Source organism: Hyla sarda, chromosome 5 (assembly GCF_029499605.1).
Source record: "Hyla sarda isolate aHylSar1 chromosome 5, aHylSar1.hap1, whole genome shotgun sequence".
Taxonomy (NCBI): domain Eukaryota; kingdom Metazoa; phylum Chordata; class Amphibia; order Anura; family Hylidae; genus Hyla; species Hyla sarda.
The window spans coordinates 15949344-16021432 of record NC_079193.1 but is presented as its reverse complement, the minus strand read 5'-3'; the positions used below and the strand labels follow the sequence as shown (position 1 = coordinate 16021432).

Below are 72089 nucleotides of genomic sequence, written 5' to 3'. Positions count from 1 at the left end.
CAGCAGGGTCACGTTTTATGAGGATGACTTGCTACAGTATAACTGGTTTCTGAGTAAAATGTTAATGTTTGCTGAACTAATAATAATAATATTACTATCACTATTATTAATAGTAATTTCTGCATTAGCGTATGTTCACACTGCGGAATTCCCACTGTGAACATTATCATCAGTGTGAATGGGTCCTCCGCGAGACCCGTTCACACTGCAGAATTTCAGCGGCAGACAATTCTGCCGCTGAAATTGTTCTGCGCAAAGAAAGAACATGTTCATTCTTTTGCGCGGAATTCAGCGAGTACTGCATAGCTGTCAATGGTGACGGCACAGAGCCTCGTGGTCCTACTGCCGAAGTATCTTTGGTGGTGGCCGCCTGACGGAATCCGCAGTGTGAGCATACCCTTAAAGAGTGCCTGTCACCAAAGTAAACCTTTAATATATTGTTCCTTATGTAATTATAAGACACTTTGCTATTTACTTGCTGCTAGAATTCTCAACCTTTATATGTATTTATTGTGATTGAAAAAAACGGCCACTAGGTGGCTCTGTTCTGTTCCCTGCTTAAAAGGGTACTCCGGTGGAAAACAGTTGTTTTTTTTTTTTTTTAAATCAACCGGTGCCAGAAAGTTAAACTGATTTGTAAATGACTTCTATTTAAAAATAATCCTTCTAGTACTTATCAGCTGCTATATGCTTCACTCCTCTCAGCAGAGAGCACTGTGGTCAGATAGAAAGGAAATTCAAAAAGAAAAGAATTTCCTCTCTAGTATACAGCAGCTGATAAGTACTGGAAGGATTAAGATTGTTAAATAGAAGTAAATTACAAATCTGTTTAACTTTCTGGCACCAGTTGATTAAAAAAAACAAAAACTGTTTTCCACCGAAGTACCCCTTTAACCCCTTAAGGACGCAGCCCATTTGGGACTTAAGGACTCAGACAATAAAATTTTAACGTTTTTGTTTTTTCCTCCTCGCCTTCAAAAAATCATAACTCTTTTATATTTTCATCCACAGACTAGTATGAGGGCTTGTTTTTTGCGTGACCAGTTGTCAGTTGTCACTTTACCATAAAATGTATGGCGCAACCAAAAAAATACTATTTGTGTGGTGAAATTAAAAAGAAAACCGCAATTTTGCTAATTTTGAAAGGTTTTGTTTTCACGCCGTACAATTTATGGTATAAATGACGTGTTCTCTATTCTTTGGGTCAATACGATTAAAATGATACCCATGATTATATACTTTTCTATTACTGTTGCGCTTAAAAAAAATCGCAAACTTTTTAACCAAATTAGTATGTTTAAAATCCCCCTATTTTGAAGACCTATAACTTTTTCATTTTTCCATATAAGCGGTCGTATGAGGGTTCATTTTTTGCGCCGTAATCTGTACTTTTTATTGATACCATATTTGCTTATATAGAACGTTTCATCAATTTTTTAATAACATTTTTTGGGAATAAAATGTTATAAAAAAGCATCTATTTTGGAATTTTTTTTTATATTTAAACTCACGCCGTTCACCGTACTGTATCATTAACATTTTATTTTAATAGTTGGGATATTTACGCACGCGGCGATACCAAATATGTATATAAAATAATTTTTAACACTTTTTGGGGGTGAAATAGGGAAAATGGGACAATTTAAGTTTTTATTGGGGGAGGGGGGTTTTCACATGTTTTTTACTTAATTTTTTTACTTTTATTTTTACACTTTAAGAGTCCCCATAGGGGACTATTTATAGCAATCACTCGATTGCTAATCCTGTTCAGTGCTATTTATAGGACATAGCACTGATCAGCATTATCGGTCATCTTCTGCTCTGGACTGCGGGAAGGCAGATCAGAGCAGAAGACGCCGGGAAGACAGCGGAGGCAGATGAGGGGACCTCCGGTTGCCGTGCAGGATGATCGGATCGCCGCGGCAGCGCTGCGGGCGATCCGATCATCCATTTAAGTGACCGCGATGCTGCAGATGCCGTGATCTGTATTGATCACGGCATCTGAGGGGTTAATGGCGGACATCCGCGGGATCGCGGGTGTCCGCCATTACGGGCGGGTCCCTGGCTGCAATAAGCAGCCGGGACCTGCCGTGCATTATCCGATCATCGCTCTGATGCTCGCGGTTATGCTTAGGACATAAATGTACGTCCTGGTGCGTTTAGTACCAATGCACCAGGACGTACATTTACGGCGCTCATCGTTAAGGGGTTAAGTCAAATAGTTAGTTTGGCTTCCACTCGGCCTGGCAGGAGACCAAACCCAGGAAGTGCGTGCGGGGCTTGGCGGGGCACAGCTCTCGTGGGCTTAAGTAATGTCGCGCCTGCTGGGCAATGCCCAATTTCTCCTGCTGGGAGCTCACACAATGAGAGTAAGGGGAAAGTTATTATACACAGCTTTTTAAAGCTCGGAAAAACGTTTTCAGGGCGGGAGGGGTGTTTGGAGTAGTTAGAGACTATATAAGAAAGTTAAACAGATTTGTAAATTACTTCTATTTAAAAAATATGAATCCTTCCAGTACTTATCAGCTGCTGTATGCTCCAGAGGAAGTTGTGTAGTTCTCTCCAGTCTGACCACAGTGCTCTTCGCAGCCACCTCTGTCCATGTCAGGACAGTTCCTGACGTGGACAGAGGTGTCAGCAGAGAGCACTGTGGTCAGACTGGAAAGTACTACACAATATTTAGTTGAGGTCCAGCAGTCACGCTAGCTTTAGCGGGGATTCAGTTTAAGACTCCGTTTTGGGCTCACGCTGAGGCCGGCAGGCTTCTGGCCTAGCTTGTCTTTGTAAGTTGCTCAGATCCGTCCTGATAGTCCGGCATCCACAAGAGCAGCAACCCAAGAGAGCGATCATTGGCTGCAGTCCCCTTATATGGGCAGGGGCTTAAGCTGATTGGTCCAATACTTATGTCAATTATCTTTACACAGAGTTATGGGTAAACATGTGACCCAAGGACCTCCAACCCACTATAGAGGAATTAACATAGTCACATGACCGAAGGTCCTGCAACGCTACCAAGGTAAGCATACTAATATACATTATATTAAATATATACATTTAAACATTACAAAATTAGAAAAGAGAATGGCGATCTGGGGGACCCTACCAGAACGTAGTAACTCTGACTTTGGGGACCACCATACAAGGTACGGTATGCAATATGGTACCGGGACACCACATAAGCAGATCTTCACATATAGGCCCTGATTTACTAAGAGTGTTGTGTAGGTTTCTTTGTGGGTTTTAATTCCCTACAATTTATTCTCCACGGTATTTACTAAGATTTCCCTACATTTTCCACTTTCCCTACACTTTTTACAGCCGCTCTGATCTGTCGGGTTTTCCTCAGCTCAAATCCACCACATTTTATGTGGAAACCTTAGTAAATATGTTGGGTTTTTGTGAAAATGTCGGGAACACGACCCTTTTCAGAGACCACGCCCCCTTTCCCGGCGACCACGCCCTTTTTCGGGGTTTTCTTAGCAAAATGGAGAGTTAGTCGGGGTTTTTTAAATTCTGGCACAGACAGAATTTCTGGCGCAATGCGACAGAATCTGGCGCACAACCAGACAAAACATGTCGGGTTTGCAATAGAAAATGAGGGCCATAGTAGCACAACAATCTTAATCGTTGCAGTTCTCTGATGACACACAAAAACATAATAGATTATACTAGGTGGCGCTGTTATTTTGTATCCAACAAACATTCAAACAACAATAGTCAACAGTATAGAATCTGTTTCAGGTCCCTGTTCACTTCACAGGAGCCTCCCCTGGACTGTGTTACTTCACACAGGTTCCTATTAGTTTCCCAATTTCCATTGTCTAATTGGCAATTCCCTGTCGCTCTTTTAAGGTGTCCATGCACCATAAACTAAAGTCGGCTGAACCCACCTCCACTGGCAGGTTTAGATGACTTCCTAAAGTATATGGCAGCCTAACCACTCTCCACCGACAAATGAAATTGGTGGAAAGAAGGGTCGGGTTTGACTTTTTTTACCCGACCCTTTTGTTCTTAAAGGGACAAGTGTGGTACTCAACATGTCACTTCTGTGAAATGTTTAGCCACAAAGTCTTAACTCTGATGGAAGGTCCATAAAGAAATTAGTGTACACAGTGGGGCCTTTGTTTAGCTATTTTCTTCCTCTGACTGGTAGATATTCCTTCTTGGAGCTGGAAACAGGCAAACAATGCACTCACAGCATGGACTGGAAACAACCTTTTGGCTTAAACATCCAAACTCAGTACAGAGCTGAAATGACCCTAGAAGGGACACTCTAACAAGGGTTATGCACTATTCTTTCACTGACTAGTCTACCTAGCAGGAGCAGAGCAAGGAGATGTATTACTCTGACTAGACCGAACTGGTTTTTGGTCCAGCCATCTGGGGAGAAGGGATTGGACCAGAGACTTATTCCTCAGCCTTTCTGGAAACTTCTGCATAGAAGCTGACTGAAGAGCATGTCATGTGACCAATGAATCACTACTCTGATACAGAATATGCAGATTTTTAACACTTACAGTGCTGTGATACCTCAGTATGTGCTGTAATAGTAGTGTAATATACAAAAACAGTTATGCTAGTGAACTAACGACACCCCACACACAGATTAAAGGGGTACTCCACCCCTAGACATCTTATCCCCTATACAAAGGATAGGGGATAAGATGTCTGATCACGGGGGCCCCCCATTGGGGACCCATGCGATCTCGGCTGCGGCACTCCAGACATTTGGTACACGGATCGAACTTTACTCCTTGCCGGATGACTGGCGATGCAGGGCGGAGGCGCGTGACGTCACTGCCATGCCCCCTCAATACAAGTCTTTGGGAGGGAGCATGAGAGCCGTCACGCCCCATCTCATAGACTTGCATTGAGTTGGGGGGGTAATGATGTCACGAGCCTCTGGCGCTGAACCAGACACTCTAACGTGCTCCTAGCGGCAGGACCCCTGTGATCAGACATCTTATCCCCAATCCTTTGGATAGGGGATGCCGTGCTCCCATGCCGGCCTTGTACTATACTATGGCTTAATAAATCTTTACTTTGCAAGACCGGTAAGTGCTGGGTACCACTACTTGTGACTTTTACCCTACCTTGTGCACCACCGCAGAGTTCACGGAAGAGCTGACACACTCCTATATTGAACCAGTGTCCAGAGATGACGGATCTGATAATGGGAAGGGGGAGGTGTCAAGTTAGTGAGAATGTCGCCCCCCCCGGGGGAGGAAATATTCTGATTGGAAACGTGTGTTTGATTTGGACATGGTGGTTCTCAGGAGAAATGAAGGTCAGACAGAGTGCCAGACTAAAGAGCGAGGTCGTTGGATACAATGGAGACTCTATCGAAGGGTTAAATGCAAATAGGCCACACTCTTCCTTTATAATCCCTTTTTTAATATATAGGTCAAAACTAAGGGGTTTAACTATTTAACTACCATAACTATAACATCATTTGTTGGAATGTCCCTACAAATAGTGAGCAAGTACTACCCTCTACTATATATACCTATATAAGGAGATATATATATTTTAAAGAATACCTCTCATGATCTTATTACATTTTATAATCCTCCCAGGTCACTGCCCCCTCATGATAAACCACCCCCTGCTTTTATTTTTATTATTTGTTAGTCTTCTACCTTGATATTGCTCTATATTTTCTGCTCAGTCAGATTCACAGACTGGGAAGGGGCGTTCCCCAGCAGGTGTGACATCATCTGAAGCCATACAGGGGAGAACTTCCTCCCTCACTCTGCTACACAAAGCCCAGAGCAGTTCAGTGTGAGATGAGCTAAGATTGGCTAAGGCTGTACACTGCCCTCCCCCCTCAGCACTCCAGACTGCATTTCCTTACTTTGGACTTCTGCCAGGCCAGCACGAGTCCGAAGTCTGTGCAAGAGATGGGAGGAAATGTGCTCTGGACAAGTAGGGAGACACCTAGTGGCAGCTTTTCTAAAAACAAATAAAACATAGAAAACTTCCTTTTTTTTTTTTAAACAAAATATATTAGTATATTAGAATGCTGTTTTTTTTATTTACCATAAGGAGTGCAATAGTAAAATTAGTTTTAATGACCGTGCCCATTTAAGTCATCAACAAATAAACCTGATAGACAGCATAAAGTCAACATATTATCTTTTAATGGGGGAGGGGGCAGGTGTACCAGGGCGTTTTGGGGCTGGTTCGATGGAATCAGCTAAATAGCTGCCCTGATGAGAACTGCACCCTCAGGGTCTGGTCATAAGAGGGGGGGAGTGTCTAGAGTACTTTGTGCTTCAGGGAATGGTGATCCCGATGTGACTAAACTCACTGCGGCTGGGACCCCACTAAGTGGACGCACTGCACCACAACTCTTCACCATTTGGCACTTCACCTCCTGATTTCCGGCCTTCTAGGATTTTTTTATAGATCAAGCCGGATGTTTAGGCCGTACTTCATGGCAACATTCACTTAATTATTTTGTCACTGAGCCACTTTTCCTGTTGTTTGTTTACTAGGATTGGTCAGGGTGGGCGCCCTTATGGGTGTCCATCCTGCCGGTCTAGGGGAGGTACATATAGCCATCAGGTTTCTCACCTCCTGGCAACCCCTGGGCCTTCCTACATGGGCAGGATGCTGTGGTGGTGGGGTGTGTGCAGGGCAGATGTTGTTACCCTAGGGGCAGATGGCATTAACCCCTTGTATTAATGACGCCAGGGCATGGTTTAGCCTATAACCACACGAAGATATATCGCTGGATCCTGGGCTAGGCACGGGGGCAATAAAGACTCCGACGCCAAGTTACGGACAACGGTAGCTTTACTGAGGGTAGACAGATGGTAAAGTCTATACAGTTCAGCCAAGGCCCAAGGAGGTGACCAGTGACACAGAGACCTTAACCCCTTAAGGAATGTTTTTTTTTTCGTTTTTGCATTTTCTTTTTTTGCTCCTTGCCTTTAAAAATCCTAACTCTTTTAATTTTGCACCTAAAATTCCATATGATGGCTTATTTTTTTGCGCCACCAATTCTACTTTGTAATGACGTCAGTCATTTTGCCCAAAAATCTACAGTGAAATGAATAAAAAAAAATCCTTGTGAGACAAAATTTAAAAAAAAAACGCAGTTTTGTAAATTTTGGGGGCTTCCGTTTCTACGTAGTACATTTTTTGGTAAAAATGACACCTTATCTTTATTCTGTAGGTCCATATGGTTAAAATGATCCCCTACTTATATAGGTGATTTTGTCGGACTTCTGGAAAAAATCATAACTACATGCAGGAAAATTAATACGTTTAAAATTGTCATCTTCTGACCCCTATAACTTTTTTATTTTTCCGTGTATGGGGCGGTGTTAGGGCTCATTTTTTGCGCCGTGATCTGAAGTTTTTGCATTGATAGGACTTATTGATCGCTTTTTATTCATTTTTTCATGATATAAAAAGTGACCAAAAATACACTATTTTGGACTTTGGAATTTTTTTGCGCGCACGCCATTGACCATGCGGTTTAATTAACGATATATTTTTATAATTCGGACATTTCCGCACGCGGTGATACCATATATGTTTATTTTTATTTACACTGTGTTTTTTTTTTATGGGAAAAGGGGGGTGATACAAACTTTTAATAAGGACCTATAACACTGCACACACTGATCATTGTTATCCCATAGGGACCTATAACACTGCATACACTGATCTCTTATACTGATCATTGTTATCCCATAGGGACCTATAACACTGCACACACTGATCTCTTATACTGATCATTGTTATCCCATAGGGACCTATAACACTTCACACACTGATCTCTTATACTGATCATTGTTATCCCATAGGGACCTATAACACTGCACACACTGATCTTTCACATTGATCACTGGTTTCTCATAAGAAACCACTGATCGATGATTCTGCCGCTTGACTGCTCATGCCTGGATCTCAGGCACTGAGCAGTCATTCGGAGATCGGACAGCGAGGAGGCAGGTAGGGACCCTCCTGCTGTCCTGTAAGCTGTTCGGGATGTCGCAATTTCGCTGCGGCTATCCCGAACAGCCCACTGAGCTAACCGGCATGCTTTCACTTTCACTTTAGACGCGGCGTTCAACTTTGAACGCCGCGTCTAAAGGGTTAACAGCGCGCGGCACTGCGATCAATGCCGCGCGCTGTTAACCACGGATCCCAGCGTGGTCTGCATTCAATTGTCCAGTCCTACTACAAGTCCCAGCAAGCCCTTAACCCCTTAAGGACACATGACGTACTAGAACGTCATGTGTCCGCTCCCAATCTATGACGTGGGGCCACGCCATGGCCCCGCTGTGGCCCCGCGTTATATATTGGGAGCGGACACATGACGTTCCAGTACGTCATGTGTCCTTAAGGGGTTAAGGGCTTGCTGGGACTTGTAGTAGGACTGGACAATTGAATGCAGACCACGCTGACTTGACAGATGACAGGGACTGACTTGACTCATAAAGCTGTGACTTTATCTTACTTGACTTGATGGCGGCTGCAGGACTGGACTTTGAGGTCTCCAACACTCTGGACACACACACTAGACGACTGCACTGGACCTCAGCAGAAGAGAGAGAGAAGCTCCACCCAGGGCTTATATGGGGGAGACTAGCAGGGAGCCCATAGGTCACTCTTGGGATCACCTGGTCAGTGGTACCTCCTGGGTAACAATCACATGACATATCACATGGTATAACTCTTAAAGCAACATTACGTTTTATAACACTTTACATGGTAAAACGGGGTAACACCTCCCGCACTGGGCCACCACAATGCCATTTTATATACAGCTCTGTGGGCTGATTCTCTAGTTTCTGTCTAGGTTGAAGCCGGGAGCATTTTTGGTCCCCTAGTAGCTTTGGCGAATAGGGACATTGAACCTGGACCCTTGCAGGTGCCTTTTGGCCCAGGGGGAAGGGTGGTTACATTTGGGGACCCTCTTTCCTTTTGAAAATGGCTTTGCGATGGACTGAATCCTTGTGTACATTTTTTTATGTGGCACATTTGCACTTTTTCTTGCACTTGAGTGATTGAGAGAACATTCCTCAGCTCTTGGAAAGATTTGGAAAAGAACAGGCAAAAATCCAAATCCTGGACTGTTTTTGGTCTTGAGGACTTGGTTTGGGACGTCTTTTATCTGTGGCCACCATAAAAAGTCCTATAGACAGGTCTCTAAGAAGCTTCTTCTGTTGTTGAATCTTTTCCTGTCAGGCGGAGAGAAGAACAATCTTGAGACATTCCAGCCTGAAGAAGGAGTTGCCTTTGATAGTGAAGTGGTGGTTATTACTTCTCGGAAGGTGATTGAGTAGTGGCCTCTCCATCACTCCTAATCTGAGCAACCAATGGATAATGTGCTGAGTTTCTCTTGTTTCTTCCCACATTCCAGACTTTACGGAAAGTCCCCCTCAACCATATGAAAGAGCAGGAAACGTCAATCAGAAGATAATAATATGTTCTTCGAGGAGGAGCGTGGTGTCTACCGTTACTCACATCTCTATGGTAGATAGGCTTGTTTACATCCACCAGATGTTGAAGAATGGATGAAGTCTTCATGTATAATTGGATATACTCTACCAAATAATTCTGATCGCAGGGGTCTTGCTGCTGGGGACCACCGTGATCTTGGCTGCGGCACCCCAGACATCCGGTGAACGAGGCGGAGACTCGTGACATCACGGTCATGCCCCGCTCGTGACGTCATGGCCATGCCCCCTCAATGCAAGTCTATGGGAGGGGGTGTGATGGCCTCCCTCCCATAGCCTTGCATTAAGGGGGCATGGCCGTGATGTCACGAGCAGGGCGCGGCCATGACGTCACGAGCATCCGGCACTTCACCCGACGCTCTAAACTAATGCCGGGTGCAGCAGGGTGATCGCGGGGGTCCCCAGTGTTGGGACCCCCGCGATCAGACATCTTATCCCCTTTCCTTTGGAAGATGTCTAGAGGAGGAGTACCCCTTTAACACACACACCTCGTAAGGATGTGGATATTCCTACAGGGAATCTTCAGACTTCTACCATAAATGATTCTCTGATAGCAATTGCTGTCAGAGAATCATTTATGGTAAAGTCAATAAAGACATAGATTTCTGGTACCTGTAATGATCACACCTGGCCAGGTTTTGCGTGTTTCACTCTGGTCAGTGAAGAGTTAAAGGCCCAGGCCAGTCAGCAGCTGAGTTGGGGTATTTGATTCCTCCTCAGTCTTCTGGCTCTTGCTCTTGATTTTTAGCTTTGTTCTGATTTAAGTCTTGTTTGTTTCAGTTCTGACTTGTTAGCTTTATGTTGCCATGGCTTTGCAGTTCTGACCTGTTTATTTAGTTTTAAGCCTTGTCCTGTCTGTCTTGTGATCTGTCGGTACTAATGGTCGGTTTTACCCTGTCTAATAGTTTGTATCTGTTACCTGAACCTGTATTCTGACTTTTAATCAGAACTGTTTGTGTTTTGTACTCTGCCACTGCATGAGTCTTGATCCATTACTTTTTGCATTGGCCCTATATCTGGTGTGTTACTGGTGTGTTTAGTCTTATGTGATCCTGTACCAGTGTAGCCTGATCTGTATAGTTACCTGTTCACTCACACTTATTCCTGGTAAACCTGCCTCTATATCTTCTTGGTAACCTGTCTGTCTTTACTCTCATACCTGCCATATTACTTTGGTCCTGAACCTGCTAGTCAGTATATACCTGCCATAATATCTTAAAGGGGTACTCTGCTGCACAGGGTTTGGAACAAACTGTTCCGAACACTGGAGCCGGCGCCGGGAGCTCGTGACATCATAGCCCCCTCCCATAGACTTGCATTGAGGGGGCGGGGTGTGACATCATGAAGGGGCAGGGCTATGACATCACAAGCTCCCAGCAACGGCTCCAGCATTCGGAACAGGAGCAGCGGAGTACCCCTTTAATGATAACCTGTTTGTTACCGCTTTGCATTCCTGCGACCTGTTAGTTTTTTCTTGCTTATTTACCCTTTGTGTCCCCACAAGTTTCCCTGACCGCGGAACAGTTCTGCTTATCATTTTGACTCATGTCTTCCCTGCACCTTTATATAGTGCAGGCACCACCATTCAGTTGTGTATCCACTGTCTAGGGTGGATATGCAAGTAGGCATGGAAAGTGGTTCTGGGTGAGCTCATGGCTGCTCTATTCCTAGCTCGATGATACAGTACCAAGGTAAGAGGAAGAAATCATAGTTGGACAGGCAGAGATCAGGGTAGAGGGAGTGCTTGCCAAACAAAACTCAGGCAGAAGATCCGGGGCAGGTGAAGCTCTCCAGCAAAAGATTAGGGTGAGAGGAAGGTCAAGGTCTGGAAACTATTTGAACAACCGCCTCTGCATGAGACAAAAAAGATACAGAGGGTTGTGACATGTAAGCCACGTGGTACTTCATCAAGAAGCTCACGAAGAGTCGTATGCAGAAGAGTCATTGCTGAGCTATTCTCTCTTCTGTCTAGATGATTCTCCTTCTCAGAACAGGAACAGGGTACTTGAGACTAATACCCTCTTGTTGTGTGTTGGAGACAGTTGTGGATAAAACCTCCTAAAATGCCACACTGTGCCGTAGTTGCCGTGACCAACTCAGAACTAACCCAGATTGGTTACTTGCTTCACAGCAGGCTTCCTTTTTCTTACATGACCTAGAAGGCGACCGACAGGTAGTGTTTTCTCTGTAGCATGAGCTAAACTAAACTGGTGCTAGTCCTCTGGGGAGAGACTCCTCTGGGGGGTTGGACTTGTGAGGCTCCTACCTCAGAACTTCTAGCAGTTTCTACATAGAACACTAAGGGTAGAGTCACACGTAGCACATCAGCAGCACATTTGACGCTGCGGATGCGCTACTTACCATCCCTAGAGTCAGCCTCCTACTGTGCCGGTGTGTCCTACATTGTCTGCTCATAGCAGAAATCTGCCGCTACGAGCAGGCAAACATGGATCTGCGATTCGCGTACGTACAAGCATCGCGATAACTCCCCTGACTCCCTGTGCTAGGCCAAGAGCAGCCTCGATGTCTGTGAGTACACTGCGCGTGTGACTCGCAGATCCCTGTGTGTCTGCTCCTAGCGGCGGCTTGCTGCTGTGAGCAGACAATGCAGGTCACACGGGAACCGTAGAAGGCTAACTCAAGGAACGGTCAGTATCGCATCTGCAGCATCAAATACGCTGCTGATGTGCTGTGTGTGACCCTACCATAAAGGCAAAGGAATAAGCAGGGGGCACCACTGTCACTGTTGCAACAAATGTGGCTTTTAGGGTGGTGGTCCCATACATGGAAGTTCAGTATATGTAAATCAAACAGTAAATGAGAAAAATTATATGGGCACTCACCCAGTAAAAACACGGCTTTTAATTCTTCATGTAAAAACGTTCTCATGGAAGCGGAACAAAAACAGACCCGGCAGCCGCCGGGTCTGTTTTTGTTCCGCTTCCATGAGAGCGTTTTAGCGGGAAGAATTAAAAGCCGCATTTTTACAGGGTGAGTGCCCATATAATTTTTCTCATTTACTGATTAGTTTCTACATAGGAACCGACCTAAGGGGAGTCATGTGACCAATGCTCCATGCATTCTTATAGTGTGGCACCTGGGTTTAGGCAACTACCTGGATTTTTGGGGCCTCAGTAATCACAATGCTATTCCAAGGGGCTCTATAAAGAAAGCAGGTTCCTCTTTAATGATTTTATATCAGATACAAGAAATCTTCTATTTCTTCCCCCAGTTTGTTTCTAGTCCGTTCAGGGTTCAGGGTTAGTGCAGAGGGATGGGCCACACACTCGCAGCACAGCTGCTGGGAACTATAATGGGAACAATGCAGAATTCATTCATTCCTAAAATCTGATAAAGAAACCAGGTGTTGTGGGGCCTTCAGTCCTGATCTATTATAATGTGCAGAGACCTGTAATCAGTCTGGAGACTTAGCACTGCCGGGGTGTTTATGGTGCCGCGTCTTCATGGGAGAAGTGGGAGGGGGCACAGAGTAAAGTACGAATAGGTGTGGTTTTTTTTCCGTTTTTTTTTTAAGTTGAACTACAAAGTGACAAAATGGAGAATTATCATTGTGTTCTTTAGTGTTATAGAATAAGGAATAGGATTGTACATGTAGGGAAGATAGCGAATAACGTTTATTATCATTACACTGTACCACACATTTCAGGGTCACACTGCCCCGCGCCTCCAGGAACACAATGAAAGGGATATCTGATGTGCGGAAGAAACATTAAAAGAACAAGTGACCTCTGTACAGACCCGGACATTAATGGGATTGATTGAAGAAAGGATCAAAGAGACCATAAAATGTGGGGTGATCTCAATAAAGTTTAATAAGGTTATACATAAAATACAGTATGTATGTATCTATCTCATATCTATCTATCTCATATCTATCTATCTATCTCATATCTATCTATCTCATATCTATCTATCTCATATCTATCTATCTATCTTCTATCTATATCTATCTATCTATCTTCTATCTATCTATCTCATATCTATCTATCTATCTAAAAATGGAAATATCCGCAGCACACTGGGTAGTAAAATCCAAAAAAGTTTTTATTCCATCACAGTGAGGGTGTCCAGAAGAACGTTTCAACCAGCTCCCTGGTCTTTTTCAAGCTTGAAAAAGACCAGGGAGCTGGTTGAAACGTTGTTCTGGACACCCTCACTGTGATGGAATAAAAACTTTTTTGGATTTTACTACCCAGTGTGCTGCGGATATTTCCATTTTTTGCTTACATATGGATCCCTGACCCGGGTCTGGACTCTGCGTGCACTGATTCTTGTTTTGCCTAGAGTGCTGCTCTCCTTCTATTTATATCTATCTATCTATCTATCTATCTATCTCATATCTATCTATCTCATATCTTTCTATCTCATATCTTTCTATCTCATATCGTTCTATCTCATATCTATCTTTCTCATATCTATCTTTCTCATATCTATCTATCTCATGTTTATCTATCTCATATCTATCTATCTATCTATCTATCTATCTATCTATCTATCTCTATCTCTATCTATCTATCTCATATCTATCTATCTATCTATCTCATATCTATCTATCAATCCCATATCTATTTATCTCATATCTATCTATCCATCGCATATCTATCTATCTCATATCTATCTATCTATCTATCTCAGATCTATCTATCTATGTTGCTGTATATCTATCTATCTATCTCATATCTATCTATCTATCTCATATCTATCTATCTCATATCTATCTCATATCTATTTATCTCATATCTATCTATCTATCTATCTATCTCATATCTATCTATCAATCTCATATCTATCTGTGGTGTCCCGGTACCGTATTTCATACCGTACCTTGTGATGAGGTCCCCAAAGTCAGAGTCCCTAGGGACAGTGGGGGTCCTCTTCCTTAGTTAACCCCTCGTCGCCCCTCAGTTAGCTAATATTCATATAAATAAAAATGTAAATATGTATATTTAGGAAGCCTACCTTGTTAGCGTCGCAGGACCTGCGGGTCATGTGACCCGGTTCACAGAACTCTATGGTTTGCTAAAGGACCTTTGGTGGTTCTAGTCAGGTGATCACCCACAATCCTATATAACGGTGAGTGACAGCTGTATGGACCAATCCAAAACCGCTCAGGCCCTGCCCATATAAGGGAGCTGCGCCATTAATCGCTCTCTTGGGTTGCTGACTCTGGATGAGGTAGGAACTCCGCAACTTACAAAGACAATAACTAGGCCTAAGCCTTGCGGACTCAGCCTACACTAAAGACTGTGAGTTCTTATCATTCCCCGCTATCTCCGCAAGATCACTGGACCTAAACCTACCCCTAAATCCAGTGGATCTATGCTACAAAATCCTCCTAAACTAAAGAGAACTTACAAGGTCCCAACCACTGTCAATCGCTGCTCAGCTGTATATAGAGTCTGTTATCTGGACTGTTGTTACTGCTGCATGTTACAGAAAATCTTCAGTAAAGTTTCTACAAGTTTTCAGCTAAGCACTGGTTGTGGACAATCCATTATTCTACACTCACCTATCGCTCTTGGGAAGGGTGGTGATAGGCCCAGCATTACCTCAGAGTTTTAACCCTCACGAGTGGCGTCACGAGTGACAAGGGTTAAATTAACCCCTCATATACTACAGCAACACCCCAACTACCCTACACCCCCACCAAGGCACCACATATCTATCTAATATCTATCTATCTCATATATATCTATCTATCTATCTATCTATCTATCTCATATTTATCTATCTATCCCATATCTATCTATCTATCTATCTATCTATCTCATATCAATCTATCTCATATCTATCTATCTCATATCTATCTATCTATCTCATATTTATCTATCTCATATCTATCTCATATCTATCTATCTATCTATCTATCTATCTCATATCTATCTATCTATCTATCTATCTATCTAGCAACCAAGTAGACGCAGCAGCACTCCAGCGTAGTGAAAATAGTGACTTTTATTTATCCCCAAAATGCAATAGCGACATTTCAACCACCTCACGTGGCCGTCCTCAAGCAGTGTAAGTTACATAATACGTGCTTTAAATAAGGAGAGATAATGTGACCTCACTTCCTGTGGGCGTGCAGTAATTAACATATGTAAACAAACCAGTAGGTTCACAGTAATGGTCCTCTATACAACCTATAATAGGGAACCTTATTCTACTGCAAAATTAAGTGTAACACAAACCACAGTGTAAAAAAAGCAAAACACTTGTGCTTAACACACAATATACAGTTAATATGCAACACAGTGTTATATATAAGAATGTTCCGTGTTGATCAGTCCATACCTCCAGTACCGGACGTGGGACCCGAACACAAAGATCTCAAACATACTCCTGACTCCTCCATAGAAACAACAAGAAGCACCGTAGGTACTCGGCGTTCTCACCGGCTGTAGTAGCTTCCGGTGACCAGATCCAAGCTTCCGGTTCACAGGCCTGTGGTATTCCAACTTACGCATGCGTGGTGTTCCTGCTGGAGACTTCAGATCATCTTAGGTGTTGGCAGGCCCTCTCTCAAGGTATTGGCGCCTGCGCACTGGTCGACCGAGCTCGCGCCTGCGCCTCGGCATCTTGAGCTCCCGGTCCGCCATCTTGAGTGCTGGAAAGTGGACAGTTTAAGGCTTGACATAGTCCCTGTGTTGCCAGTACTTCTCCCAGCGGGCCCACGGTGTCAGCTCAACTGGTGATTAATTCCCCAGTGCTCGGGGTTATTCGCCAGTGAACAGTAACCCTGGAACACCACGCAGGAACACCACGCATGCGTAAGTTGGAATACCACAGGCCTGTGAACCGGAAGCTTGGATCCGGTCACCGGAAGCTACTACAGCCGGTGAGAACGCCGAGTACCTACGGTGCTTCTTGTTGTTTCTATGGAGGAGTCAGGAGTATGTTTGAGATCTTTGTGTTCGGGTCCCACGTCCGGTACTGGAGGTATGGACTTATCGACACGGAACATTCTTATATATAACACTGTATTGCATATTAACTGTATATTGTGTGTTAAGCACGAGTGTTTTGCTTTTTTTACACTGTGGTTTGTGTTACACTTAATTTTGCAGTAGAATAAGGTTCCCTATTATAGGTTGTATAGAGGACCATTACTGTGAACCTACTGGTTTGTTTACATATGTTAATTACTGCACGCCCACAGGAAGTGAGGTCACATTATCTCTCCTTATTTAAAGCACGTATTATGTAACTTACACTGCTTGAGGACGGCCACGTGAGGTGGTTGAAACGTCGCTATTGCATTTTGGTGATAAATAAAAGTCACTATTTTCACTACGCTGGAGTGCTGCTGCGTCTACTTGGTTGCTGTATCTAATTGGGGCTCGAGGACCAGGGCCCATCCACAGCTTGCACCCATTGCATTTGTTCCCATTCGTGAGTGCTGCTCCATTTGCTTTTCTATCTATCTATCTAGTTATAGAAGAGATGGGCAGCACTCTAGGAGTATGTTTAGTGCAAGCTGGATAACCCGGTCACAGGTTCAATAAATCCAAAAAAGTAAAACAGCAGCACTCAGGGAATCCGTGAAGAATAATGTGTGGCTTTATTCAACCAAACATCAATAGCGATGTTTCAGCCGTCTCGCACGACCATTGTCAAGCTTGACAATGGCCATGCAAGACGGCTGAAATGTCGCTATTGATGTTTGGTTGAATAAAGCCACACATTATTCTTCACGGATTCCCTGAGTGCTGCTGTTTTACTTTTTTCTATCTATCTAGCAACAGAAGAATGCAGCAGCACACTGCCAGCACAAGGATATAGGTGAAACATGAACATGCAGATAAAACATGGAGAGCTATACAGCTATGGTGTAATAGATGCAAATGTGAAACTATGAAATAGTGAGGCACTTAGCTCGCAAATTTGTCTCCGCCGGCGGTCAAATAGCTTGGACCGTCCCACCGCGATAAGGTGGCCTCATTGGGACAGACCCTACACTGTGAATATGCCTCTGTGTGAACAGTTCAGTAAGCATGGCAGGATCTGGAACATCCAAGACACCTTATATACACCTGATAGAGGTGGGTGGGGTGCAAGGCCAACATGGAGGTAGCCACTCCCCCGTGTGTGCAATACAGACAAAGAATAAGTCAGCCAGCACTTTAGTTGATACCAAACTATTATATGGACCTGGCCTACAGGTGCACGCTACTAGGCTAGATATACAGCAACAGAAGAATGCAGCAGCACACTGCCAGCACAAGGATATAGGTGAAACATGAACATGCAGATAAAACATGGAGAGCTATACAGCTATGGGGTAATAGATGCAGATGTGACACTATGAAATAGTGAGGCACTTAGCTCGCAAATTTGTCTCCGCCGGCGGTCAAATAGCTTGGACCGTCCCACCGCGATAAGGTGGCCTCATTGGGACGGACCCTACACTGTGAATATGCCTCTGTGTGAACAGTTCAGTAAGCATGGCAGGATCTGGAACATCCAAGCCACCTTATATACACCTGATAGAGGTGGAGACAAATTTGCGAGCTAAGTGCCTCACTATTTCATAGTGTCACATCTGCATCTATTACACCATAGCTGTATAGCTCTCCATGTTTTATCTGCATGTTCATGTTTCACCTATATCCTTGTGCTGGCAGTGTGCTGCTGTATTCTTCTGTTGCTGTATATCTAGCCTAGTAGCGTGCACCTGTAGGCCAGGTCCATATAATAGTTTGGTATCAACTAAAGTGCTGGCTGACTTATCCTTTGTTTGTATCTATCTATCAATCTCATATCTATCTATCTCTTATCTATTTATCTCATATCTATCTATCTATCTATCTATCTCATATCTATCTATCTATATATCTCATATCTATCTATATATCAATCTCATATCTATCAATCTCATATCTATCTATCTCATATCTATCTATTTATCTCATATCTATCTATCTATCTATCTCATATCTATCTATCTATCTATCTATCTCATATCCATCTATCTAATTTATTTATTTACTGTAAAAGTTACATTAGACACTTGTAGGTAAAGATTTTTTTTTTTTTCTTGGGGTCCAGGAATTTTTTGCACTCGTTATGTAACACCGCAAGCAGAAATTCCGAAGTGTGAATGGGAGTGCGGAATCCCATTGAAGTTTATGTGCTTTACGTTGAGGCGGAATCCTGCAAGCAGAAATTCTGCCTAAGAAGATATAATGGGTGATCCTGACTGGGAGAATTCTGATATCTAGGGAAATTGGGGAAGATTTATCAAAACCTGTCCAGAGGAAAAGTTGCTGAATTGCCCATAGCAACCAATCAGATCGCTTCTTTCACTTTCACTTTCAGAGGCATTTTAAAAAATGAAAGAAGCGATCTGATTGGTTGCTATGGGCAACTCAGCAACTTTTCCTCTGGACGGGTTTTGATAAATCTCCCCCACTCTATGGTGTGGACCCCATTGTTCCTGGGGGTCCCTTATCCTTCTATGTGTTCCATCCCCCATACGCACCCCAGTGTTTTCCCCCGGAGGGACCCCATAAGACGCAGCAGGTCTCCACATTCATAAGGCAAATGAAGTTCAACAAGACGCCGCGGATCAGACTTCTATCCCTTAAATATGTCTTACCAGAGACAGATGTGTCTTCAAAGAGCCCACCTAACACCGTGCTGGCTGAGATACGGCCTCCTGCACATCAAAGGGAGATGGAAACCATTCCAAGTGTATCCCGACTGATGAAGGGTCATTACTGCTGGACGGTATCACACATAATAAGCTTAGATACATCAGCAACATCACAAATGAAAGGCATAGATATATGAGCTCAGCAGATGGTATCACACTGATAGGATTAGATACATCAGCAATAATTCAAATGATGGGCTTAGATATATTAGCTCCACAGACTGTATCATACATGATAAGCTTAGATACATCAGCAACATCACAAATGAAAGGCGTAGATATATGAGCTCAGCAGATGGTATCACACTGATAGGATTAGATACATCAGCAATAATTCAAATGATGGGCTTAGATATATTAGCTCCACAGACGGTATCATACATGATAAGCTAAGATACATCAGCAACATCACAAATGAAAGGCGTAGATATATGAGCTTAGCAGATGGTATCACACTGATAGGATTAGATACATCAGCAATAATTCAAATGATGGGCTTAGATATATTAGCTCCGCAGACAGTATCATACTTGATAAGCTTAGATACATCAGCAACATCACAAATGAAAGGCGTAGATATATAAGCTCAGCAGATGGTATCACACTGATAGGATTAGATACATCAGCAACATCACAAATGAAAGGCGTAGATGTATAAGCTCAGCAGATGGTATCACACTGATACGATTAGATACATCAGCAACATCACAAATGAAAGGCGTAGATATATAAGCTCAGCAGATGGTATCACACTGATAAGCTTAGATACATCAGCAACATCACAAATGAAAGGCGTAGATATATAAGCTCAGCAGATGGTATCACACTGATAGGATTAGATACATCAGCAATAATTCAAATGATGGGCTTAGATATATTAGCTCCGCAGACGGTATCATACATGTTAAGCTTAGATACATCAGCAACATCACAAATGAAAGGCGTAGATATATGAGCTCCGCAGACAGTATCATACACAATAAGCTTAGATACATCAGCAAAATCACAATTGATAGTTGTAGATATATCATCTAAGCAAACAGTATCACACCTGGTAGACTTAGATACATCAGCAAAATCACAAATGATAGGTGTAGATACATCAGCCAAGCAAACATGCACTTAATAGACTTAGATACAGGAGCTCAGCAGACAGTATCACACATCAGAACACAAGCTACACAGTCTAACTGATAGTATCACGCATGACAGGTTTAGATACATAGCTCCTCAGATAGTATCACATGTAATAGGTTTAGATACACCATCTCAGCAGACCATTTTACACCTTATAGGCCAAGCTATAACAGCCCAGCAGCACATTGTTGCAGATTAAGGGCTTAGATACATATCTGATCAGAGAGATACACTAGCTTAGCAGACAAAATAGACTCCCATGCAGACTCTTGGCAGATAGTATCACATATAAGAGGCTTAGATACACTGCCTCAGCAGCACACTCAGATGATAGTAATGGTTTACCCATTGCCTATTACAGTGGTCTCCAACCTGCGGACCTCCAGATGTTGCAAAACTACAACTCCCAGCATGCCCGGACAGCCAACGGCTGTCCGGGCATGCTGGGAGTTGTAGTTTTGCAACATCTGGAGGTCCGCAGGTTGGAGACCACTGGTCTATTACATCTTTCAATTCTTCATCTATTATTACTAGAGATGAGTGAACTTACAGTAAATTTGATTCGTCACGAACTTCTCGGCTCGGCAGTTGATGACTTTTCCTGCATAAATTAGTTCAGCTTTCCGGTGCTCCAGTGGGCTGGAAAAGGTAGATACAGTCCTAGGAGACTCTTTCCCAGGACTGTATCTACCTTTTCCAGCCCACCGGAGCACCTGAAAGCTGAACTCATTTATGCAGGATAAGTCCTCAACTGCCGAGCCGAGAAGTTTGTGACGAATCGAATTTACTGTAAGTTCGTTCATCTCTAATTACTACGTTTATTTTGTCAGTCCAGCGCCATCTAGTGTTCATCCCTTGTAGCTGCACATCTACATCCTGACTGCTGGACACATCTGGGGATCATTCACCGTATACATCAGGGACATATGGAATGGATGGGGGGCAGCGCTGTGCGGGGGGATCATCACTAGGGGCTGCGCAGGGCTGATGTTCAACGACACTTTATAAAACAGCCAGTGTCAGATTTCTAGATAGTTTATGATGTTCCGGGGTCTATTCACAGCAGATATCCAGGTTATTATCATCAGACAAGTGCAGATGCTGCGGCCCCGGGGCTCACATGGGTTGTGTAGCACATGTGTCAGTCTGGTCTGCAATTTATATTGAGGATCACGAGTCTACGATTCGGACTGAATTCATCTGGACAAATTGTATCTGACACCTGATTGTAAAGAATCTGATCTGTAACCAATTTGGGAAAACCTCTATTTCAAAAAATATATTTAATGAACAGCTGGTAGCTTCAAAAAGGTGTAGAAAAACTGTTGTACCAGAGATGACCATTAGGTGGTGCTGCATGTTAACTTTAGTGCTATAGTTTTTGGGACTCATTATACATGGATATGATAGATGTATAGATATGAGGTAGGTAGATAGATGATAGATAAATAAATAAATAGATATGAGATAGATAGATAGATATGAGATAGATAGATATATATGAGATAGATAGATATGAGATAGATAGATATGAGGATAGATAGATAGATAGATAGATATGAGGATAGAAAGATAGATAGATATGAGATATATAGATAGATAGATATGAAATAGATATGAGATAGATAGATATGAGATAGAAAGATAGATAGATAGATAGATAGATAGATATTAGATAGATAGATATGAGATAGATAGATATGAGATAGATAGATAGATATAGATAGATAGATAGATAGATAGATATGAGATACATAGATAGATAGATATGAGAGTGATAGATATGAGATAGATAGATATGAGATTGATAGATATGAGATAGATAGATAGATAGATATGAGATAGATATGAGATAGATAGATATGAGACAGATAGATATGATATGGATATGAGATAGATAGATATAGATAGATAGATAGATAGATAGATATGAGATACATAGATAGATAGATATGAGAGTGATAGATATGAGATAGATAGATATGAGATAGATAGATAGATAGATATGAGATAGATATGAGATAGATAGATATGAGACAGATAGATATGATATAGATATGAGATAGATAGATATGAGATAGATAGATAGTAGTGTTGAGCGGCATAGGCCATATTCGAATTCGCGAATATTCGTGTTTTATTTTCGCATATGCAATTATTTGCTTGCACGAAAAATTAACATATGCGAAAATTTGCATATACAAAAAGTCGCATATGCGAAAATTCGCACGCCACTCTCACACAGTAGTATTAGAGCCTTCTTTACACTACACAAGCTGGAAGCAGAGAGGGATGATCACTGTTATGTGTACTGAAGAAAAAAAAAATTCAAAAAAAAAAAATCTTCGTAATTACGAATATATAGTGCTATATTCGCGAATTCGCGAATATGCGATATTCGCAAATAAAATTCGTATTGCGAATATTCGCGAGCAACACTACTCACCAATAGTGTTGAGCGGCATAGGCCATATTCGAATTCGCGAATATTCGTGTTTTATTTTCGCATATGCAATTATTTGCTTGCACGAAAAATTAACATATGCGAAAATTTGCATATACAAAAAGTCGCATATGCGAAAATTCGCACGCCACTCTCACACAGTAGTATTAGAGCCTTCTTTACACTACACAAGCTGGAAGCAGAGAGGGATGATCACTGTTATGTGTACTGAAGAAAAAAAAAATTCAAAAAAAAAAAATCTTCGTAATTACGAATATATAGTGCTATATTCGCGAATTCGCGAATATGCGATATTCGCAAATAAAATTCGTATTGCGAATATTCGCGAGCAACACTACTCACCAATAGTGTTGAGCGGCATAGGCCATATTCGAATTCGCGAATATTCGCGAATATATGGACGAATATTCGTCAAATATTCGCATATTCGTTATATTCTCGTTTTATTTTCGCATATGCGAATATTCGCGTGTGCGAAAATTAACATATGTGGATATTAGCATATACAACATTAGCATATGCGAAAATTCGCATATGCTAATTTTCGCGTATGCGAATTTACGCACATCAGTCTCACGCAGTAGTATTAGAGCCTTCTTTGCACCACACAAGCTGGAAGCAGAGAGGGGTGATCACTGTGATGTGTACTGTGAAAAAAAAAAAAATGAATATTCGTAATTACGAATATATAGCGCTATATTCGCGAAATTCACGAATTCGCGAATATGCGATATTCGCGAATAATATTCGAATTGCGAATATTCGCGAGCAACACTAATAGATAGATATGAGATAGATATGAGATAGATAGATATGAGATTGATAGATATGAGATAGATAGATATGAGATAGATAGATAGATAGATAGATATGAGATAGATAGATATGAGATTGATAGATATGAGATAGATAGATATGAGATAGATAGATAGATATGAGATAGATAGATATGAGATAGATAGATATGAGATAGATAGATATGAGATAGATAGATATGAGATAGATAGATAGATATGAGATAGATATGAGATAGATAGATAGATATGAGATAGATAGATATGAGATAGATAGATAGATAGATATGAGATTGATAGATATGAGATAGATAGATATGAGATAGATAGATAGATATGAGATAGATATGAGATAGATAGATATGAGATAGATAGATATGAGATTGATAGATATGAGATAGATAGATATGAGATTGATAGATATGAGATAGATAGATATGAGATAGATAGATATATAGATAGATATGAGATAGATAGATAGATAGATATGAGATAGATAGATAGATAGATAGATAGATCCAACGTAGAAAGCAGCAGCACTCAATTCCGTGAAAAAATGTGTGGCTTTATTCAACCAAACATACAGGAGGCGACGTTTCAGCCGTCTCACACAGTCTTTGTCAAGCAGTGACTGGTACATAGTGTGGGGTTTATATAGTCAACAGGTGACAATCAATTAGTGTCATAATTGTTTACAAAACAAAGTGCAGCAGTACAGTGGTTATTACGATCATAGATAGTAGGGCAAAATTAAACACCTTACATGCATCAGGCGCCTACCATACATGAAATAAACTCGGTGCAAAACAATAGGTAAACTCAAAACTGTTCACAACTTTTGTAAAGTGCATAATTGTGCATGTATTCACCGTGATGTGTGAATCTTCCGGGAGGGAGGAGTTCCGCCGCGCGTCTTCCATTCACCGGCACACACGAGGACGCCAACCAGTCCAGCCCAGGTCCGTCTCCTACGTATTTCCGGTTTGCGTCGGAAGTGATCTCATGGTAAACAAAAGCACGTGTATGGCTCGCGCTTGCGCACTGTAGTGAGTGCGGGCTGTACGCCATCTTGGGTCCTGGCTACCCTTACTGACAGTCCATATATGCGATCGTGGTACCTATGATACCGGTTATACCGGCGCATCGTGGGGGTGGGATTGTCAACTGTATGGGGTGATGCCATGGAACGGGGAACCGTTCTGTTTGGCATACCGGCTCTGTGTCTCCCTGTCTGGCAATCCAGTCGGGTGGCACAATCCGGATATACCACCCCAAAAGTGACAACCTGGCATCCACTCACCCATCTTTGCCTTCGTAGGTGTATTTCATGCAGCTCATTTTCGGGGTGCTCAGGTACCCGGCGTTAGGTGCTTGGGAGTATCCGTAGAAAAAGGAAAAGGGTGTCGTGATGGCGTCCTCAGTGACCGGTCATGGCTGGAGGCGCAGCGTCTCTCATTCACTCCTCTGGAAGAAAAATAAATAAATAGCATAAATATATAGAAAAATATATAGAAAAAAAAGTACCAATCATACACCAAATTACGCGTACTTGTCCTGTGGCGTGTCTCCATGCCAGAGGAGAAATTATGGATTACATATTTTATGGCTGATTTTATATTCAGTGTTCAAACCATGAGGTTTGAGAGTATTTAACTCGTAGATCCACCTCAGCTCTCTCCTTTTTAACTTACACTCCCTATCTCCACCTTTTTTCAGGGGGGGAATGTGGTCTACTAACATAAAACTTAAATCACGTTCTGTATGGCCCAACTCCTCAAAATGTTTAGCCACTGGAAGGTCTTGGCGTTTCTTTCTAATGGTATAGCGATGGTGATTTATCCTGGTTTTGAAATCCCAGGTGGTTTCCCCAACGTATAACAATTTACACGGGCACCATAATACATAAATCACGTAAGTAGAATTGCAAGTGAGGTAGTGTTTAATACCAAACTCCTGCCCTGTGTTTGGATGTATAAACTTGTTGCCTTTATGCATCAGGGGGCAATTGATGCAAGATCTACACGGGTATGATCCCAAGTTGGCACTGGTAATGAAACTCTGTTTGGGACCTCCCCCACCCACATCAGCCTTCACCAGACGATCCCTCAAATTGCCGGATCTCCGGTATGACATGAGTGGGGGGGAGGCAAATTCCTGTATTCCTGTGTTTCCTTCTTGTAGGATGTGCCAGTGTCTACGTAAGACGCCTGCCACCCTACCAGAGATACCCGAAAATGTGGACACAAACGCTACTCTTTTAGAGACTGGTCTCTGTTGTGTGCTCTCTTCAAGCGGATGGAGAACCTTCTGTTTACTCTCTCTGATTATATGTGCCGGGTAGCCACGTTCTGCAAAGTTGGACGCCATTGTGGTAAGGGCGGTCTCCAACTTATCCTCAGAGCTGACTATCCTTTTGACCCGCAACATTTGACTGGTTGGTAGGGAGTTGATCATGTGTCTAGGATGTTGACTGTCGTAGCGTAGGATTGAGTTACTGTCCGTGGGCTTAACGTAAAGGTCAGTCCGCAGACAGTTTCCCTCAATCCGTACCCACGTGTCAAGAAATTGTACTCCTGTGGTGGAATGTGTTAATGTGAACTTAATATTATCATGGATATTGTTCAGATGCTGATGAAAAGATTGAAGTTGGCTCTCACTGCCGGACCAGATGAGGAAGACGTCATCATTGTACCTCCACCACCCCAGTACATGACTGAAGTGGTGGGATACAGAGATGACGTCCTCCTCCAAATGGGCGACGAATACATTCGCGTACGTGCCTCCCCCCCACTCATGTCATACCGGAGATCCGGCAATTTGAGGGATCGTCTGGTGAAGGCTGATGTGGATGGGGGAGGTCCCAAACAGAGTTTCATTACCAGTGCCAACTTGGGATCATACCCATGTAGATCTTGCATCAATTGCCCCCTGATGCATAAAGGCAACAAGTTTATACATCCAAACACAGGGCAGGAGTTCGGTATCAAACACTACCTCACTTGCAATTCTACTTACGTGATTTATGTATTATGGTGCCCGTGTAAATTGTTATACGTTGGGGAAACTACCTGGGATTTCAAAACCAGGATAAATCACCATCGCTATACCATTAGAAAGAAACGCCAAGACCTTCCAGTGGCTAAACATTTTGAGGAGTTGGGCCATACAGAACGTGATTTAAGTTTTATGTTAGTAGACCACATTCCCCCCCTGAAAAAAGGTGGAGATAGGGAATGCAAGTTAAAAAGGAGAGAGCTGAGGTGGATCTACGAGTTAAATACTCTCAAACCTCATGGTTTGAACACTGAATATAAAATCAGTCATAAAATATGTAATCCATAATTTCTCCTCTGGCATGGAGACACGCCACAGGACAAGTACGCGTAATTTGGTGTATGATTGGTACTTTTTTTTCTATATATTTTTCTATATATTTATGCTATTTATTTATTTTTCTTCCAGAGGAGTGAATGAGAGACGCTGCGCCTCCAGCCATGACCGGTCACTGAGGACGCCATCACGACACCCTTTTCCTTATTCTACGGATACTCCCAAGCACCTAACGCCGGGTACCTGAGCACCCCGAAAATGAGCTGCATGAAATACACCTACGAAGGCAAAGATGGGTGAGTGGATGCCAGGTTGTCACTTTTGGGGTGGTATATCCGGATTGTGCCACCCGACTGGATTGCTAGACAGGGAGACACAGAGCCGGTATGCCAAACAGAACGGTTCCCCGTTCCATGGCATCACCCCACAACAGTTGACAATCCCACCCCCACGATGCGCCGGTATAACCGGTATCATAGGTACCACGATCGCATATATGGACTGTCAGTAAGGGTAGCCAGGACCCAAGATGGCGTACAGCCCGCACTCACTACAGTGCGCAAGCGCGAGCCATACACGTGCTTTTGTTTACCATGAGATCACTTCCGACACAAACCGGAAATACGTAGGAGACGGACCTGGGCTGGACTGGTTGGCGTCCTCGTGTGTGCCGGTGAATGGAAGACGCGCGGCGGAACTCCTCCCTCCCGGAAGATTCACACATCACGGTGAATACATGCACAATTATGCACTTTACAAAAGTTGTGAACAGTTTTGAGTTTACCTATTGTTTTGCACCGAGTTTATTTCATGTATGGTAGGCGCCTGATGCATGTAAGGTGTTTAATTTTGCCCTACTATCTATGATCGTAATAACCACTGTACTGCTGCACTTTGTTTTGTAAACAATTATGACACTAATTGATTGTCACCTGTTGACTATATAAACCCCACACTATGTACCAGTCACTGCTTGACAAAGACTGTGTGAGACGGCTGAAACGTCGCCTCCTGTATGTTTGGTTGAATAAAGCCACACATTTTTTCACGGAATTGAGTGCTGCTGCTTTCTACGTTGGATTTACTGGACCTGTGACCGGGTTTACCTGCAGCACCAGCATACACTTAACAGTGCTGCCCACCTTTCTATAATCTCTAGATAGATAGATAGATAGATAGATAGATAGATATGAGATAGATATGAGATAGATATGAGATTGATTGATAGATAGGAGATAGATATGAGATTGATAGATATGAGATAGATATGGGATAGATAGATATGAGATAGATATGAGATAGATAAGATAGATAGATATGAGATAGATAAGATAGATAGATATGAGATAGATATGAGATAGATAAGATAGATAGATATGAGATAGATAGATACATAGATAGATAGATTAGATGAGATGGCAACAAAAGTGGAAACGTTCATATTGTGCCCAATTAGCCATTTTTCCTCCCCGGCATCATGTGAATCATTAGTATTACAAGGTCTTAGGAGTGAATGGGGAGCAGGTGTCTTGAATTTGGTGTTATCGCTCTCACACTTTCTAATACTGGTCACTGAAAGTCTCTGAGGATCTGAAAAAAAGAATTGTTGCCCTACATAAAGATGGCCTAGGCTATAAGAAGATTGCAAAGACCCTGAAACTGAAATACAGCACTGTGGGCAAAACCATACAGCAATTTCACAGGACAGGTTCGCCTCAGAACAGAAGGGTTAACCAAAAAAGTTGAGTGCACATGCCCAGCGTCGTATCCAAACGCTGCTGTAATGTCCGTTTATCTGTATTTTCTATTTTTCTGCTTTGGGTCCTCTTCAAACATTAGGTTGTGTCTGAAGAGTTTCCCTGTTATTTCTCCCTGGGATGGGAAGAGTTAACCTTCTTGACTGCAGCAGTGGGAGGATATATACCTACGACCTCTTCAGGGGCTGTTCTGTGCTGGTGGTTAGACCTGTACGCTGACCTTGTTGGCTCGATATTCACTATGTCTGTCTGTGCACTTATCCTATATTTTAACCATGGTTATCTGTCCTGTTTGATACATAGATTTTAGCCTGCTTTGTTTGCATACTTTGTCGGGGTTTTAGTATTCCTGTATTCATTCATCTTTGTGTTTCTTTAGTCTGTATTCACACTGTGCATTTTGTTAGTCCTGTTTTGACCTTGTTTCATCCAGGATCTCCTAGGATATAATCCTGTTCTGAGCCTTGTGCTAATCTGTCTATCTAGGAGTGAGTAAGCCTTGTGCCTGAACCCATCTTTGCTTGTATTTAGGATTTTTGTTTTCTCCTAATATCCTGATCACTCTGTGGAGTGTGCCCGCTAGCTAGGAGTCTATTTGGCTTTAGTATTGATGTCCCTCCATGATACGAGTGTCTAGGGTATTCCTTGTTTGGAGTCCAGTGTGAACAGTGCTCTTGATTTTCTGACCACTTTGATGTTCTTACATTCAGTTAACCTGTTCATCCCCTGCATCTCCTGGTTTTGTCTGCTGTAAACTTATCCTCATATCTAGTCTTGTTCATATTATCATAGGTGCCGTTAATCTTGATTCCTGTTTCTGAACTCTGACTGGAGTGTCATGGCCTGGGGCTGCATGAGTGCTGCGGGGACTGCTGAGCTACAGATCATTGAGGGAACTATGAATGCCAACATGTGACCTATTGGGAGATACTGTAAGAGATAGAGAGATAGATAGATATAAGATAGATATGAGATAGATAGATATGAGATAGATAGGAGATAGATAGATAGATAGATAGATATGAGATAGATAGATTTGAGATATATAGATAGATAGATATGAGATATATAGATAGATAGACATGAGATAGATAGATATGAGATAGATAGATATGAGATAGACATGAGATAGATAGATATGAGATAGATAGATAGACATGAGATAGATACAGTAGATAGATATGAGATAGATAGATAGATAGATAGATATGAGATAGATAGATAGATAGATAGATAGATATGAGATAGATAGATATGAGATGGATAGATAGATATGAGATAGATATGAAATAGATACAGTAGATAGATATGAGATAGATAGATAGATATGAGATAGATATTAGATAGATAGATAGATAGATAGATAGATATGAGATAGATAGATAGATATGAGATAGATAGATATGAGATAGATATGAAATAGATACAGTAGATAGATATGAGATAGATACAGTAGATAGATATGAGATAGATAGATAAATAGATAGATAGATAGACATGAGATAGATAGATGTGAGATAGGTAAATAGATATATAGATTAAATGTAAAAATCAGTAATCCAATAAAAGTAAATGACTATTTTGTCACCACTGAGGAACTTTCCCTTTTCACTTCCATTGCTAATTGTGGGTCCGGGGATCTTTGGCACTACTGACGTTATAGTTGCACCCTGATCTCCCTGTTGCGCCCTGATCTCCCTGTTGCACCCTGATCTCCCTGTTGCACCCTGATCTCCCTGTTGCGCCCTGATCTCCCTGTTGCGCCCTGATCTCCCTGTTGCTCCCTGATCTCCCTGTTGCGCCCTGATCTCCCTGTTGCGCCCTGATCTCCCTGTTGCGCCCTGATCTCCCTGTTGCGCCCTGATCTCCCTGTTGCGCCCTGATCTCCCTGTTGCGCCCTGATCTCCCTGTTGCGCCCTGATCTCCCTGTTACGCCCTGATCTCCTTGTTGTGCCCTGATCTCCCTGTTGCTCCCTGATCTCCCTGTTGCGCCCTGATCTCCCTGTTGCGCCCTGATCTCCCTGTTGCTCCCTGATCTCCCTGTTGCGCCCTGATCTCCCTGTTGCGCCCTGATCTCCCTGTTGTGCCCTGATCTCCCTGTTGCTCCCTGATCTCCCTGTTGCGCCCTGATCTCCCTGTTGCGCCCTGATCTCCCTGTTGCTCCCTGATCTCCCTGTTGCGCCCTGATCTCCCTGTTGCGCCCTGATCTCCCTGTTGCGCCCTGATCTCCCTGTTGCGCCCTGATCTCCCTGTTGCGCCCTGATCTCCCTGTTGCGCCCTGATCTCCCTGTTGCGCCCTGATCTCCCTGTAGGACATGATTCCGGTAATAATTTCTCTCCATTCCTGTCTTCTCTGAGGACGTGAAATCCTTACTCAGCACTTTATACTCAGGAACAATAGGAGAGACATTGTTGCTAAGTTCCCTGAATGCGCCTTTTACAGTCAACACAGAAGATCTGCAGTTTGCATTTTGTGAATGGAGATTACTTAGTATCCAGGCAACTCCGACCCTGCAGAGAGGAGCACCGGAGACTACCGAGGAGGGGCCACCATGTGTGTACATGACTACAGCCGCTCCGCACCTCATAGACTGAGGAGATTACCTGAGGTAAGAGAATCTGATGGAAGTAACTTCACTCTATAGTGCTGGATCATCAGAATGTCCGGATTATTAGACGTGATAAAGAAATATATGAGATAGATAGATAGATATGAGACAGATAGATTGATAGATAGATATGAGACAGATAGATATGAGATAGATATATCTATCTCATATCTATCTATCCATCTCATATCTATCTCATATCTATTTATCCATCTCATATCTATCTCATATCTATCTCCTATCTATCCATCTCATATCTATCTCATATCTATCTATCCATCTCATATCTATCTCATATTTATCTATCCATCTCATATCTATCTATCTATCTATCTATCTATCCATCTATCTCATATCTATCTCATATCTATCTATCTATCTATCTATCTATCTATCTATCTATCTATCTATCTATCTATCTATCTCATATCTATCTTTCTATCTCATATCTATCTATCTTTCTCATATCTATCTATCTTTCTCATATCTATCTATCTATCTATCTATCTATCTCATATCTATCTCATATCTATCTATCTCATATCTGAGATAGATATGAGATAGAGAGATATGAGATAGATAGATAGATAGATAGATAGATAGATATGAGACAGATGATAGATAGATAGATATGAGACAGATAGATAGATATGAGACAGAAATATAGATAGATATGAGATAGATATGAGATAAATAGATAGATAGATATGAGATAGATAGATAGATAGGTATGAGATAGATAGATAGATATGAGACAGATAGATATGAGGTAGATGGATCGATAGATAGGGGATATAGATAGATAGATAGATAGATAATAAATAGATAGATATGAGATAGATATGAGATAGATAGATAGATATATAGATAGATATGAGACAGATACATATGAGATAGATGGATGGATAGATAAGGGATAGATAGATAGATAATAAATAGATAGATAGACAGATAGATAGATAGATAAAAATTAGGCAGATTGATAGATATGAGATGGATAGATAGATGGATAGATAATAGTGTTGCTCGCGAATATTCGCAATGCAAATTTTATTCGCAAATATGGCATATTCGCGAACTCGCGAATATTCGCGAATATAGCACTAAATATTCGTAATTACGAATATTCCTATATATTTTTTTTTTTAACTTAAAATTTTTTTTCTTCACAGTACACATCACAGTGATCATCCCTCTCTGCTTCCAGCTTGTGTGGTGTAAAGAAGACTCTAATACTACTGTGTGAGACCGGTGTGCGAATTTTTGTTTATGTTAATTAAGGTATATGCTAATTTTCGCATATGGTAATTTTCGCATGTGCGCATTTTCGCATATGCGAAAATAAATCTAGAATATTACGAATATGCGAATATTCGCGAATATATGACGAATATTCGTCCATATATTCGCGAATATTCGCGAATTCGAATATGGCCTATGCCGCTCAACACTAGATATGAGATAGATGGATAGATAGATATGAGACAGATATATATGAGATAGATAATTTATCAAAGTTAATTGAGTTATGTAATTGAAATATAAAACTTACTATTAAGGATGCTTAATAACGATAATAATAATAATAATAATAATAATAATAATAATAATAATAATAATAATAATATGCCACTGTTAAATACATTTTTAACACCTTATAGTTTTCCGTTTCTATTATTCCCCATTATTTTAAAACAAATGCTGTATTATGTACATGTTTGGATGATTGGATTGTAGAGAGAATATTGTTTATCTTTGTTTCATATAATATTGTGCACTATTATATGAAAATGGCTTTTGCAGCACCTTCTTGGCATTGAGTGGAGTCCTATATTTGTTATTGTTATATTTGCTATTAGATAAGAATGTCCGTCGGTATCAGACATCTGGATGATGAAGAACGTGAATACTTCTTCCCCCAGCAATTGAAATTTTGCGCCAATGAAAATCTGACCGTGAAAAGAAGCGAAAATTTCATGATTCCGAAGACTGTTTTGGAGCCGAACATCTGGAAAAAGAAGCCTCCGGACTTCAGCGTCAGGTTGTACAGATCTCTGAATTTACCGAGGAGGTCGGAGGAAAACTGCGCGAAGGAAAGGAAGAACGTAAATCAGATTCCTACGAAAAACGTGATGGAGGCCATGAGAGACGCCCCTCCCCCTGCGCTACAGAAATCCAAGGAACCCAAGAGATTCCTTACAAGATTTAAGCCGCTGGATCCATTAGGGGGCAGCATAATATATGTTAAAGAAGGCCTCTACCCCAAGGAGAAATACAAGGATCCCCAACCACACGACTTCAGGCAGGTAAGAAAACATAACAAGGTGCATGATGGGATCCGACTATAGTAGTGGTCTCCAAATTGTGGACCTCCTGCTGTTGCAAACCTACAACCTTCATTTTTCACACAATAGAAATAAATCTTTGAAATAGACAGTGGTTGAGTATGTGAGCGCTGCACTAGTGGAGGTACTGTACTGATGGGGGCGCTGTACTGATGGGGGCGCTGTACTGGTGGGGGCGCTGTACTGATGGGGGCGCTGTACTGATGGGGGCGCTGTACTGATGGGGGCGCTGTACTGGTGGGGGCGCTGTACTGGTGGGGGCGCTGTACTGATGGGGGTGCTGTACTGATGGGGGCGCTGTACTGATGGGGGTGCTGTACTGATGGGGGCGCTGTACTGATGGGAGCGCTGTACTGGTGGGGGCGCTGTACTGGTGGGGGCGCTGTACTGATGGGGCCGCTGTACTGTTGGGGGCGCTGTACTGTTGGGGGCGCTGTACTGATGGGGGCACTGTACTGGTCTGGGCACTGTACTGGTCTGGGCGCTGTACTAGTCTGGGCACTGTACTGGTCTGGGCACTGTACTGGCCGGGGCACTGTACTGGTGGGGGCGCTGTACTGGTGGGGGCGCTGTACTGGTGGGGGCGCTGAATTGGTCTGGGCGCTGTACTGGTCTGGGCACTGTACTGGTGGGGGCGCTGTACTGGTGGGGGCGCTGTACTGGTGGGGGCGCTGTACTGGTCTGGGCGCTGTACTGGTCTGGGCGCTGTACTGGTCTGGGCACTGTACTGTTGGGGGAACTGTACTGGTGGGGGCACTGTACTGGTGGGGGCACTGTACTGGTCGGGGCACTGTACTGGTCGGGGCGCTGTACTGGTCGGGGCGCTGTACTGGTCGGGACGCTGTATTGGTCTGGGCGCTGTACTGGCCAGGGCGCTGTACTGGTGGGGGCGCTGTACTGGTCTGGGCGCTGTACTGTTGGGGGCACTGTACTGGTGGGGACACTGTACTGGTCGGGGCACTGTACTGTTGGGGGTGCTGTACTGGTGGGGGCGCTGTACTGGTCTGGGCGCTGTACTATTGGGGGCACTGTACTGGTGAGGGCGCTGTACTGATGGGGGCACTGTACTGATGGGGGCACTATACTGGTCGGGGCGCTGTACTGGTGGGGACACTGTACTGGTCGGGGCGCTGTACTGTTGGGGGCACTGTACTGATGGGGACACTGTACTGTTGGGGGTGCTTCATTGGTAGGGTGCTGCACTGTGGGGGTGCTGTACTGGTTGGGGCGCTTCACTGGTAGAGTGCCACACTGAAGGGGTGCTGCACTGGTGAGGGCACTGTACTGGAAGGGCCTGCACTGGTGGGGGTGCTGCTGGATTGTCAGATACTTTATTGAATAAATGGACTGGGTTGGATGGGGCATATACTTCCACCAGTGCTTCCCAACTAAGGTGCCTCCAGATGTTGCAAACTACATCTTCTAATATGATGAAGCTGCCTCAGTAACATCCAGCCCTTTCCTCCAAACCATAGTCACAAATACACAGGTCACTCATTGAAAGGTGGATCCACACAAAGGGTTAAACGTCTTCAGGTAAACCCTCAGCAATGTGTAATCTGCAGTATTTATGACTCCATCACCAATGTATTTCCTTATTGTGGTGACATCTCTAAGGAGAAGGAAGAAATATTCTGCAGAACTCCTCAAGATGGTAACAAAGGGTGAGCCCCATATGACACAGAGAAGGGGGAGCCCCATATGATACAGAGAAGGGGGAGCCCCATATAATACAGAGAAGGGGGAGCCCCATATAATACAGAGAAGGGGGAGCCCCATATGATATAGAGAAGGGGGAGCCCCATATGATATAGAGAAGGGGGAGACCCAGATGATACAGAGAAGGGGGAGCCCCATATAATACAGAGAAGGGGGAGCCCCATATAATACAGAGAAGGGGGAGCCCCATATAATACAGAGAAGGGGAGCCCCATATAATACAGAGAAGGGGGAGCCCCATATAATACAGAGAAGGGGGAGCCCCATATAATACAGAGAAGGGGGAGCCCCATATGTTATAGAGAAGGGGGAGCCCCATATCATACAGAGAAGGGAGAGCCCCATGTGAAACAGAGAAGGGGGAGCCCCATATAATACAGAGAAGGGGGAGCCCCATATAATACAGAGAAGGGGGAGCCCCATATGTTATAGAGAAGGGGGAGCCCCATATCATACAGAGAAGGGAGAGCCCCATATGATACAGAGAAGGGGGAGCCCCATATGATATAGAGAAGGGGGAGCCCCATATGATATAGAGAAGGGGGAGCCCCATATGATACAGAGAAGGGGGAGCCCCATATGATACAGAGAAGGGGGAGCCCCATATGATACAGAGAAGGGGGAGCCCCATATGATACAGAGAAGGGGGAGCCCCATATGATACAGAGAAGGGGGAGCCCCATATGATACAGAGAAGGGGGAGCCCCATGATACAGAGAAGGGGGAACCCCATATGATACAGAGAAGGGGGAGCCCCATATGATACAGAGAAGGGGGAGCCCCATATGATACAGAGAAGGGGGAGCCCCATATATTACAGAGAAGGGGGAGCCCCATATAATACAGAGAAGGGGGAGCCCCATATAATACAGAGAAGGGGAGCCCCATATAATACAGAGAAGGGGGAGCCCCATATGATACAGAGAAGGGGGAGCCCCATATGATACAGAGAAGGGGGAGCCCCATATGATACAGAGAAGGGGGAGCCCCATATAATACAGAGAAGGGGGAGCCCCATATGATATAGAGAAGGGGGAGCCCCATATGATACAGAGAAGGGGGAGCCCCATATAATACAGAGAAGGGGGAGCCCCATATAATACAGAGAAGGGGGAGCCCCATATAATACAGAGAAGGGGGAGCCCCATATAATACAGAGAAGGGGAGCCCCATATAATACAGAGAAGGGGGAGCCCCATATAATACAGAGAAGGGGGAGCCCCATATAATACAGAGAAGGGGGAGCCCCATATAATACAGAGAAGGGGGAGCCCCATATGTTATAGAGAAGGGGGAGCCCCATATCATACAGAGAAGGGAGAGCCCCATGTGAAACAGAGAAGGGGGAGCCCCATATGATACAGAGAAGGGGGAGCCCCATATGATACAGAGAAGGGGGAGCCCCATATGATACAGAGAAGGGGGAGCCCCATATGATACAGAGAAGGGGGAGCCCCATATGATACAGAGAAGGGGGAGCCCCATATGATACAGAGAAGGGGGAGCCCCATATGATACAGAGAAGGGGGAGCCCAATATATAACAGAGAAGTGGAAGCCCCATGATACAGAGAAGGGGGAACCCCATATGATACAGAGAAGGGGGAGCCCCATATGATACAGAGAAGGGGGAGCCCCATATGATACAGAGAAGGGGGAGCCCCATATATTACAGAGAAGGGGGAGCCCCATATAATACAGAGAAGGGGGAGCCCCATATAATACAGAGAAGGGGGAGCCCCATATGATACAGAGAAGGGGGAGCCCCATATGATACAGAGAAGGGGGAGCCCCATATGATACAGAGAAGGGGGAGCCCCATATAATACAGAGAAGGGGAAGCCCCATGATACAGAGAAGGGGGAACCCCATATGATACAGAGAAGGGGGAGCCCCATATGATACAGAGAAGGGGGAGCCCCATATGATACAGAGAAGGGGGAGCCCCATATGATACAGAGAAGGGGGAGCCCCATGTGATACAGAGAAGGGGGAGCCCCACATGATATAGAGAAGGGGGAGCCCCATATGATATGGAGAAGGGGGAGCCCCATATGATATAGAGAAGGGGGAGCCCCATATAATACAGAGAAGGGGGAGCCCCATATGATACAGAGAAGGGGGAGCCCCATATAATACAGAGAAGGGGGAGCCCCATATAATACAGAGAAGGGGGAGCCCCATATGATACAGAGAAGGGGGAGCCCCATATGATACAGAGAAGGGGGAGCCCCATATGATATAGAGAAGGGGGAGCCCCATATGATATAGAGAAGGGGGAGCCCCATATAATACAGAGAAGGGGGAGCCCCATATGATACAGAGAAGGGGGAGCCCCATACAATACAGAGAAGGGGGAGCCTCATATGTTATAGAGAAGGGGGAGCCCCATGTGATACAGAGAAGGGGGAACCCCATATGATACAGAGAAGGGGGAGCCCCATATAATACAGAGAAGGGGGAGCCCCATATGATACAGAGATGGGGGAGCCCCATATAATACAGAAAAGGGGGAGCCTCATATCATACAGAGAAGGGGGAGCCCCATATGACACAGAGAAGGGGGAGCCCCATATGATACAGAGAAGGGGGTGCCCCATATGATACAGAGAAGGGGGAGCCCCATATGATACAGAGAAGGGGGAGCCCCATATAATACAGAGAAGGGGGAGCCCCATATAATACAGAGAAGGGGGAGCCCCATATGATACAGAGAAGGGGGAGCCCCATATGATACAGAGAAGGGGGAGCCCCATATGATATAGAGAAGGGGGAGCCCCATATAATACAGAGAAGGGGAGCCCCATGATACAGAGAAGGGGGAACCCATATGATACAGAGAAGGGGGAGCCCCATATGATACAGAGAAGGTGGAGCCCCATGTGATACAGAGAAGGGGGAGCCCCACATGATATAGAGAAGGGGGAGCCCCATATGATATAGAGAAGGGGGAGCCCCATATGATATAGAGAAGGGGGAGCCCCATATAATACAGAGAAGGGGGAGCCCCATATGATACAGAGAAGGGGGAGCCCCATATAATACAGAGAAGGGGGAGCCCCATATGATATAGAGAAGGGGGAGCCCCATATGATACAGAGAAGGGGGAACCCCATATGATACAGAGAAGGGGGAGCCCCATATAATACAGAGAAGGGGGAGCCCCATATGATACAGAGAAGGGGGAGCCCCATATAATACAGAGAAGGGGGAGCCTCATATCATACAGAGAAGGGGGAGCCCCATATGACACAGAGAAGGGGGAGCCCCATATGATACAGAGAAGGGGGAACCCCATATAATACAGAGAAGGGGGAGCCCCATATGATACAGAGAAGGGGGAGCCCCATGTGACACAGAGAAGGGGAGCCCCATATGATACAGAGAAGGGGGAGCCCCATATCATACAGAGAAGGGGGAACCCCATATGATACAGAGAAGGGGGAGCCCCATATAATACAGAGAAGGGGGAGCCCCATATAATACAGAGAAGGGGGAGCCCCATATAATACAGAGAAGGGGGAGCCCCATATGATACAGAGAAGGGGGAGCCCCATATAATACAGAGAAGGGGGAGCCCCATATGATACAGAGAAGGGGTAGCCCCATATGATACAGAGAAGGGGGAGCCCCATATAACACAGAGAAGGGGGAGCCCCATATAATACAAAGAAGGGGGAGCCCCATATAATACAGAGAAGGGGGAGCCCCATATCATACAGAGAAGGGGGAGCCCCATATAATATAGAGAAGGGGGAGCCCCATATGATATAGAGAAGGGGAGCCCCATATGATACAGAGAAGGGGGAGCCCCATATAATACAGAGAAGGGGGAGCCCCATATGATATAGAGAAGGGGGAGCCCCATATGATACAGAGAAGGGGGAGCCCTATATGATAGAGAAGGGGGAGCCCCATATGATACAGAGAAGGGGGAGTCCCATGTGATATAGAGAAGGGGGAGCCCCATATAATACAGAGAAGGGGGAGTCCCATATGATACAGAGAAGGGGGAGCCCCATATGATACAGAGAAGGGGGAGCCCCATTTATTACAGAGAAGGGGGAGCCCCATATAATACAGAGAAGGGGGAGCCCCATATAATACAGAGAAGGGGGAGCCCCATATGATACAGAGAAGGGGGAGCCCCATATGATACAGAGAAGGGGGAGCCCCATATGATACAGAGAAGGGGGAGCCCCATATAATACAGAGAAGGGGAAGCCCCATGATACAGAGAAGGGGGAACCCCATATGATACAGAGAAGGGGGAGCCCCATATGATACAGAGAAGGGGGAGCCCCATATGATACAGAGAAGGGGGAGCCCCATATGATACAGAGAAGGGGGAGCCCCATGTGATACAGAGAAGGGGGAGCCCCACATGATATAGAGAAGGGGGAGCCCCATATGATATAGAGAAGGGGGAGCCCCATATGATATAGAGAAGGGGGAGCCCCATATAATACAGAGAAGGGGGAGCCCAATATGATATAGAGAAGGGGAGCCCCATATAATACAGAGAAGGGGGAGCCCCATATGATACAGAGAAGGGGGAGCCCCATATGATACAGAGAAGGGGGAGCCCCACATGATATAGAGAAGGGGGAGCCCCATATGATATAGAGAAGGGGGAGCCCCATATGATATAGAGAAGGGGGAGCCCCATATAATACAGAGAAGGGGGAGCCCCATATGATACAGAGAAGGGGGAGCCCCATATAATACAGAGAAGGGGGAGCCCCATATGATATAGAGAAGGGGGAGCCCCATGTGATACAGAGAAGGGGGAACCCCATATGATACAGAGAAGGGGGAGCCCCATATAATACAGAGAAGGGGGAGCCCCATATGATACAGAGAAGGGGGAGCCCCATATAATACAGAGAAGGGGGAGCCTCATATCATACAGAGAAGGGGGAGCCCCATATGACACAGAGAAGGGGGAGCCCCATATGATACAGAGAAGGGGGTGCCCCATATGATACAGAGAAGGGGGAGCCCCATATGATACAGAGAAGGGGGAGCCCCATATAATACAGAGAAGGGGGAGCCCCATATGATACAGAGAAGGGGGAGCCCCATATGATACAGAGAAGGGGGAGCCCCATATGATACAGAGAAGGGGGAGCCCCATATAATACAGAGAAGGGGGAGCCTCATATCATACAGAGAAGGGGGAGCCCCATATGACACAGAGAAGGGGGAGCCCCATATGATACAGAGAAGGTGGAGCCCCATGTGATACAGAGAAGGGGGAGCCCCACATGATATAGAGAAGGAGGAGCCCCATATGATATAGAGAAGGGGGAGCCCCATATGATATAGAGAAGGGGGAGCCCCATATAATACAGAGAAGGGGGAGCCCCATATGATACAGAGAAGGGGGAGCCCCATATAATACAAAGAAGGGGGAGCCCCATATGATATAGAGAAGGGGGAGCCCCATATGATACAGAGAAGGGGGAACCCCATATGATACAGAGAAGGGGGAGCCCCATATAATACAGAGAAGGGGGAGCCCCATATGATACAGAGAAGGGGGAGCCCCATATAATACAGAGAAGGGGGAGCCTCATATCATACAGAGAAGGGGGAGCCCCATATGACACAGAGAAGGGGGAGCCCCATATGATACAGAGAAGGGGGAGCCCCATATGATACAGAGAAGGGGGAGCCCCATATGATACAGAGAAGGGGGAACCCCATATAATACAGAGAAGGGGGAGCCCCATATGATACAGAGAAGGGGGAGCCCCATGTGACACAGAGAAGGGGAGCCCCATATGATACAGAGAAGGGGTTAGCCCCATATCATACAGAGAAGGGGGAACCCCATATGATACAGAGAAGGGGGAGCCCCATATAATACAGAGAAGGGGGAGCCTCATATCATACAGAGAAAGGGGAGCCCCATATGATACAGAGAAGGGGGAGCCCCATATAATACAGAGAAGGGGGAGCCCCATATGATATAGAGAAGGGGGAGCCCCATATGATACAGAGAAGGGGAGCCCCATATGATAGAGAAGGGGTAGCCCCATATGATACAGAGAAGGGGGAGTCCCATGTGATATAGAGAAGGGGGAGCCCCATATAATACAGAGAAGGGGGAGCCCCATATGATACAGAGAAGGGGGAGCCCCATATAATATAGAGAAGGGGGAGCCCCATATGATACAGAGAAGGGGGGACCCCATGTGATACAGAGAAGGGGGAGCTCCATGTGATACAGAGAAGGGGGAGCCCCATATAATATAGAGAAGGGGGAGCCCCATATGATACAGAGAAGGGGGAGCCCCATATGATACAGAGAAGGGGGAGCCCCATATGATACAGAGAAGGGGGAGCCCCATATGATACAGAGAAGGGGGAGCCCCATATAATACAGAGAAGGGGGAGCCCCATATAATACAGAGAAGGGGGAGTCCCATATGATAAAGAGAAGGGGGAGCCCCATATAATACAGAGAAGGGGGAGCCCCATATGATACAGAGAAAGGGGAGCCCCATATGATACAGAGAAGGGGGAGCCCCATATAATACAGAGAAGGGGGAGCCCCATATAATACAGAGAAGGGGGAGCCCCATATGATACAGAGAAGGGGGAGCCCCATATGATACAGAGAAGGGGAGCCCCATATGATACAGAGAAGGGGGAGCCCCATATGAAACAGAGAAGGGGAGCCCCATATAATACAGAGAAGGGGAGCCCCATATGATACAGAGAAGTGGGAGCCCCATATGATACAGAGAAGGGGGAGCCCCATATGTTTATAGAAGGGAGAGCCCCATATAATGCAGAGAAGGGGGAGCCCCATGTGATACAGAGAAGGGGGAGCCCCATATAATGCAGAGAAGGGGGAGCCCCATGTGATACAGAGAAGGGGGTGCCCCATATGAAACAGTGAAGGGGGAGCCCCATATGATACAGAGAAGGGGGAGACCCATATGATACAGAAAAGGGGGAGCCCCATTTGATACAGAGAAGGGGGAGCCCCATATGATACAGAGAAGGGGGAGCCCCATATGATACAGAGAAGGGGGAGACCCATATGATACAGAAAAGGGGGAGCCCCATATGATACAGAGAAGGGGAGCCCCATATGATACAGAGAAGGGGGAGACCCATATGATACAGAAAAGGGGGAGCCCCATATATTACAGAGAAGGGGGAGCCCCATATAATACAGAGAAGGGGGAGCCCCATATAATACAGAGAAGGGGGAGCCCCATATGATACAGAGAAGGGGGAGCCCCATATGATACAGAGAAGGGGGAGCCCCATATGATACAGAGAAGGGGGAGCCCCATATAATACAGAGAAGGGGAAGCCCCATGATACAGAGAAGGGGGAGCCCCATATGATACAGAGAAGGGGTAGCCCCATATGATACAGAGAAGGGGGAGCCCCATATAACACAGAGAAGGGGGAGCCCCATATAATACAGAGAAGGGGGAGCCCCATATAATACAGAGAAGGGGGAGCCCCATATCATACAGAGAAGGGGGAGCCCCATATAATATAGAGAAGGGGGAGCCCCATATGATATAGAGAAGGGGAGCCCCATATGATACAGAGAAGGGGGAGCCCCATATAATACAGAGAAGGGGGAGCCCCATATGATATAGAGAAGGGGGAGCCCCATATGATACAGAGAAGGGGGAGCCCCATATGATAGAGAAGGGGGAGCCCCATATGATACAGAGAAGGGGGAGTCCCATGTGATATAGAGAAGGGGGAGCCCCATATAATACAGAGAAGGGGGAGTCCCATATGATACAGAGAAGGGGGAGCCCCATATGATACAGAGAAGGGGGAGCCCCATTTATTACAGAGAAGGGGGAGCCCCATATAATACAGAGAAGGGGGAGCCCCATATAATACAGAGAAGGGGGAGCCCCATATGATACAGAGAAGGGGGAGCCCCATATGATACAGAGAAGGGGGAGCCCCATATGATACAGAGAAGGGGGAGCCCCATATAATACAGAGAAGGGGAAGCCCCATGATACAGAGAAGGGGGAACCCCATATGATACAGAGAAGGGGGAGCCCCATATGATACAGAGAAGGGGGAGCCCCATATGATACAGAGAAGGGGGAGCCCCATATGATACAGAGAAGGGGGAGCCCCATGTGATACAGAGAAGGGGGAGCCCCACATGATATAGAGAAGGGGGAGCCCCATATGATATAGAGAAGGGGGAGCCCCATATGATATAGAGAAGGGGGAGCCCCATATAATACAGAGAAGGGGGAGCCCAATATGATATAGAGAAGGGGAGCCCCATATAATACAGAGAAGGGGGAGCCCCATATGATACAGAGAAGGGGGAGCCCCATATGATACAGAGAAGGGGGAGCCCCACATGATATAGAGAAGGGGGAGCCCCATATGATATAGAGAAGGGGGAGCCCCATATGATATAGATAAGGGGGAGCCCCATATAATACAGAGAAGGGGGAGCCCCATATGATACAGAGAAGGGGGAGCCCCATATAATACAGAGAAGGGGGAGCCCCATATGATATAGAGAAGGGGGAGCCCCATGTGATACAGAGAAGGGGGAACCCCATATGATACAGAGAAGGGGGAGCCCCATATAATACAGAGAAGGGGGAGCCCCATATGATACAGAGAAGGGGGAGCCCCATATAATACAGAGAAGGGGGAGCCTCATATCATACAGAGAAGGGGGAGCCCCATATGACACAGAGAAGGGGGAGCCCCATATGATACAGAGAAGGGGGTGCCCCATATGATACAGAGAAGGGGGAGCCCCATATGATACAGAGAAGGGGGAGCCCCATATAATACAGAGAAGGGGGAGCCCCATATGATACAGAGAAGGGGGAGCCCCATATGATACAGAGAAGGGGGAGCCCCATATAATACAGAGAAGGGGGAGCCCCATGATACAGAAAAGGGGGAACCCCATATGATACAGAGAAGGGGGAGCCCCATATGATACAGAGAAGGTGGAGCCCCATGTGATACAGAGAAGGGGGAGCCCCACATGATATAGAGAAGGAGGAGCCCCATATGATATAGAGAAGGGGGAGCCCCATATGATATAGAGAAGGGGGAGCCCCATATAATACAGAGAAGGGGGAGCCCCATATGATACAGAGAAGGGGGAGCCCCATATAATACAAAGAAGGGGGAGCCCCATATGATATAGAGAAGGGGGAGCCCCATATGATACAGAGAAGGGGGAACCCCATATGATACAGAGAAGGGGGAGCCCCATATAATACAGAGAAGGGGGAGCCCCATATGATACAGAGAAGGGGGAGCCCCATATAATACAGAGAAGGGGGAGCCTCATATCATACAGAGAAGGGGGAGCCCCATATGACACAGAGAAGGGGGAGCCCCATATGATACAGAGAAGGGGGAGCCCCATATGATACAGAGAAGGGGGAGCCCCATATGATACAGAGAAGGGGGAACCCCATATAATACAGAGAAGGGGGAGCCCCATATGATACAGAGAAGGGGGAGCCCCATGTGACACAGAGAAGGGGAGCCCCATATGATACAGAGAAGGGGTTAGCCCCATATCATACAGAGAAGGGGGAACCCCATATGATACAGAGAAGGGGGAGCCCCATATAATACAGAGAAGGGGGAGCCTCATATCATACAGAGAAAGGGGAGCCCCATATGATACAGAGAAGGGGGAGCCCCATATAATACAGAGAAGGGGGAGCCCCATATGATATAGAGAAGGGGGAGCCCCATATGATACAGAGAAGGGGAGCCCCATATGATAGAGAAGGGGTAGCCCCATATGATACAGAGAAGGGGGAGTCCCATGTGATATAGAGAAGGGGGAGCCCCATATAATACAGAGAAGGGGGAGCCCCATATGATACAGAGAAGGGGGAGCCCCATATAATATAGAGAAGGGGGAGCCCCATATGATACAGAGAAGGGGGGACCCCATGTGATACAGAGAAGGGGGAGCTCCATGTGATACAGAGAAGGGGGAGCCCCATATAATATAGAGAAGGGGGAGCCCCATATGATACAGAGAAGGGGGAGCCCCATATGATACAGAGAAGGGGGAGCCCCATATGATACAGAGAAGGGGGAGCCCCATATGATACAGAGAAGGGGGAGCCCCATATAATACAGAGAAGGGGGAGCCCCATATAATACAGAGAAGGGGGAGTCCCATATGATAAAGAGAAGGGGGAGCCCCATATAATACAGAGAAGGGGGAGCCCCATATGATACAGAGAAAGGGGAGCCCCATATGATACAGAGAAGGGGGAGCCCCATATAATACAGAGAAGGGGGAGCCCCATATAATACAGAGAAGGGGGAGCCCCATATGATACAGAGAAGGGGGAGCCCCATATGATACAGAGAAGGGGAGCCCCATATGATACAGAGAAGGGGGAGCCCCATATGAAACAGAGAAGGGGAGCCCCATATAATACAGAGAAGGGGAGCCCCATATGATACAGAGAAGTGGGAGCCCCATATGATACAGAGAAGGGGGAGCCCCATATGTTTATAGAAGGGAGAGCCCCATATAATGCAGAGAAGGGGGAGCCCCATGTGATACAGAGAAGGGGGAGCCCCATATAATGCAGAGAAGGGGGAGCCCCATGTGATACAGAGAAGGGGGTGCCCCATATGAAACAGTGAAGGGGGAGCCCCATATGATACAGAGAAGGGGGAGACCCATATGATACAGAAAAGGGGGAGACCCATTTGATACAGAGAAGGGGGAGCCCCATATGATACAGAGAAGGGGGAGCCCCATATGATACAGAGAAGGGGGAGACCCATATGATACAGAAAAGGGGGAGCCCCATATGATACAGAGAAGGGGAGCCCCATATGATACAGAGAAGGGGGAGACCCATATGATACAGAAAAGGGGGAGCCCCATATAATACAGAGAAGGGGGAGCCCCATATGACACAGAGAAGGGAGAGCCCCATATGATACAGAGAAGGGGGAGCCCCATATGATACAGAGAAGGGGGAGCCCCATATGATACAGAGAAGGGGGAACCCCATATAATACAGAGAAGGGGGAGCCCCATATGATACAGAGAAGGGGGAGCCCCATGTGACACAGAGAAGGGGAGCCCCATATGATACAGAGAAGGGGGAGCCCCATATCATACAGAGAAGGGGGAACCCCATATGATACAGAGAAGGGGGAGCCCCATATAATACAGAGAAGGGGGAGCCCCATATCATACAGAGAAGGGGGAGCCCCATATAATATAGAGAAGGGGGAGCCCCATATGATATAGAGAAGGGGAGCCCCATATGATACAGAGAAGGGGGAGCCCCATGTGATACAGAGAAGGGGGAGCCCCACATGATATAGAGAAGGAGGAGCCCCATATGATATAGAGAAGGGGGAGCCCCATATGATATAGAGAAGGGGGAGCCCCATATAATACAGAGAAGGGGGAGCCCCATATGATACAGAGAAGGGGGAGCCCCATATAATACAAAGAAGGGGGAGCCCCATATGATATAGAGAAGGGGGAGCCCCATATGATACAGAGAAGGGGGAGCCCCATATGATAGAGAAGGGGGAGCCCCATATGATACAGAGAAGGGGGAGTCCCATGTGATATAGAGAAGGGGGAGCCCCATATAATACAGAGAAGGGGGAGCCCCATATGATACAGAGAAGGGGGAGCCCCATATAATATAGAGAAGGGGGAGCCCCATATGATACAGAGAAGGGGGGACCCCATGTGATACAGAGAAGGGGGAGCTCCATGTGATACAGAGAAGGGGGAGCCCCATATAATATAGAGAAGGGGGAGCCCCATATGATACAGAGAAGGGGGAGCCCCATATGATACAGAGAAGGGTGAGCCCCATATGATACAGAGAAGGGGGAGCCCCATATGATACAGAGAAGGGGGAGCCCCATATAATACAGAGAAGGGGGAGCCCCATATAATACAGAGAAGGGGGAGCCCCATATGATAAAGAGAAGGGGGAGCCCCATATAATACAGAGAAGGGGGAGCCCCATATGATACAGAGAAGGGGGAGCCCCATATGATACAGAGAAGGGGGAGCCCCATATAATACAGAGAAGGGGGAGCCCCATATAATACAGAGAAGGGGGAGCCCCATATGATACAGAGAAGGGGGAGCCCCATATGATACAGAGAAGGGGAGCCCCATATGATACAGAGAAGGGGGAGCCCCATATGAAACAGAGAAGGAAAGCCCCATATAATACAGAGAAGGGGAGCCCCATATGATACAGAGAAGTGGGAGCCCCATATGATACAGAGAAGGGGGAGCCCCATATGTTATAGAAGGGAGAGCCCCATATGATACAGAGAAGGGGGAGCCCCATATAATGCAGAGAAGGGGGAGCCCCATGTGATACAGAGAAGGGGGTGCCCCATATGATACAGAGAAGGGGGAGCCCCATATGATACAGAGAAGGGGGAGACCCATATGATACAGAAAAGGGGGAGCCCCATTTGATACAGAGAAGGGGGAGCCCCATATGATACAGAGAAGGGGGAGCCCCATATGATACAGAGAAGGGGGAGACCCATATGATACAGAAAAGGGGGAGCCCCATATGATACAGAGAAGGGGAGCCCCATATGATACAGAGAAGGGGGAGACCCATATGATACAGAAAAGGGGGAGCCCCATATAATACAGAGAAGGGGGAGCCCCATATGATACAGAGAAGGGGAGCCCCATATGATACAGAGAAGGGGGAGCCCCATATAATACAGAGAAGGGGGAGCCCCATATGATACAGAGAAGGGGGAGCCCCATATCATACAGAGAAGGGTGAGCCCCATATGAGGATTGATAATGTCTCTTATTCTAATGATAATGTCTCTTATATTAATGATAATCTCTCTTATATTAATGATAATGTCTCTTATATTAATGTTAATGTCCCTAATATTAATGATAATGTCTCTTATATTAATGATAATGTCTCTTATATTAATGATAATGTCCCTTATATTAATGATGATGTCTCTTATATTAATGATAATGTCTCTTATATTAATGATGATGTCTCTTATATTAATGATAATGTCCCTTATATTAATGATAATGTCTCTTATATTAATGATAATGTCTCTTATATTAATGATAATCTCTCTTATATTAATAATAATGTCTCTTATATTAATGATAATGTCTCTTATATTAATGATATTGTCTCTTATATTAATGATGATGTCTCTTATATTAATGATAATGTCTCTTATATTAATGATATTGTCTCTTATATTAATGATAATGTCTCTTATATTAATGATAATCTCTCTTATATTAATGATAATGTCTCTTATATTAATGATAATGTCTCTTATATTAATGATGATGTCTCTTATATTAATGATAATGTCTCTTATATTAATAATAATGTCTCTTATTTTAATGATAATGTCTCTTATATTAATGATAATGTCTCTTATATTAATGATGATGTCTCTTATACTAATGATGATGTCTCTTATATTAATGATGATGTCTCTTATATTAATGATAATGTCTCTTCCCTCCTGTAGTATCAGACTGGTTTCCCTGATTTTGCTACAAGTTACTCCCGGGATCCATTTAACCTCAAGTTTAAAGCCCAAGTTCTGAATTCCTGTAAGTATTGTCATGTATACGGTATATATATACAGATAACACGAATCGGAGGTCACCACACCCCCTCCATATAGTTCTATGGGAGAGACGAAGATTGCTGAACGGCTCTCCCACAGAACTATATGGAGGGGGCGTGGCGGCCTCTGCTTCAGGCGGGGGTAGTGGCACGCTCCTGTGCTAGCGTACCGGGGCTCCAAACAGGAGATCGCGAGGGGCCCTAGCGCTCGGACCCTCCGCAATCTAAAACTTATCCCCTATCCTTCCGATGGGGATAAGTTTTTGAGCATGAGACTTGTCCTTTAAGGACAATGGACATAAATGTATGTCCTGATGCGCTGGGACTTCTCGCACCAGGATGTACATTTACATCATATACATGACGCCAGTACCTGGGCCAGTGATCTACTGGTAATGGCGGACATGAGCAATCGCGCTGATGTCCACCATTATTTCCCCCCCTGATGCCGTGAATAATACCAGTCACGGGGTCTGTAGCAATGCAGCACTTTAAATGGCTGATCTGATCATCCATAGCACGGCTGTGGGGATCCAATCATCCAAGATGGCGGACGAAGGTTCCCTCACCTGCCTCCATCGCTCTCCTGGGGTCTTCTCCTCTGGTCTGACATCGAGCAGACCAGAGAAGAAGATTTCCGGTAATACTGATCAGTGCTATGCCTATGCAGAGCACTGAACAGTATTAGGAATCTGATGATTGCTATAGATAGTTCCCTATGGGGAAGAATGTAAAAAAAACAAATATGTAAAAAAAAGATTTAAAAATTTGAAAAAGCCCCTCCCCCAATAAAAAATGAAAATCACCCCTTTTCCCTATTTTATTCATAAGTGTAAAAAAAAATTAAAAATGATTGCCATTCACGTAAATGTCTGAACTATCAAAATATAATTGTCACGAACCGGCAGCACAGATAGTGGATCCTCCGGACCAGAGAGGCGATAACGCGGGTTGTACTGGAGGACCGGTTCTAAGCAGTTACTGGTCTTCACCAGAGCCCGCCGCAAAGCGGGATGGATTTGCTGCGGCGGTAACTACCAGGTCGTATCCCTCAGTAACAACTCGACCTCTCTGGCAGCTGATATAGCGTGGTACACAGGGAGTAGGCAAGAGCGTAGTCAGACGTAGCAGAGGTCAGGGCAGGCGACAAGGGTTCACAGGCGAGTATACGGTAGCAACGGGTTCAGCAACTGGCAAAGGCAATAACACAGTAGGGAACGCTTTCTCAGAGGCACAAGGCACGAAGATCCAGCAAGGCAGGAAGGGGGAGGCGGTTTATATAAGGAGGACACAGTAGGAGGTGAGGAACCAGTGCACCAATTACCGGTGCGCTGGCCCTTTAAAATTGCTGAAGCCGGCGCACGCCCTAGAGAGCGGAGCCACGCGCGCCGGGATGCAGGAGCGCAGGGAGCAGTGCACCGAGAGCCAGGTGAGCCGGGCAGGGACGCGGCGTGAACGGGGACCAGCCGCCACGCCAGCCACGTCTCTGAAGCCGAGGAACCCGCGCTCTCGGTCAGCGCGACTGACCAAGAGACACCGGGACTGAGGACTGAGGCAGCGGGCGCTCCGGTCCGGAGGCGATGACCGGAGCGCTCGCTGTGACAATAATGTTAATAATTCCATACAATGAATGGCGTAAACATTAAAAAAAAAAAGTTCAAAGCTGCTGCTTTTTTGATACATCACATCCCAGAAAATTATAATAAATAGTGATAAAAAAGCTAAATTTATGTAAAAGTGGTAGCGATAAAAACTACAGATCAAAGCGCAAAAAATGAGCCATCATAGAGCCGCGAATACAGAAAAATGAGAGAGCTAGAGGGGTCAGAATAGGGCTTAAAACATACTTATTTTGTTTAAAAAGTTGGATTTTTTTTTAAAGCTGTACAAGGATAGTAAAGCGAGTAAATACGGGGATCATTTTAATCGTATTGACCCACAGAATAAATAGAACCTGTCATTTTACTGTAAAGTGTACAGCGTAAAAACAAAACCCTACAAAAGTGGCAAAATTGCAACTTTTCAATTTCCCCACAAAATAATAATTTTTTTGGTTGCGCCGTTTTATTTTATGGTAATTTTATGGTGCCCTTAAAAAGTACAATTGGTCACGCAAAAAACAAGCCCTCATATGGGTCTGTGGATGGAAAAAGAAAAAAGAAAAAACGCAAAAATGAAACTGGCTGTGTCCTTAAAGAGGTACTACAGTGGTAAACAATTCAAAAAATCTTAACCCTTCCAGTACTTATCAGCTGCTGTATGCTCCACAAGAAGTTGTGTGATTCTTTCCAGTCTGACCACCGTGCTCTCTGCTGCCACCTCTCAGGAAATGTCAGGAACTGTATGAACAAATCCCCATAGCAAACCTCTCCTGCTCTGGACAGTTCCTGAAATGGACAAAGGAGGCAGCAGAGAGCACTGTGGTCAGACTGGAAAGAAGTACACAACTTCCTCTGGGGCATACAGCAGCTCATAAGTACTGGAAGGGTTAAGATTTTTTAAATAGAATTCATTTACTAATCTGTATAACATTCTGGCACCAGTTCATAAGAAAAAAAATAAAAAATTCCATCGGTAAAAAAAACCCTTTAAGGAGTTAAAGGGGTACTCCGCTGAGAACAGTTTGTTCCAAATGCTGGAGCCTGCATCGGGAGCTCGTGACATCATAGCCCCATCCCTTCATGACGTCACGCCCCACCCACTCAATGCAAGTCTATGGAAGGGGGAGTGACAGCCATCACGCCCCCTTCCATAGACTTGCATTGAATGGGGCGGGGCTATGATGTCACCAGCTCACGGCATTGGCTCCAGCGTTCGGAACAGTTTGTTCCAAATGCTGGAGCCGACGCCGGGAGCTCGTGATGTCATAGCCCCGCCTCCTCAAGACACCACGCCCCGCCCCCTCAATGGAAGTCTATGGGAGGGGGCGTGATGGCCATCACGCCCCCTCCCATACACTTGCATTGCGGGGGCGGGATGTGATGTCATGAGGGGGCGGGGCTATGACGTCACAAGCTCCCGGCGCCGGCTCCAGTGTTCGGGACAGTGAGCAGCGGAGTACCCCTTTAACCTCTTCAGGACCCATGACGTATGCATACGCCATCACACCCTGGGTCTTAAGGACCCATGACGTATGCATACGTCATGTCTTTTCCTGGTCTCCGCCGCTCACCCGGCGGAGATCGGAAGCGGATCCCTGCTGAAATCCTTCAGCAGGGATCCAGGGCAAACGCCGAGGGGGGCCATGTATGCCCCCCATGTCGGCGATTGCCGCAAATCGCAAGGGAAATCGCCCTTGCGATCTGCGGCGATACCGGGCTGATCGGGTCTCTGGGACCCGACCGCCCGGTAATTTCGCATGATCCCGGTTGTCACAGACAGCCAGGACCATGCTGGAGCCTAGGAGCGAGGTGGCAAGCCGGCCACCTCCTCCTATACCCTGCGATCTGTCGGTTAGTTAACCGACCAATCGCAGGAGGGGGGGGCGGTTACTTCCTCCCGTCCTGCCCGGCCCCTTGAAGTCCGGAGAGGATGGGAGGAAGACCGGAGGATGCGGCGGGTGACGGGGGAGTGCTGGGGACCGGCCCCGGTACTTACCTCGTCCCTGAAGACCCGGATCCCGGCGGGGAAGATGGCGGCGGCGGCGACAGGTGAGTAGATCTTCAGCCGCGGTCGGGCCCTTTACAGCAATGCACGTCGTCGTAAAGCGACATGCATTGCTGTATTGGGACCCTATATACTACAACTCCCAGCATGCCCAGACAGCCCTTGGCGTCTGGGCATGCTGGGAGTTGCAGTTTTGCAACATCTGGAGGTCCACAGTTTGGAGACCACTGTGCCCTTCCAGATGTTGCAAAACTACACATCCTCAGCATGTCCTTACTGTCCAGGCATGCTGGGAGTTGTAGTTCTGTAACATCTGGCCCTTCAGATGTTGCAGAACTACAACTCCCAGCATGCCTGGACAGTTTTGGCATACTGGGAGTTGTAGTTTTGCAACATCTGGAAGGGCACAGATTGGGAACCACTGTAGTAGTGGTCTGCAAACTGTAGTCCTCCAGATGTTGCAAACTACAACTCCAAGCATGCTGGGAGTTGTAGTTCGGCAACATCTGGCTCTAAAGATGTTGCCGAACTACTACTCCCAGCATGCCTGAGAATGTTTGGGAGTTGTGGTTTTGCAACAACAGGAGGCACACTGGTTGGGAAACATTGTCTGTTTCCTAACTCAGTGTTTCCCAACCCGTGTGCCTCCAGCTGTTGCAAAACTATAACTACCAGCATGCACTGATAGACTGTGCATGCTGGGAGTTGTAGTTTTGCAACAGCTGGAGGTCCCCCCCTTGTGAATGTACAGGGTACATTCACATGGGCAGGGGGCTTACAGTGAGTATCAGGCTGCAAGTTTGCGATGCAGCAAATTTTGCGCGGCAGCTCAAACTCGCAGTGGGAAAATCGCTGTAACCCCCCTGCCCATGTGACTGTACCCTAAAAACACTACACTACACTAATACAAAATAAAATAAAAAGTAAAAAACACTACATATACACATACCCCTACACAGCCCCCCTCCCTCCCCAATAAAAATGAAAAACGTCTGGTACGCCACTGTTTTCAAAATGGAGCCTCCAGCTGTTGCAAAACAACAACTCCCAGTATTGCCGGACAGCCGTTGACTGTCCAAGCATGCTGGGAGTTTTGCAACAGCTGGAGGCACCCTGTTTGGGAATCATTGGCGTAGAATACCCCTATGTCCACCCCAATGCAAATCCCTAATTCAGGCCTCAAATGCGCATGGCGCTCTCACTTCGGAGCCCTGTCGTATTTCAAGGCAACAGTTTAGGGTCACATACGGGGTATCGCCGTACTCGGGAGAAATTGCCTTACAAATTTTGGGGGGCTTTTTCTCCTTTCACCCCTTATGAAAAGGTGAAATTGGGGTCTACACCAGCATGTTAGTGTAAAAAAAAATTTTTTTTACACTAACATGCTGGTGTTGCCCTATACTTTTCATTTTGACAAGAGGTAAAAGGGAAAAAAGCCCACCACAATTTGTAATGCAACTTCTCCCGACTACGGAGATACCCCATATGTGGGCGCAAAGTGCTCTGGGGGCGCACAACAAGGCCCAGAAGGGAGAGTGCGCCATGTACATTTGAGGCGATTTTCACAGGGGTGGCTGATTGTTACAGCGGTTTTGACAAACGCAAAAAAAAACAAAAAAAAAACACATGTGACCCCATTTTGGAAACTACACCCCTCACGGAATGTAATGAGGGGTGCAGTGAGAATTTACACACCACTGGTGTCTGACAGATCTTTGGAACAGTGGGCTGCGCAAATTAAAAATTTTGTACAGCCCACTGTTCCAAAGATCTGACAGACACCAGTGGGGGGTAAATGCTCATTGTACCCCTTGTTACGTTCCTCAAGGGGTCTCGTTTCCAATGTGGTATGCCATGTGGGGGTTATTTTGCTGTCCTGGCACCATAGGGGCTTCCTAAATGCGACATGCCCCCGAGCAAAATTTGCTCTCAAAAAGCCAAATATGACTCCTTCTCTTCTGAGCATTGTAGTTCGCCCATAGTGCACTTCATGTCAACTTATGGGGTACCTCCATACTCAGAAGAGATGGGGTTACAAATTTTGGGGGCTATTTTCTGCTATTAACCCTTGCAAAAATGTGAAATTTGGGGGGAAGCACACATTTTATTGAAATTTTTTTACATTTTTTTACATATGCAAAAGTCGTGAAACACCTGTGGGGTATTAAGGCTCACTTTATTCCTTGTTACGTTCCTCAAGGAGTCTTGTTTCCAAAATGGTATGCCATGTGGGTATTTTTTGCTGTCCTGGCACCATAGGGGCTTCCTATATGGGACATGCCCCCCAAAAACCATTTCAGAAAAACGTACGCTCCAAAATCCCCTTGTTGCTCCTTCCCTTCTGAGCCCTCTACTGCGCCCGCTGAACACTTTACATAGACATATGAGGTATGTGCTTAGTCGAGAGAAATTGGGCTACAAATAGAAGTATACATTTTCTCCTTTTACCCCTTGTAAAAATTCAAAAATTGGGTCTACAAGAACATGCGAGTGTAAAAATGGAAATTGTGAATTTTCTCCTTCACTTTGCTGCTATTCCTGTGAAACACCTAAAGGGTTAAAATGTTGACTGAATGTCATTTTGAATATTTTGGGGGGTGCAGTTTTTATAATGGGGTCATTTGTGGGGTATTTCTAAGATGAAGACCCTTCAAATCCACTTGAAACCTGAACTGGTCCCTGAAAAATTGTGATTTTGGAAATTTTGTGAAAAATTGGAAAATTGCTGCTGAACTTTGAAGCCCTCTGGTGTCTTCCAAAAGTAAAAACTCGTCAATTTTATGATACAAACATAAAGTAGACATATTGTATATGTGAATAAAATAAAATAATATTTGGAATATCCATTTTCCTTACAAGCAGAGAGCTTCAAAGTTAGAAAAATGCTAAATTTTCAAATTTTTCATCAAATTTTGGGATTTTTCACCAAGAAAGGATGCAAGTTACCAAAAAATGTTACCACTAAGTTAAAGTAGAATATGTCACGAAAAAACTATCTCGGAATCAGAATGATAACTAAAAGCATTCCAGAGTTATTAATGTTTAAAGTGACAGTGGTCAGATGTGCAAAAAATGGCCGGGTCCTAAGGTGTAAAATGGCCTGGTCCTTAAGGCGTTAAACACTGATGGAGAAATTTCATATTTAATTAATGAAGCAAAACATAATTGCAATAAATGTTTGTAGTAATTGACATGTAGCAGTTTTATTACTTGTTATTCATTCTCTCCTGTCACCTATTTGTATTGTGGTAACGTTCGCTGTGGATCATGTGACTTAGTCGGTGACAGCTTCATCTTTTAGTATCAGTCAGTGTCTTCGTACTTGTGTAGTAGAGCTCATAGGTTGTGATATCAATGACTATTAATACACGAGGGTCCGGTGATTAGAAGAGACCACCCGAGACTAACCTGATAATTCTTCACCCAATATTCCAGCGTGTGACCTCCCCCCCCTAGAAGCCAAGAGGAGCACGGTGAGGGTGAAACGCTTCGTCTTACATAGGCCTGCCGACCCACAGTGGGACTCTCAGCTGATCCTGCCCCGGAGCCCCTGGCCGCCCAAGTCCGCGTCATATACTGTGAGTCCGCTTTAGGAATGTTCCGGAACCTTCTAAGATACATTGGGTATCCTTTCTTTTTCAAGACATTGTTTGAATATTTTTTCCATTCACTGACAGCAAACGGAAATTGATGAGACATAGATCCAATAGAAAGAACAATGGTTAAAGGGGTACTCCGCGATCTCCCTGCCGCACCTGGTGTTCCTTCAGAGCATCGGGTGCAGCACTGGAGGCTTGTGACGTCATGGCCGCACCCCCTCAATGCAAGTCTATGGGAGGGGGCGTGATGACCATCACGCCCCCTTCCATACACTCCCATACACTTGCATGTGGCCATGACATCAAGAGCGGGCACGGTCATGGCGTCACAAGCCTCCGCCCCGCATCACCAGTCATCCGGCACGGAGCAAAGTTTGCTCCGTGCACTGGATGTCTGGGGTGGCACAACCTAAATCGCCGGGGTCCCCAGCGGCGGGACACCCGCGATCAGACATCTTATCCCCTAGGGATAGGGGATAAGATGTCTAGGGGCGGAATACCCCTTTAATGAAAACCCTCAAAACTGAATTGTATCTTCAAAACTTCACTGAAGAAGAATGCCAAGTGAGCAGTAAAGACTGACATGATAAAGGGGTTATCCATGATTAAAAAAACATAGCAGTTTTTTTTTCCAAAAACAGCGCCACAACTGTCTTCAGGTTGTATGTGGAATTACAACTGTTTTTTTTTTGTTTGTTTGTTTTTTTACAAGGATTAGAAAAATACTGTTTCTTTCTTGCAAAAATAGCACCACCCCTGTCCATAGGTTGTGTCTGGTAGTGCAGCTCAGTTTCATTGAAGTGAATGGGATTGAGCTGCAGTACTATCCGTGACCTGTGGACAGGAGTGGTGCTGTTTTTGCAAGAAAGAAGCAGCGTTTTTCTAATTCTTGACAACCCCTTTAATGAAACTGCGCTGCAATACCACACACATGCTTAGAACAAGAGTGGCGCTGTTTCTGAAGGAAATCTTGGGTAGAGGGGGTATGGCTTCAAAACACTAACACAGTGCTGATTTATAACACATTCAGGATATGTAGAAAGCTGGGTGAAAAAACATATATAGCTACTGGATGAGCTGCTGGATGTGGTTGTTATATAGTATCTTTTGTCCACCTATAGTTCTGTCCCCTTGTCACCGCTCTGCAAGGCTGATCCTGAGCCTCCGCTACCTGGGAACTGGGGTAAATATCTGCGGAAGTGCCTCCACCGCACAGGGCATCTGGGGTATGAATGCAGGGTCCCATTGGGAAAATCTCTGAGAAAATAACATGACTGACACAAAGCTAACTTGATACTAACTTTGTATTGGTATAGAATAGCACAAAATAAGACAAATGTAATGTGTATATAGATCTCGCCCACCCACCCACAGCCCATTCTAATCTTCGCCCTAGCGGCCATTAGGTACCTTCAGTTGGTGCACATTGAACAGATGGGGCCCATACAAAGTCCTGCTCCACAGTATTACTTGGAATTGGCTGAAACTCTGAAATGTCCGCAACAGATCTCAAGGGTGTGAGTTGTGGGTGCCCTGGGACAGGGCAGAAGGGTTTCAGGTTTACCCTTATACATGTTTTAATTTAGGTCAGTCCAGCTTTAAAGGGGTTATCCAGGAAAAAACTTTTTTATATATATCAACTGGCTCCAGAAAGTTAAACAGATTTGTAAATTACTTCTATAAAAAAAAATCTTAATCCTTTCAGTACTTATGAGCTTCTGAAGTTAAGGTTGTTCTTTTCTGTCTAAGTGGTCTCTGATGACACGTGTCTCGGGATCCGCCCAGTTTAGAAGCAAATCCCCTTAGCAAACCTCTTCTAAACTGGGCGGTTCCCCAGACACGTGTCATCAGAGAGCACTTAGACAGAAAAGAACAACTCAACTTCCGAAGCTCATAAGTACTGAAAGGATTAAGATTTTTTAATAGAAGTCATTTACAAATCTACTTAATTTTCTTGAGCCAGTTGAGATATATATATATATATATATATATATATATATATATAAAATTCCTGGATAATCCCTATAAGTTCCCTTTACTGCTCACAGCAGCTTTCCTGCTAACTCTTTGAACCAGGACCCCTCACAGGCTGTCCATCTGTGTCCTCTCTCTCTCTCTCTCTCTCTCTGCTTGCTCTGCTGCAACTGAGAAATCCAAGATGGCCAAGAGCACATGTCCACAAAACTCCTACTTCCCCCAGCTTTAGTCACTGCTCAGTTAATTGGCTTGTGCAGTCCGCCATCTACTGAACACTTAATGTAATTGCAGGATAATACACAACAATAATCCCAGGGGGTTACACATGTATTTATTACAACTCCCATCATTCTATCTCTATTTCAGAGACACAGAAGACGCCGCGGTGTATACAGCGCATTCATGGATCGGGTGGAAGAAAAATTCACTGCCAGTAATCAAGTGGGTGTTGCATTTAAACAGGGTTATCCTTGACCAGAAAAACATGGCTGCCTTTTAAATATTCGAAACAGCGCCACATTTGTCCTCAAGTTGTGCACAGTATTACAACTTGGCTCCATTTAGTTCAATTGAACCATCAACAATTTGGGGACAGACAAACCCCTGGAAGGAGAATTTTAGGAGAATTTTTTTTGGATTCACTATTGTACAGATTAAAAATAAAGAAAGAAATAAAAAAAATAAAAAATAAAAGAATTTAATTATCCAGATATAAAAAGACATCATAGAATTTTATGATATAGGACAGTGGTCTCCAAACTGTGGACCTCCAGGTAAAGCAAAACTACAATACCCAGTATTCCCGGCTGTCCAGGCATGCTGGGAGATGTAGTGTTGCAACATCTGGATGTCCACGATTTGGAGACCACTGATGAAGGACAAAGACATTAGCTGCTTGTCCCCAGTGTTTCAAGAAGCCCCCACTTATCCTGTGCCATTTATAATAATAGGGTCTTTTGCTGCCTATAGGTGGCGTTGGAGAGACAGTTATTTTTTTTTTTCTCCAGAGGAGAGTTAATTTGCATTATTTACCCAGGAAGCATTGCCTGTAAGACTCCATATACCAAATGGATTTCTGCCAGGAGAACCAGTACCTTCCAAGATCTGCTTTTCATGCAGCCAACAAGGCACTGAACAATCTGAATAATCATATAGATCAATAGTACAAGCAAATATAAACTTTGTTATATATCTTATTAGACAAAAATGCTTCTTTCTCCTGTTATCAAGCTTCTTCCCTTAAAGGGGTATGCCGGCCTGGATCCCCCACAATCAGACATGTTATCCCCCTATCCTTTGGATAGGGGGATAACATGCCTGATCGCGGGGGATCCAGGCCGCCATACCCCTTTAAGGGAAGAAGCTTGATAACAGGAGAAAGAAGCATATCTAGGGATGAAATACCACTTATCTAGGGATGGAGTACCCCTTTAACCCCCCTTCCCTACTGCTCAAATCTTCTCTGAAAATCAGCTCAGCTTTCTCCTGTGCCTGCAGGACAAACAATACAAGTCTATGCAGGGGTGATGGGGGGGGGGGGGGGGGGGGGGAGCTCCACTTACCAGCTCTGGGAGAACTGCAAACTAGAGATGAAGCCTGCAGAGCAGACATCTGCTGATAAATGCAATGCTATATATATATATATATATATATATAGATATAGATATAGATATATACAGTTTTTGTTATTTATTATTGTATAGTCTGTTTTGTTTGTTTTTAATTTTTTTTTGTTTTGCTATTTATTATTGTATAGTTTATATAGACATATATAACATTTATAACATAATTTTTTATATTATTTTTATAGGAATGTAATTAATCCATTTGAAAGGGTTAAAAAGCCAATGAAGTGAAGATATATATATATATATATATATATACACACCGGACAATAGGGTATTTATTCCTCTCTATCCGTGAAATAAATTACAGGAAGGAAACTGAGAACAAATTAAAACTTTGCTCTGACAAAATCGATGTAAAATGTTTAAAATCTTTCATCATTTCTATGAACTTCCCTTCTGAATTTCCTCACATTTTCTTTCCGAAAAAGCTGAACTGGAAGCTCTGTTGCTCGCCCCCTCTTACCAGGGGGTGTGGTGGCTATACTGAGAGGTCACATGTCTGACAACGGGTGGAGATACAACCTGCTGACTGTTTCCAAGGGCAACCAGAAAGCGTGTGAAATAAGTTAATATTGTTACATTGTGGTTTGTATAATAATATACTAAATATATGGTGCATTATGGGAGATCCATGTGTTTACTCCTAGGCTCTATTCACATTGCAGGCAATTCTTCCTCCATCCGATGGGGGGGGGGTCGGGGGTCATAGTTCAGCTCTTCCTGGTTGAGTAGTTGCTCAGTACTACAATTCCCAGAATGCATTGCTTTCTCTCACAACCCTCCTAGCCAGCCTACTGCTCTCCCACGGCACTCCTGTTAGTTCCCTGCCCAGAGATCCTGCAGAACATCTCTTTTCACAGCAAACTATTGCACAATCAGTTAACTTGCAGCATCTACTGTAATCATTCTCATATCTATCCATCTATCTATCTCATATCTATCTATCTAGCTCATATCTATCTATCTATCTCATATCTATCTATCTATCTCATATCTATCTATCTATCTATCTATCTCATATCCATCTATCTATCTCATATCTATCTATCTATCTCATATCTATCTATCTCATATCTATCCATCTATCTATCTCATATCTATCTATCTATCTATCTCATATCTATCTCATATCCATCTATCTATCTCATATCTATTTATCTATCTCATATCTATCTATCTATCTCATATCTATCCATCTATCTATCTCATATCTATCCATCTATCTATCTCATATCTATCCATCTATCTATCTCATATCTATCTATCTATCTCATATCTATCCATCTCATATCTATCCATCTATCTATCTCATATCTATCTATCTATCTCATATCTATCTATCTCATATCTATCCATCTATCTATCTCATATCTATCTATCTATCTCATATCTATCCATCTATCTATCTATCTCATATCTATCTATCTATCTATCTATCTATCTCATATCTATCCATCTATCTATCTCATATCTATCTATCTATCTATCTATCTCATATCTATCTATCTATCTATCTATCTATCTATCTCATATCTATCTATCTACCTCATATCCATCTATCTATCTCATATCTATCTATCTATCTATCTATCTATCTATCTATCTCATATCTATCTCCTATCTATCTATCTCATATCTATCCATCTATCTATCTCATATCTATCTATCTATCTATCTATCTATCTATCTCATATCTATCTCCTATCTATGTATCTATCCATATCCAGGGCCGTTTGAAGGAATTTGGGGGCCCCAAGCAAAATAGACATGGAGGCCCCCCCCCCCCCCCCCCTTGATGTTCACGCACGTCACGCTCTAGGGCCGGCATCAGGACGTAGTAACGCCGGCCATTAAATTCTGGGAGTGCGACGTGAGTGAATGTCGATACGAGGCCCCCAAATTAAGTGCAGCAGAGTTCCCCCACATTAGGTGCAGCAGAGTTCCCCCCCCCTCCTCATTAGGTGCAGCAGAGTTCCCCCCACATTAGGCGCAGCAGTGTTCCCCCACATTAGGCGCAGCAATGTTCCCCACAGACATACAGCCTCCATCCATATACAGTGTATGGCTGGAGGCTGTATGCCTGTGTACTGCCCCACTTCAGGGCTCCGACCACCGCTCCTCCGGTACGGCCATAGCATTAGTTCCAGGACCGGAGAAGCGTTGGTCGGAACACCGAAGATGTCGTCCTGCTGGTCACTTACCAAGCTGGCCAGCGCACGTCTTCCTCCTCCTCGATGCTCCGGTCTTCTGCGCCTCCGTTGCTATGGGCGCACGCACGGGACGTCATCACCCGGCGGCCCCTGCATTTTTAAACTTAACCCAGGGCCACAGAGAGTTAACGGGGGCATCCCTGTGTCCCGAAAACATCTTTCGAGACATAGGAATGTCCTTAATAGTGATGGGGGGAATTGCCCCGTTGCTACAGGACCAGCTCGGGGCCCCAAGCAATTGCTTGGTTTGCCTGTAGCGACGGACCTTTCCATAGCATATCTATCTATATTATCTATCTATCCATCAATCCATCTCCTAATATTCTTTAGTGACGATATTCGCTCTCCGGTCTAATACAGTAAATAGTATAAGATCCTTCTTTAGACCACAAGCTGGAAGCAGAGAGGGATGAGATCACTGTCATGTGTTCTGTGGGGAAACAATAATTACGAATATTCGTAATTGCAAATATATAGTGCTATATTCGCCATATTCGCGAATATGCGAAATTCGCAATAAATATTCGAATTGCGAATATTCGCGCTCAACACTATTCAGGATACGGTCAACAGATACCCTGGTAATAAATTATAATCTATCTGTAATGTGTCTTCATTTTTCTCTCTTTAAAGGGGTACTCCACTGCCCCAGTGTTTGTAATATTTTGTTCTGAACACTCGGAGCTGGTGGCGGGGGACGTGACGTCACGGCCACGCCCCCTAATGACGTCACGCCACGCCCCCTGAATGCAAGTCTATTGGAGGGGGTGTGACGTGACATCATGAGGGGGCGTGGCCGTGACGACCTCCCACTGCCGGCATCCTGCTGTTAATAGATCTTATATAGCTTTATTGTCAATATTCAGGAACCCTGAACTTTTTGACATTATGTGAATGCATAAAACTTGTATTGAGATTGATGGAATATTAGGTAAAAGACATAAAAGATCCATCAATCATCAGACTCCATGCCGATGGTTTCTAATGATCACATTTAAAGGGTACCTTTCATCAAAAAAACTTGATTTATTATAGATTAATGTATGCAGAATAACTTTCCAATAGCTTCTTTCTATTTAAAGGGGTTATCCAGGAAAAAACTTATTTTTTATATATCAACTGGCTCCAGAAAGTTAAACAGATTTTTAAATTACTTCTATTAAAAAATCTTAATCCTTTCAGTAGTTATGAGCTTCTGAAGTTAAGGTTGTTCTTTTCTGTCTAAGTGCTCTCTGATGACACGTGTCTCGGGAACCACCCAGTTTAGAAGCAAATCCCCATAGCAAACCTCTTCTAAACTGGCTGTTTCCCGAGACACGTGTCATCAGAGAACACTTAGACAGAAAAGAACAACCTTGACTTCAGAAGCTCATAAGTACTGAAAGGATTAAGATTTTTTAATAGAAGTAATTTACAAATCTGTTTAACTTTCTGGAGCCAGTTGATATAGATATATATATATATATATATATATATATATATATATATATATATATATATAAAAATTCCTGGATAACCCCTTTAATTTTCCACTTTGAAAAAATGACCACTTGGGGTCTCCCTACCAGTCCTGGCCGCAAGCCCTTTTTATAGATTTCAGACTCACGCTGGAGTTCTAAATCTTAGACTGCAGCCGGGACACAGACAAGCTCAGCACTGCTCCCTGCCAGTGGACCCTAGTGGTCATTTTTTTAAAGTGGAAAATTAAATAGAAAGAAGCATATTTTTTAATAACATGCAATTGGAAAGTTATTCTGCATACATTAATCTATAATATATCAAAAGTTTTGTAATGAAAGGTACCCTTTAATGAACACAGAAAATTGTTATAGTAGCAAATAACATTAAATCAAAGAAATATTACAAAGAAAAATGTTGCTGGTCGAAATTGTTTATTTAAGTAAAGAAAACAGACATGGTCTCACATTCACATATTATTTATTTAGTATCACAATATATGTACACATTATAACACCAACATGTTCAGTGGCGGTGTACAGTCATCATTCACATTGGTTCCTATCTCCATTGGGGCTCAGTGTCTAATTTAAAGGGGTAAACTGGTTCCAGAAAGTTAAACAGATTTTTAAATTACTTCTATTTAGAAATCCTAATCCTTCCAGTACTTATCAACTGCTGTATGCCCCACAGGAAGTTGTGTGGGTCTTTGCAGTCTGACCACAGTGCTCTCTGCTGACACCTCTGTCCATGTAAAGAACTGTCCAAAGCAGGAACAAATCCCCATAGGAAACCTCTGCTGCTCTTGACAGTTCCTGACATGGACAGAGGTGTCAGCAGAGAGCACTGTGGTCATGTAATCTCCTTACTTCTGGGGTGACACACTGTAACAAACCTCCTCCGCATGTAATCTCCTTACTACTGGGGTGACACACTGTAACAAACCTCCTCCTCATGTAATCTCCTTACTACTGGGGTGATACACTGTAACAAACCTCCTCCTCATGTAATCTCCTTACTACTGGGGTGACACACTGTAACAAACCCCCTCCTCATGTAATCACCTTACTACTGGTGTGACACACTGTAACAAACCTCCTCCTCATGTAATCACCTTACTACTGGGGTGATACACTGTAACAAACCTCCTCCTCATGTAATCTCCTTACTACTGGGGTGACACACTGTAACAAACCTCCTCCTCATGTTATCACCTTACTACTGGGGTGACACACTGTAACAAACCTCCTCCTCATGTAATCTCCTTACTACTGGGGTGACACACTGTAACAAACCTCCTCCTCATGTAATCTCCTTACTACTGGGGTGACACACTGTAACAAACCTCCTCCTCATGTAATCACCTTACTACTGGGGTAACACACTGTAACAAACCCCCTCTTCATGTAATCTCCTTACTACTGGGGTGACACACTGTAACAAACCTCCTCCTCATGTAATCTCCTTACTACTGGGGTGATACACTGTAACAAACCTCCTCCTCATGTAATCTCCTTACTACTGGGGTGACACACTGTAACAAACCCCCTCCTCATGTAATCACCTTACTACTGGGGTGCAACACTGTAACAAACCTCCTCCTCATGTAATCTCCTTACTACTGGGGTGACACACTGTAACAAACCTCCTCCTCATGTAATCTCCTTACTACTGGGGTGACACACTGTAACAAACCCCCTCCTCATGTAATCACCTTACTACTGGGGTGATACACTGTAACAAACCTCCTCCTCATGTAATCTCCTTACTACTGGGGTGACACACTGTAACAAACCTCCTCATGTTATCACCTTACTACTGGGGTGACACACTGTAACAAACCTCCTCCTCATGTAATCTCCTTACTACTGGGGTGACACACTGTAACAAACCTCCTCCTCATGTAATCTCCTTACTACTGGGGTGACACACTGTAACAAACCTCCTCCTCATGTAATCACCTTACTACTGGGGTAACACACTGTAACAAACCCCCTCTTCATGTAATCTCATTACTACTGGGGTGACACACTGTAACAAACCTCCTCCTCATGTAATCTCCTTACTACTGGGGTGACACACTGTAACAAACCTCCTCCTCATGTAATCTCCTTACTACTGGGATTACAGTTTAGCTGCTGTCAGGACCTGGAGAAATAACTTACTTGCAGAGGGTAGAACTGCGACCCCATCTAGAGGGCGCTCTAGGCAGCTGCCTATTTTGCCTATAGGTGGAGCCGGCCCTGCCCACTAGTGGTTTTCACTTTTCAGGACAAGTAGAAAAATTCGATACATTGTTGAATATATATTTTACCTTCTTGAAGGACCATAAGGAAGACATTTTGCATCTCACGGAGAAGAAAGATGACGGTGAAGAAGCAGATAGCGCTTGTGAGAGCAGATCCATGACAGGCTACTGAGGGTCTCAGTCAGAGAACTGCTCCCGGCAGCCCCATCAGCCGGAACGTCTTCATCCGGTGGGTCACACCTGAGAGGTGTCACCTGGCAGCGGCCGGTCTGATCTGAAGATCCTCCTGAGGACTCTTATATGTCCTCCTCATACACTGTTAGCATTCCTGGTTGCCCATAGTGTGGTTACCAAGACTGTACTGTGTAGTCCTGCACAATGCTGCGGGGACAATGTCGTTCGCTCTGTGTCATCCGTCATGAGGGTTTTTAATGGTTGACAGATCAGGACTGGTGACTATTTCTTTGTCTCCTTTGACTTTGCGTTTTGTTTCTGTTTCTAATTCTATTGTGTATTATACTGTATGCTTGGAGAACGCAGAGGTCATCGGGGACATCAATGGCGGTAATGGATTGGTTACCTGGCGATCAGGACACCTAGGACTACTTGACATTAGTTCATACTTTGTGTCCTTCTTATTACCTAGAGCAGTGGTCTACAAGCCGTGGCCCTCCAGCCATTGGCTGTTCGGGCATGCTGGGGGTTGTTGTTTTGCAACAGCTGGAGGGCCACCGTTTGGAGACCACTGACTAGAACATCTATATTGATGGGTCCTCATGATTCTTCACAATACATCTATAGAGATCCTGTTGATTCTTCACAATATGTCTATACTGATCCTCCTGATTCTTCACAATACATCTATACTGATCCTCCTGATTCTTCACAATGAGGGACATTTATCAATGTTTGCTTATGTATTTTTTTTTAGTACCGTATTTATCGGGGTATACCACGCACCGGCCTATAACACGCACCCTCATTTTACCACGGATATTTGGGTAAAAAAAGTTTTTTACCCAAATATCCATGATAAAATGAGGGTGCGTGTGTGCGCGTGTATACGCCGATACACCCCCAGGAAAGGCAGGGGGAGAGAGGCCGTCGCTGCTCGCTTCTCTCCCCCTGCCTTTCCTGGGGTCTAGAGCGCTGCTGTCGGCCCTTCTCACCCCCTGGTTATCGGCGCCGCTGCCCGTTCTGTCCCCCTGACTATCGGTGCCGGCGCCGATAGCCAGGGGGAGAGAAGCGGCGCCGACAGCCAGGGGGAGAGAAGGGGCAGTGGCACCCATTGCCGGCGCCGCTGCCCCGTTGCCTCCCCCCATCCCCGGTGGCATAATTACCTGAGTCGGGTCCGCGCTGCTCCAGGCCTCCGGCGTGCGTCCCCGGCGTCGTTGCTATGCACGGCGCGGTGCTCTGACGTCATGCGCCGCGCCGTTCAGCGCATACCAATGACGCCGGGGACGCACGACGGAGGCCTGGAGCAGTGGAGCAGCGCGGACCGGACTCAGGTAATTATGCCACCGGGGATGGGGGGAGGCAACGGGGCAGCGGCGCCGGCAATGGGTGCCGCTGCCCCTTCTCTCCCCCTGGCTGTCGGCGCCGCTTCTCTCTCCCTGACTAACCAGGGGGTGAGAAGGGCCGACAACAGCGCTCTAGACCCCAGGAAAGGCAGGGGGAGAGAAGCGGGCAGTGACGGCCTCTCTTCCCCTGCCTTTCCTGGGGGTGTATCGGCGTATGACACGCACACAGACTTTAGGCTAAAAATTTTAGCCTAAAAAGTGCGTGTTATACGCCGATAAATACGGTAATTTTTTCCTTACTTTTTTTTTGCTTATGTGCGACTTATTTATCAACTGGTTTCATCCTGTTGATAATTTTCTTTCACGTAAGCAATTTTTCCTTTTTTACTTTGGTAGTAGCTTTTTCTGCTCCATGTTTGAGCTGGAGTAAATTTAGTCAATTTTTAACCTTGTTGTGACTTTTTTTTTGCGCAGTTGCGACTGTCGCAGTTAATAAATACCTGACTACCCGTAGTCCATTTTAAAATTATTACTACGTAGTTACGTTTTGGAAAACTTGCTTTTCTCGCTTTCCAGTCAAAATGTCGCACGAAAAATTGCGTAGTCGCAGGTGCGACATTTACAAAAATGTAACTAAATCGCTTGATAAATGTCTGTCAATACGTCTATAGTGATCCTCCTGATTCTTCACAATACGTCTATAGTGATCCTCCTGATTCTTCACAATACGTCTATAGTGATCCTCCTGATTCTTCACAATACATCTATAGTGATCCTGATGATTCTTCACAATACGTCTATAGTGATCCTCCTGATTCTTCACAATACATCTATAGTGATCCTGATGATTCTTCACAATACGTCTATAGTGATCCTCCTGATTCTTCACAATACATCTATAGTGATCCTGTTGATTCTTCACAATATGTCTATAGTGATCCTCCTGATTCTTCACAATACGTCTATAGTGATCCTGTTGATTCTTCACAATATGTCTATAGTGATCCTCCTGATTCTTCACAATATGTCTATAGTGATCCTGTTGATTCTTCACAATACGTCTATAGTGATCCTGTTGATTCTTCACAATACATCTATAGTGATCATCATGATTCTTCACAATACGTCTATAGTGATCATCATGATTCTTCACAATACGTCTATAGTGATCATCATGATTCTTCACAATACGTCTATAGTGATCATCATGATTCTTCACAATACGTCTATAGTGATCCTGTTGATTCTTCACAATACGTCTATAGTGATCCTCCTGATTCTTCACAATACATCTATAGTGATCCTGTTGATTCTTCACAATATGTCTATAGAGATCCTGTTGATTCTTCACAATACATCTATAGTGATCCTGTTGATTCTTCACAATACGTCTATAGTGATCCTGTTGATTCTTCACAATACATCTATAGTGATCCTCCTGATTCTTCACAATACGTCTATAGTGATCCTCCTGATTCTTCACAATATGTCTATAGAGATCCTGATGATTCTTCACAATACTTCTACAGTGATCCTGTTGATTCTTCACAATACGTCTATAGTGATCCTCATGATTCTTCACAATACGTCTATAGTGATCCTGTTGATTCTTCACAATACATCTATAGTGATCCTCCTGATTCTTCACAATATGTCTACAGTGATCCTGTTGATTCTTCACAATACATCTATAGTGATCCTGTTGATTCTTCACAATACATCTATAGTGATCCTGTTGATTCCTCACAATACATCTATAGTGATCCTGTTGATTCTTCACAATACATCTATAGTGATCCTGTTGATTCTTCACAATACTTCTACAGTGATCCTGTTGATTCTTCACAATACATCTATAGTGATCCTGTTGATTCTTCACAATACATCTATAGTGATCCTCCTGATTCTTCACAATACATCTATAGTGATCCTGATGATTCTTCACAATACTTCTACAGTGATCCTGATGATTCTTCACAATACTTCTACAGTGATCCTCCTGATTCTTCACAATACGTCTATAGTGATCCTGTTGATTCTTCACAATACTTCTACAGTGATCCTGTTTATTCTTCACAATACGTCTATTAGTGATCCTCATGATTCTTCACAATACATCTATAGTGATCCCGTTGATTCTTCACAATACATCTATAGTGATCCTGTTGATTCTTCACAATACATCTATAGTGATCCTGATGATTCTTCACAATACATCTATAGTGATCCTGTTGATTCTTCACAATACTTCTACAGTGATCCTGATGATTCTTCACAATACTTCTACAGTGATCCTCCTGATTCTTCACAATACGTCTATAGTGATCCTGTTGATTCTTCACAATACTTCTACAGTGATCCTGTTGATTCTTCACAATACGTCTATTAGTGATCCTCATGATTCTTCACAATACATCTATAGTGATCCCGTTGATTCTTCACAATACATCTATAGTGATCCTGTTGATTCTTCACAATACATTTATAGTGATCCTGATGATTCTTCACAATACATCTATAGTGATCCTGTTGATTCTTCACAATACGTCTATAGTGATCCTCCTGATTCTTCACAATACGTCTATAGTGATCCTGTTGATTCTTCACAATACATCTATAGTGATCCTGTTGATTCTTCACAATACATCTATAGTGATCCTGTTGATTCTTCACAATACATCTATAGTGATCCTGATGATTCTTCACAATACATCTATAGTGATCCTCCTGAATCTTCACAATACATCTATAGTGATCCTCCTGATTCTTTACAATACGTCTATAGTGATCCTCCTGATTCTTCACAATACATCTATAGTGATCCTGTTGATTCTTCACAATACATCTATAGTGATCCTCCTGATTCTTCACAATACATCTATAGTGATCCTGTTGATTCTTCACAATACATCTATATTGATCCTGTTGATTCTTCACAATACATCTATAGTGATCCTCCTGATTCTTCACAATACATCTATAGTGATCCTGTTGATTCTTCACAATACGTCTATAGTGATCCTGTTGATTCTTCACAATACATCTATAGTGATCCTCCTGAATCTTCACAATACATCTATAGTGATCCTCCTGATTCTTTACAATACGTCTATAGTGATCCTCCTGATTCTTCACAATACATCTATAGTGATCCTGTTGATTCTTCACAATACATCTATAGTGATCCTCCTGATTCTTCACAATACATCTATAGTGATCCTGTTGATTCTTCACAATACATCTATATTGATCCTGTTGATTCTTCACAATACATCTATAGTGATCCTCCTGATTCTTCACAATACATCTATAGTGATCCTGTTGATTCTTCACAATACATCTATAGTGATCCTCCTGATTCTTCACAATACGTCTATAGTGATCCTCCTGATTCTTCACAATAGGGGAGATTTATCAAAACCTGTGTAGAAGAAGAGTGGTGCAGTTGCCCATAGCAACCAAACAGATCGCTTCTTTCATTTTTCACAGGCCTCTTTGAAAATGAAATAAGCAATCTGATTGGTTACTATGGGCAACTGCACCACTCTTCTTCTAGAGTGCCAGATCACCTGGTGCCAGAAAGTTAAACAAATTTGTAATTTATTTCCATTTAAAAATCTTAATTCTTCCAGTACTTATCAGCTGCTGTATACTACAGAGGAAGTTGTGTAGTCCTTTCCAGTCTGATCACAGGGCTCTCTGCTGACACCTCTGTCCGTGTCAGGAACTGTCCGGAGCCGGAGAGGTTTGCTATGAGGGATTTACTCCCACTCTGGACAGTTCCTTACACGGACAGAGGTGTCAGCAGAGAGCACTGTGGTCAGACTGGAAAGGATACACAACTTCCTGTGTAGCATACAGCAGCTGATAAGTACTGGAAGGATTAAGATTTTTACATAGAAGTAATTCACAAATCCATATACCTTTCTGGCACCAGTTGATTTGAAAAATAGTTTTTTCCGACCGGAGTACCCCTTTACAATTTTCCTGCCACTACGATATTTGGCAGGAGTATTACCAAATGTCCGATAGTAGAATGAAGGCCACTGGCGCACACAAATGTTTGGATTTGCTCTCTGCATGTTCAGGCTCTACCATGCAGAGGAAATCAGATGTCCCCGCTAACATGCAACCTCGTGCACTGGCTGGGAAGAGAAAATATACCATGAACTCCCTCCTCCCTCTCACAGCATCAATCCTCTAGATATGGAGAGGATATGTTTATGTAACTGCACACCCCTCTTCCTCCCTCTCACTAGCATTAAAGGAGAAGCCCCAGACCAAAAAATGTATCCCCTTTCTGCAGGATAGGGGATACATTTTAGATTGCAGTAGGGGTTCGACTTCTGGGACCCCCGTAATCTCCTTACGGGCCCTGGCTCTCTCTGGGAGCGGCACGTCACGACCCCAGCCCCTCTATATATCTATGAGAGAGATATATGGAGAGGGCGTAGCGGTTAACGCTTCATGTGGGAGTCGTGATGCGCCGATCCGAGGGAGAGCCGAGGCCCCGTAAAGGAGATTGCGTGAAGATCCTGCAGATGGGAGATATGTTTTTCGGCAAGGAACTTCTCCATTAAAGGGGTACTCCCCTGGCCATTCTCCGGAAGTGAATGTTCCGAATGCTGTTTTTGCACAGCGGGGGTCGGCCACGCCCCTTGTGACATCATGGTCACGCCCCCTCAATGCAAGTCAATGGGAGGGGGCGTGACGGCAGTCACGCCCCCTCCCATAGACTTGCATTAAGGGGGCATGACCATGATGTCCAAATGGGCATGGCCGACCCCCGCAGCGCGAAAACAGCGTTTGGAACATTTAGTTCCGAACGCTAGCCAGTGGAGTACCCCTTTAATTATATACAGACATGGAGATATGGATGTAGGTGCATCTT

The 72089-nt window shown here is 44.5% G+C and overlaps 1 protein-coding gene across 8 annotated transcripts; it reads left to right on the top strand.

The window, feature by feature from the left end:
- The first annotated feature begins 18866 nt into the window (after window positions 1-18866).
- LOC130272494 (uncharacterized) lies at window positions 18867-60007 on the top strand. Of its 8 annotated transcripts, none has more exons than XM_056518335.1 (7): window positions 18867-18912; window positions 30990-31240; window positions 33100-33546; window positions 48852-48936; window positions 55994-56136; window positions 58501-58575; window positions 59945-60007. In XM_056518335.1, exons 2-7 carry the CDS (start codon window positions 31184-31186, stop codon window positions 59954-59956), a joined length of 819 nt encoding a protein of 272 aa, XP_056374310.1. In that variant the 5' UTR covers window positions 18867-18912; window positions 30990-31183; the 3' UTR covers window positions 59957-60007. The 8 variants fall into 8 exon arrangements, with proteins under 8 accessions (XP_056374310.1, XP_056374317.1, XP_056374316.1 ...); XM_056518342.1 differs by having other exon boundaries at window positions 18873-18912; window positions 31075-31240; XM_056518341.1 differs by having other exon boundaries at window positions 18909-19016; window positions 31075-31240.
- The last annotated feature ends 12082 nt before the right edge of the window (window positions 60008-72089 follow it).

Bases quoted from the DNA above. Each gene is read 5' to 3' on its own strand.
- LOC130272494 (XM_056518335.1), top strand. From the start codon at position 31,184: ATGTGTGTACATGACTACAGCCGCTCCGCACCTCATAGACTGAGGAGA. The intron at 33,547-48,851 runs GTAAGAAAACAT...TCCCTCCTGTAG, and splicing joins AACCACACGACTTCAGGCAG to TATCAGACTGGTTTCCCTGA. The intron at 48,937-55,993 runs GTAAGTATTGTC...CCAATATTCCAG, and splicing joins AGCCCAAGTTCTGAATTCCT to CGTGTGACCTCCCCCCCCTA.